The 72,089-nt window shown below is 42.8% G+C and overlaps 1 protein-coding gene across 1 annotated transcript; it reads left to right on the top strand.

Annotated features, from left to right (window-relative positions):
- Positions 1-3,263: 3,263 nt before the first annotated feature.
- Positions 3,264-55,334, top strand: STK35 (serine/threonine kinase 35). Its single transcript, XM_020965558.2, has 4 exons — positions 3,264-3,703; positions 4,332-4,947; positions 23,426-24,175; positions 49,343-55,334. The coding sequence occupies exons 1-3, from the start codon at positions 3,383-3,385 to the stop codon at positions 24,136-24,138; spliced, it is 1,650 nt and encodes a 549-aa protein (XP_020821217.1). The 5' UTR covers positions 3,264-3,382; the 3' UTR covers positions 24,139-24,175; positions 49,343-55,334.
- Positions 55,335-72,089: the final 16,755 nt, after the last annotated feature.

Consider the following 72,089-nt stretch of genomic DNA (forward strand, 5'->3'; position numbering starts at 1 on the left):
AATCTCATCAGCTCCCATGGACTTAATTGCCATCTTTATGCGGATGATTCACAAATATTTCTTTCCTGCCCCAATCTCTTTGCTGATTTCCAATCTTACATCAACTATCTTTCAGACATCTTGAACTGAATGTCCAGTAGAAATCTTAAATTTATGTCCAAAACCGAACTCATTATCTTTACCCATAAACTCTCCCCCAACTTCTACCTTCCCTGTTCCTGTAAAGGGCAACACCATTCCCCAGTCCCTCAGGCTCACAACCTGGATTTCTCACTCTCTCTTATCCCCTATATCCAAGCTGTCGACAAGGTCTGTTGATGTCACCTTTGTAACATTTCTCAAATACATCTCCTCTTCTCTGACACTGCCCTCACTCTGGTGCAGCCCTCATCACCTCACACCTGGACTATTGCAATAGCCTGCCGGTGGGTCTGCCTGCCTCAAGTCTTTCTCCACTCCAATTCATCCTCTCTTCTGCCACTCAAGTGATTTTCCTAAAGCACAGGTCTGAACACGTCACAATCTGCCTTCCCCAAACAAAATTCCACTGGCTTCCTAATGTCTACAGCAGGGGTGGAGAAGCTGTGGCCTCGAGGCCACATGTGGCCCCCTAGGTCCTCAAGTGTGGGCCTTTGACTGAATCCTTGTTCTGTGAAGTTTGGATTCAAACTTCAGGTTCCTTACCCCTGGTCTATGGGAACAAATACAAAATGCTGTTTGGCATTTAAAACCCTTCCTTCATAACCTAGCCTCCTCCTAACTTTCCAGTCTTCTTGCATCTTACTCCCTGAGAAGTACTCTTCAATCCAGTGACTCTGGCCTCCTGATTGTTCCATGAAAAAGACACTACATTTCTCTACTCTGGCCATTTTCTCTAGCTGTCCCCAACCTGGAACCCTTTCCATCCTCCATTCCAACTATTGATTTCCATATCTTCCTTTAAATGCCAACTAAAATCCCAGCTTCTACAGGAAGCTTTCCAACCCCTCAACTCCAGCACTTCCCCTCTTTTAATTATTTCCTATTTATCCTGTACATAGTTTGTTTTGTATATATTTGTTTGCATCTTGTCTCCTCTATTCGATTGCAAGCTTCTTGAGGGCAGGGAGTTTCATTCTCTCTTTTTATATCCCCAGCTATTAGCATAGTGCCCGGCACAGAGTGGGTGGTTAATAAATGTTCACTGATTAATTACTAATGGGATGAATGGAGAGAGCATCAGATGAAAAGATACCATGAAGGTAGAAATGTCAAAATTTAGCAACTGATTGGGTTTGTGGAGTGAGTAAAGGTGAGAAGCTGAGGATAGGGTCAAGGTTATAAATCTGGGAAACTAGAAGGATGGTGGTCCCTTCAAATATGGAAGTTTAGTTTCTTTTCTTCCTTCTTCCTTTCCTTCCTTCCTTCCTTCTCCTTTCCTTCCACATCCTGATAGATAGATATGTAGATAGACACACACAGCGAGATATATATGTGTGTGTGTATATGTGCGTGTGTGCATGTATATATGTGTGTGAGTATATATATATATATATGTATATATATCACTTCATATTGACTGAATGATTAGAGTTGGTATTTCCCTGATAGCCTAGGCTATAGATCAAACTTGAACCCTGGTACTCTTTATTTCAAGGCCCACCTTTACACACCCACATTACACTTCCTGACTCCATTTCACAATTATTAAAGCTGAAAGTTATACTCACTGAATCATAGGACTTTAAAGAGGGAACACAACAAACACAAACACAAAATGAGAGGCTGTATTGACTCTGTGAATAGAGTATCGGCCCTAGAATCAGGAAGATCTGGATTCAAATTTTGCCTCAGATTCTTACTGTCATTCTGGGCAACTCATAACCTCCTTTGGCTAAAAATAAATATACACGCACACATACATATAAATACGTATGTCTGTATATGCACGTATGTATATATGAATACATATATACACATACATACACAGAGGCTGTAAGCATACTTCAAGTCTCTCCTCATTCTAATCCGTCCTTCACTCAGACGTCAAAGTGCTTGTCCTAAAGTACAGGACTCACTATACCACTGCTTTACTGAATGAAATCTAGCAGCTTTCTCTCTAGGATCAAATACAAATTTCTGTTTGTCATTTAAAGCTCTGTCTCCCTTTCCATCTTTTTTACCCATTACTCACCTCCATGTTCTCTAAGATCTGAATAAACTGGTGTTCTTGCTGTTCTTCACACACAGTGCTGCATTTCCTTTTTCAATGCCTGGATAGCGACTGTCCCTGTTCCACGGAATGTTCCTCTGCCACATCTAGTATGAAGGCCTCTCCTGGTTTCTCTCATATTTCATTTGTATACATCTTGTTTAAAAATATATTTGTGAGTTTGTCTCCCCCATTGCAATGGAAGTACATAGGATAGATACTTTTTTTTTTTAGATTCAGCCCTCAGCACCATGCCAGATGCCTAACAGGCACTAATACTAGTTGATTGAATGATTAAATTTGGCATTTCCCTATGGCCTGAGGGCTGTAGATCAAACTTGAACCCAGGTTCTCTTTATTTCAAGGTCCACTTTTTTTTGGCATCCACACCATGCTTCCTGACTCCACTTTGTAATTACAAATATGGAAACTAAAGCTGAAAGTCACAATCACTTTGTTCTTGGGATTTTTTAAGATGGAACACAACAAACACAAAATGAGAGGCTGCATGGACTTTGTTGACAGAGTATTGTCCTGGAGTCAGGAAGATTTGGATTCAAATTCTTCCTTCAAATTCTTACTAGTTGTGTCACCTTGGACAAGTCACTTAACCTCCTTTGGCCTCAGTTCCTTACCTGCAAACTGAAGGGGTTGGACTAAATGGCCCCTAAGGTGCCTCATAACTCTAAATGTAAGATTCTATGACCTACGCATTCTTACAATATAGCCTTAGTTCAGAGGAGGAAACTGAGACCCAGGGAAGGTTAGGGACTTGTCCAAGGTCACTGATGAACCAAAAATATAACAACGGTCTTCTGTCAAACCTGCACCCTGCACCCTGACTCCCTCACCATCAAATATGGGAGGTGGTGGAGTGTCAGCTGCAGGTTAGGAGGGATTAGGGTAAGCTCTGCAGCTGAGGGGAGAGCACAGAAGCGATACTGATTGGATGGAGGTGGGGGCCGGGCCGGGGGGCTTTGCGCTGCAATTCCGAGGCTGCTGGGTGGGAGGGGAAACGACTAGAGGAGGGAGGGCGGGGCCGGCCAAGGGCTCGCTGGGATTTCGCGCGTCCTCGGCTAGGAGGCGGGTTTTGCTCTGCTCGGTCTAGACTCGAAAGTACATTGGTCCGGCCGCTGCAGCCGGAGCCCTGGGCAGGCACTGAGGCTGAGCCAGCCCGAAAGACCCCGGGGGATGGGGCACCCCGAGCCGACCCTGCCCCCGGCGCCCGAGGCGGGCCACGCCAGTTATATAAAGGGCTTATATAAAGGGCTCAGCCGGCGTGGCCACAAGGGCTGTAGCAAGAGGAGGTGCAGAAGAGGCAGCGGGGCTAACAGCTGCAGGTGCCCGCTCTTCACCACGGACGCCGTCCCCGCAGCCCCGGCCCCGCCGCGGCCGCTCTGGGCCGCTAGGGCAGCCCAGTCCCCGGGGCATCCCCAGGACGGAGCGGACCATCCCCCCCCGAGGGGGAAGAAAAGGAAGAGGGCAGCCCAGGGACGGAAGGGCTTGAGCCAGGTAAGGATGCAATCCGAGGGGCTGTTGGTGGAGGCACCGAGCAGAGTTTCGGAGCTGCCTCTAGGGCGACCTAGACCCTAGGGCCCCGGGGTAGTGAGACGCCACATCCCGCACCCACCCACCTCCAGCCCGAAGTTGGGATGGTCCTCTAGACTCCGCTGCGGCTTAATTCAATGGACTGTTTACACTAGGGAGAATCCATCGCGGCTAAAGGTGTGGGGGAAGAGCGGGAGGGACAGGGCCGGAGGAATGAGAGCAAGACGAAATAAAAACTCATGATGAGACGTTCTTCCTCTGTTTTATAAAATTCTCGCCATCGTTGCCCCCTATCCATTAAGATAGATTGATTAAGAAGACAAGTGCTTTTAGATTCTCTTTCTTCCACCCCCCCACAGCGGCTCAATGGTTTCGACCTTCCCGCTTTCCCCCCCCATTCAAGTGGCGGCCGCTGTTTCAGTCTTAAAGGGGCCGCGCCTGGAGGAGGAGGCGGAGGAGGTGGTGGTGGCGGTGGTAGTAGTGGTAAGGGTAAGGGTAAGCAGTGCGGCCTGCGATCCCCGCCCTCCCCCTCCCCACCTCTCCCCTCTCCCCCACCCGGCCTCCTCGCCTAACCGACTCTTTTTGCTTGCAGGTCCCAGCCCGAAGTCCCGCTCCGCCGCGTCCCGGGGCCGGACGGAGGGATGAAGAAAGGGGGTCCCCGGCAGCGCCGTTGCTGCTCCCCCCGCAGCCCGCAGCCATGGAAACGGGCGAGGAGGACGGTGTTCGCCGAGGGACACAAAGCAGTGAGCGGAAAAGGCGAAGCCCAGGGCTCCGGGCGCCCAGCGCAAAGCTGAGGCCGGCGGCAGCGGCCCAGGCCCAGGCCCAGGCCATGGAGGCGGCCGCGGAAGAGGAGGCGGCCGCGGGCAAGGCCTACCTGGCGGCGGCGCTGAGGCGGCGGGAGGCGGCGACGCGGCCGCGGTACAGCCTGCTGGCGGAGATCGGGCGCGGCAGCTACGGTGTGGTGTACGAGGCCGTGGCCGGCCGCAGCGGGGCCCGGGTGGCGGTGAAGAAGATCCGCTGCGACGCGCCCGAGAACGTGGAGCTGGCGCTGGCCGAGTTCTGGGCCCTGACCAGCCTCAAGCGGCGCCACCAGAACGTGGTGCAGTTCGAGGAGTGCGTCCTGCAGCGCAACGGGCTGGCCCAGCGCATGAGCCACGGCAACAAGAGCTCGCAGCTGTACCTGCGCCTGGTGGAGACCTCGCTCAAAGGTACGGCCGGCTGACAGAGCCCCCCGGGCATCCCCCGCCGCCGGACCGCGCCCCGAGCCCCGGCCTTCCTTCCCGGGCCCCAGCCTGCACTCAGCCTCGTGTCATTCATTCCTCAGCCTGCCGCCCCGGGAAGGGACCCTTGCATGCCCTTTTGTTTTGTGGCTCCCAGGCTTTTAAAACCACCACTCTAGTCTTCACACCTGTTTCACTGACTTTCCTGTAGCCTCAAGGCCTTTAGAAATCCTCCTTACCATCTTTACCCGGGGGATCCCTAACACTGCACCCTTTCCCATTTTCTGTCTCCTGGGATCCTGACCTTCAGTTTCTTTTACAGCTTGCTACCTTCCCTGGGTCGGCCTCACCTGCCCCTCTTCCCTCTATCCCTTTCCTTCCCCTGCCCACCCATCCTATTGTGCCCCTAGGTGCTTAATAAGAATAGGAATAACAACCTATATAATAGGTTACATTTATATTCACGTGGAGCAAGTAATGCAAGTTGCATTGGTACTTAAAAGGGATTTGCTAGTAAATTGAAGTTTTGGGGAGTGAATTTGCTTAGTCCTGTGACTCTGTAGATGGTTGTGCTGGAGAAGTCCTCACTGGGACCTAAGTTTTCCAACTTTCAGTGCATTTTTTATCAACAAGCAGTTTGTCAGAGGGCATGTACTATGCTAGTGGGTGGGGGGCAAAAACTAAAAAAAGCTCCTGCCCCTAAGGAGTTTACATTCTATCAGTGGAAACAGTTTGTGTACAATAATTTTTGGAAGTAATTTCAGGTATTGGGGGGGGCAGTCAGCAGCTAGGGTGGGATCAGGAAAAGGTCTTATATGGAGAGAGGACTTGAGCTAAACTTGGAAGCTAAGAATTCCAAGAAGGAGATGGCAGGAGGGAGTGAATTGAAGGTATGGGGAAAGTCTTGCAAAGGTGCAGAGATAGGAGACAGAATGTCATATACAGGAAGTAGGCTAGTTTGGTTGAATCCTAAGAGTGCATGAAGGAAGGAGGGAGAAATAACCCGGGTAGAGTAAATGGAACCAGATTGTGAGGGACTTCAAATTCCAAATGAAAAAGTTTGTGCTTGATGGTAGGGACAGTTTGAGCAGGAGAGTGACAGGGTCATTAGTTGACTTGTGCACTTTAGGAATATAAGTTTGGCAGCTATATGGGATGGGGGGAAAGAGAGATTAGGGCTTTTGCAGTGGTCTAGGCAGTGGTGATGAGGGAGGGCCTGAACTGGAGTAAGTTGAGAGAAGGGCATGGATATAAGATGTGGAGGCAGAATTGATAAGAGTTGACAACTGACTTATATGGGATAAGGAAGAGTTGGAAGTCAAGGATGTGAGTTACTGGAAGGATCACTATTCTTTCAGCTTACCCACATCCTTGACTCCCAACTCTTTCTCTTACCCCAGTAGGGTAAGACTGACTAGGATTTAAAGAGGCCTCTTATTTCCCAGTTTAGGCTGTTTTTCTAGTTTCACCTGTTCTCATAGAAAGATGGATAAACTCCCCAAAGCCCTATATTTTGTCTCTCCCCAGCTTGGTGTTTTGGTTAGAGCAATGAATTTTAATTAGACATAAAAAGTTTTATTGAACCCTCAATTTCCTCATTCTGTAATAAAAGGTAAAAATATTTACCTTACCTTTAGGTTTGAGCTATCAGGCCAGTTGTGAGGAAAACACTTTTCAGAGCCTCAGAAATGAACCTGAATATGGAGCTCTTCCCAAAGATCTCTATCATATATTTTAGCTATAGACCAGCTAGCTTCCTGCCCACATAAATAGGCCCTTCTGTCTTCTGAATAGACTGTTTCCCACTAAACTCTTCACATTTTTGTTTTCATCCTATAAGTCCACCTACATTTCCCTTCTGCTAAATCTACTTTTGATGTATTTCTGCACTTTAGGATCGTGCTGGGGCGGGGGATGCTTAAAGGACTGCCTTTGTTCAATACACATTCCCTTGTCTCCAAGTTCATTGCCAGTCATGAAATGATTTGGGTTTGTAACTTTCAGGCGATTTCCCTCTGGCCTTCAGTTTCCTGGGGCATGGGATTAGAGTTCTAAGATCTCTTCCATCTCTGAATCATGTAACTTGACTTCTCTGAATCTGTTTTCTCCTTCTCTCTCCAGCCTCTTGACCACACATACACTCTCAGGTCTCAGAAACAGGACCTTTGCTAAATAATGGAAACTTGTTGAAAGCGTAAAATGAGGCTTCATTTCAAGAGAGGGCCCACATTCACAACAGATTAGTGGTTGAGCTAGCATTTGAGCTCATGTTCCTGAGCTCCAACTTGGATTTAGGGTTTTTCCCATTTTATTCTACTGACTTGCCTGTGCTGAAAGAACATATCTGCTGATGCACATTGAGTTGTGTGTTGGGAGTATGGGAAAATTTCAACTTACTAAAGTTAGTTTCTGAGGTTCCGTGATTCCATTTAGCTAATCCACCTATACCTGAGCCAGGAATCCTTTCTCTAATGTCCCTAACAAGGGGTCATCCATTTCTTGACTGTCTTCAGTAAAAGGAAGTCTTTTTAGGTAGCTTATTCATCACTATGGTAAAATTACTTTTAGACATGATGATCCCATGTTCATTTAGTGGGGTATGAACCCAAAATGCTCAAATTTAGCCAAATGCTCAGAGCTACAGAAGAATGAATATGCCATGTAGGGGTGGGTATGAGGAGAAGGGATCTTCTAGCTGTGTCTTTATGACCAATACCCATATGGCTCTATATGCCACATACACAGAGCACACCCAGAGTTTCCAGCCAGAACTTGGTCTTTCTGTAACCTAGAGTTCTCCCAAGATAGAACTTTCTTTTGGGTTAAGTCTCTGCATATTCGGGTTCAAGTGCTTATCAGATGTGGGCTCTTTATTCTTTAAAGCTGTTGCCTGAAAAGATTGGGTTTGTAACAAGCTAATGAGTAGATTAAAAAGTAACTTAGGTGGTCTGGAGTAGTGGAAAGAGCATTAAAATAGTCATCAGAAGACTGATTCTAGTCCTGAACATGTGCTGAACTTAGTGTGGGACCTTGAGCAAATCACTTAACTCATTTTCCGCTGCCATAAAATGAGAGCTGTACAAGAGAACAGTAGGAGGGCTGGAAAGAATTACAGACAAGCAGGACAGCTTTGAAAATTACCAGTTAAATTTATAATATAATTTAAAACAAAAGTAAGTTGTGTATAATAGAGATCTGGAGTTTCATGTACAATCCTCTTTCCTCTTCTATGTATGTATGTAGAGATGCCCCTTTGATTTAGTGTTTAATTTCAGAAGGAAAACAAAGTAGTTGAGCACTGATTTTAGAGTCACAGGACCAGAGTTCAAATGTGCCACTGGGACTGTGTGACCTTGGGCAAGTCACTTAAGCTCCTGTGGGCTTCCTTATCTGTAGAATGACTCGATTAGACTAGATAAGTTCTGAGGCTCCTACCATCCAGTCCTGGATATATGTATGCTCCCGTGTCAATTTCTAGACCTTTACATCTGAAAAGGATGTTAGCTAGACATCTTCTAGTCAAGAAGGGGAGCAACTTTCCCAAAGCAGGATCAGCAGCAGAGCCCCAGGTTTTCTGATGTTGAATCCACTGCTTTTGACACTCACTGCAAACCAGCTAATAAGAGGTCTTTTGACTGATTGATGCTAACTCCTGAGACAAATCCCACTTGGATCTTCTAGCTTTGGGAACAGGGTTTGAGATTGTAGCTCCCATCCATATGTTTTTACAGCCTTAGACCAGGTCTGTAGGAAGGAAGGACAGGTGAAATCCTGATCTTAAAAGAACGTAGAATAGGGCTCCAATAGAAACTTCCCCAGACATGTTGAACACCAGGATAAAATATAGCTATAGAGTTGCAAAGATTCCTGCACGGAGTAGAGACTTGCTGATTTCTAGAATCTCTTTCTACTCTATAATTCTATGATATTAGCGTAGCAGTTTGCAACTGGAAAGGACCTGAGATCGTTGTGTCTATTGCTACTTTGCAGACAGGAAAAGGGAAGCCCCAGAGAGAAGGAAGTAGGTAACATTCAATCAACAAGTATTTATTAAATGTCTGCTGTGTGCCTAGACACTATTTTAGGAGCTAGAGATACAAGTACAGAATGAAATAAGAATGAAATGATACCTGCTTGAACTTCCATTCCAATGGATACAAGTACATATAAAAAAGTGTATACAGCATAAATATAAAATTAATAAATACATATATACCACCACCACCACCCAAGTAGGTAAATATGTGGGAGAGAAGGTTACTAGAAGCTGGAATGAAAAAAGTCTTCATACAGAAGATGATGCCCGAGGTGCAGATAGGGAGAGAGGGCGTTGTAGGCATGGGAACAGCCAGTGCAAAGGCCCAGTGAGAGGAAATGCAGTGTAGTGTCATGTGTGAGGAATAGAGAAAAGGCTGGTTTGGCTGGATTCCTGAGAATGAGAAGGGGAGTGATGTCCAATAAGGTTCGAAAAATAGACTGAGAGCTGGCTTTATAGGGCTTTTAAAGCTAAGTAGAGAACTTCATGTATTCTAGAGGAAGTAAGAAGCCACTGGAATTGGTTGAGAAGAAAAGTCACATAATCAGATCTGAGTTTAGGGAAAATTATTTGACATCAAGGTATAAAATAACTGGAGTATAGTGGCCTAGACTAAGAAGTAAATGTATTACGTGGAGAGATGAGGGTTAAACAGAAGAAATGTTGTGATAGTAGAACAGCAAGACTTGGGCATCTAATTGGTTTTATGGAGTGAGGAGACGTCAGGGATAAAGTGAGATTATGAATCTGAGGTTCTGGAAGGAAGGCCCTTCAGCAGAAACAGAAGATTGGAGAGGGATGGGAGTTCAGTTTTAGACAAGTTGAGTTTAAGAGATCTACAGGACATCCAGGTTGAAACATATCCAGTAGACATTTGGTGACACAAGGCTAAAGCTTGGGGAAAGACTGTAGCTGGATATGTAGATCTGGGAGACATCTGCATAGAGAGATGATAATTAAACCCTTGGGAGCTGATGAGGTTCTCTAGAGGGAGAAGAGAGGCTAAGACTTGACCAAGGTCACAGAACATTGAGCCAGGGCTACTACTCATCACCCCCAAGAAGGTAGCTCTGTGACCTTGAGCAAGTCACTTGAGTATCATTTTGCTCTGCTCCAAATTAGGGATAATAATACTTAAAACCACCTAGCTTATAGGGTTTTAGTAAGGCAAAGTGAAACAACATCATAAGGTTATTACCTTTAGTTCTGGGCATCTGGCTTTGATCAGAGAAGAAAGTTGAGAATCTCTGAGAAGGAATCAATATCAAAGAGCATTGAACTTAAAATCTGAAGTCCTTGATTTGGCCAGGGCCCCATGGCTAAATGGCATGGGATCCTGTTAGGATAATTCACCTGTTTTCTCATCTTAAAGTTGGGGATGATGATACTTGAACTATTTTAACTCTCATGTTAACTGTTGTAAGGCAAATCTTTTTACAAAATGTGAGCTAATGTCACCAGCATCATCTGTTGATGACTACCGTGATGTTGGGGTGGCCTAAAGGGTTTCTAGAATTCATTTTGTGGTAATCAAGACTGGGTTTTGTGGTTGTCCTCTGGGGCAAGCTTTTCTATCCCTGCCCTCTAGCTATTGGGAACCATAGCCTAGCACTTAGGGAATCATCCATAATATAATCTGCCTTGCTCCTGAACAACACTTGAGCTGACTTCTGTCTCCCTCTGCACTGTGCTTGGGGACTTCAGGGAGAGCATAGTACGACCCCCAGGAGATGGAAGAAGGCTTGACTTGAGAGGTTTGATTAATTGAGGTGCTACCTTAGGAGGGGAATTATTTGAGTATAATGTTTTTCATGAGATAGTCTGATTAGATATAACTATGCTTTTACTATGCTAATCAAAGGTTTCTAATCTTTCAACTAAGAATCTCTTTCAGTGTCTGACTCAAAAACCTTTAGAATGATAACTGACATTTATATGTGCTTTTGTGCTTACCAGGCATTATTACCTGCATCATCTCATATATGACTCCCACAGGAACATTGTGAAATCAGTAAAAGTTTGGTCAAATGTATTGCCTTGGGTTCTAATCTCAGCCTTGTCACTAACAGTATGTGAGTTCTGTACAAATCACTTCTCTCTGGGCCTCAGTTTGCCCAATTATAAAGTAAAGGTTGAACTAGATGATTTCTAAGGTCCCTTCCAGCTCTAAACTTCTGTGATTCTGCTATATATCATCCCCATTTTTCATTTGAGGGGAACAAGCCCAGAGGCAGCCCAAGGCTACATAGCTAGTTTATCAGTAGTAGTTAGAGCTGGCATCAGAACCATAGGTCTTTTACCAAGGACAGGGCTCCTCATTCCACCAGACTTTTTTAAAATTTCTATTCTATCTACTCTATCCTAACCTATTTGTCATGTGCCATAATGAATATTTTTTGTTTCTTTACCTTCTCAGTCAGCATCTCTATACCACAGTGGGTTTTTTTTTCCTAGTGAGAACTGCATGCTTTATAGAACTCTCCCTAGCTCTCATTGGTGAAATGTACTTTCTGTTAGGGAAAGTGGGACATAAATATAGTCCTGAAGAGATAGATACAAGAGAATATATCTAAGGGAAACCATGTACTTCTCTAACTCTCAAAAACTTTAAGGCAGATCACTAGCCCAGAGAACGAGGAGAGAGGCAACATAATGTAGCAGAAAGAGCCCTGACCCCTGATAGACAGAGAACCTCAGTTCAGCACCCAGATCTGTCACTTAGTGTGATCCTGTGGATGCCTGCCCTTAATAGTTTCTTCCTTCACAGAATGAGAGGATTGGATTAGATCTATGAGGAACTCCAGAGCTCACCTGTTGCAACCCCATCATTTTTACAGGGAGGAAACTGAGGCCTAGAAAAGTTGTTGACTTTTTAGCCCGAGCTCTCTAACTGTAGGTTTAATGTTTTTCCCATGTTTATATCATGGGGCTTGAAGCTGTCTAATGGACAGTTTGTTAATTCCCAGGGCATCCCATTCTATTGCTGCACAGTTCTAATTGTTAAAAAATTCTTCCTTTCTATTGAGTGAAAAAGTGCTTCTTAGATACCTTTCAGCTGTGATCTTCTGATAGTAGGTTTGGCAAGAAAAAAATCCTTCTTAACCACATTGTGATCTACCAGTGTTAAATTGGGGAGTTGACCTTGAAAAGTGATGTCTTGTGTGAAAGTGTTGAACATTCAGTTTCTGGGCAACCCTCCATTGATACACACAAGTGGTGTAGCTACCATTTGAAGATTATGGGACAGCCTGGCCTTTGGATTGCCAAGATGTAGTTCTGTGCTTGTTACTGGGGGAGATTTGCCAGGGTGGGCTGAGCCGCAGTCATTTTCTCTTCTCAGATTGGTTTTATCCACAGAACGCTGACTAGGATGACCAAATATTGCACTTAGGTGATGACCTTTCCCACCTAACATGTGCAAAGATATTTAGGATCCTGGAATTGTACCAACACTATTCATAGTTTAAAAGGGATCTCAGAATTACCTGAACCAACCCGTGGCTTGTCATAAATGACTAATGTCAGAGGAGAGGGCCTTTGATCCTCTAATTTAACACTCTCATTTTAAAAATGTGAAAACTGAGGCCCAGAGACACATAGTAGTAACTTGCTCAGGCACTAATATTTGAAACCAAGTCTTTTGACTCCAAATCCAGTACTCTAAATATGACATTAATGTAGAATGACATGCAAAGAGGGCCTTAGATTGTCAGATTTTGAAGGAGCTTAAAAATCATTTAATCCAACCTCCTCATTTATAAATGAATAAACTGAAGCTCAGAGCAGGAAATCATTTATCCAGCCTTATACAACTACTAAGGATCAAAGCTGGCACTCAAACCCAAGTCTGGTTCCAAGTCCAGTACACTATCTGTTATATCACATGGCCTCTAGGGTACCATTCAACAGATTTGCAATGTGACTGTAGCTTCAAACCACAGGTGGAAGTTTAGGCAGTAGTCTGGACAGACTCTGAAAGCTTTGCAGTCTATTGGACTTCAGGCAAGCTGGACCTGGCACCGAGTATTGCCCACCTCAAAGTGAGACTGCTGCTAAGAGGGATTTTTTCTTGCCAAACCTACTACCAGTAAGTAACAAGTTTAGAGTTAGGACTTAGGCCCTCATGCCAGTGAGTTCTCTTGCTTAATAACAATCTTTATGGTCAGAACTAAGGTAACATACAGCCTCTCACTCAAATTTTATGGAAACAAATTTTTCAATGTTCCTAATCTTCCATCTCGTGAAACAAACTAGTAAAAGCAAAAAGAACAGTAAGATCAGAAAAATAAGACTGAAAGAGGGAGAGAAACTAGAAAGATCATAGTTTAGGCATTGCTGCCTCATGTTAGAGTCATTCTGCTGGGAGAATCATTAATAGAAGTCTAGTGTCTAGCTGCCCTCTGTCCTGGAACCACATCTGAAATTCTTGATCAACTTCTAGTTGCCAGATTTTTGGAAACAGACATATACCACAGGAGACTAACCAGGGTGGGGACAAGGCTGAAAGCTGCGTGTCATGTATCTCAAAGACTAACGTGAAGGATGTACTTGATTACAGAGGCAGAAACTATGACGGATGGATAGAAGTTACAGGGAGGCAGGCTTCAATTTAATATAAAGAACTTCTAACAATCAGAACTTGGTAACAACAGGATGAATTTCCTTGGCGGTCCCATCACTGGATATGTTAAAGAAGAGTGTGTGATTGTTTGTTCAGAATAATAGGAAGGGACATCACAGGTAAGGAACTGAGGCCCAGAGAAGTTAAATGACTTGCCCAAGGTCACACAAGGTGATTAAGTGGCAGAGCAGGCACTTGAACTCAAGTTTCGTGACTCCCAAGTTCATTAGGGGAAAAAAAAATCATTGTTCCCTGTGTTCCCCATTGTTGGGCTAATAACCTGAATTGCTTTCCAGCTCTGAAGTCTAAATGTTTGTTTGACATTCTGTTTTGGGTTGGTCCACCTTCCCCAAGTGGTCCATATGTAATAGTATTCATAATGCTTCTTAAGCTTAAGGAGACTTCTAAAATTAAAGATGTTATTCTTCATGACTGTCACTTCTGGTGACCAGCCGTCTCTTACAGTAAATAAGTACTTGAGTCAAGCAAAACAGAGGAACATATTGGCTGTGTCTGAAAACACATAGTTTATTCTGCAGCTATAAAGTACTATTTTCTTTGCTGATAGGCAGGAAGCGTGTTTAACAATCAAGTCCTCAGAAATCAGTTTGTCTCTGTGTTAATTGGAAGTGCTAAAGTCTTTCAGTACTGTTTTCCTTTACACCATTGGTTATCATCATGTAAGTTATTCTAGTTCTGCTTACTTTGCTGTAAATCAGTTCATACCCAACTTCCTAAGTTCTTTGAATTCTTTGTCATTTCTTATGGTATAATAATATTCCGTTACATCTATATATTATAATTTGTTCAAAGTTTTTTTCTTTTAACTGCTTCTCATTTAAATCTAGTTGCTTTGATTTTGTTCCTGCAAAAACTTTTCAATTTTATAACTGAAAGTGGCCTTTTTAATCTTTCATGATTACCTTCATTCTTCTTCCCTTAGCCATAGTTGTGCAAGGTCACATCATCTGTATACATCTAATTTTTGATTCATGGACTCTTAACTGTCCTGTTAGCCAAAGTAAATAAAATATGCTGTCTTCTGGACTTAACATGCTCCAACTTAAAAAAAAAAAAAGCTGTATTGATAGTTTTATTTAAAATGCATTCCTGAATATGCCCCTTCCATCAAACCTTCCCTTGTAACATCTTGTTTCATCATCACCCTTGGATACCTTCCTCCCCTCTTTTCTCCCATTAAAAATGTCATTTGGTTTTTCCCAATTAATGCCTATGAACACATTCATTATTAAGTGCCTGTTATGCTAGGGACTAGGTATAAAAAGACAAACTCAAAACAGTCATTGCTCTCAAGGAGCTTACCTTCTACTAGGAGAGAAATGTCCATATGCTTAGTCTCTACAAAATAAATACAAAGCTTTTTAGGGAGGGCAGTAGCCGTTGGCAAAAGTGGTCTTTCTAAAAGGTGTTACTTGGATTTAATCTTTAAAAAAGATTGTCTGAAATAGGTGAAGAGAGATTGGTGGCCTGGAGAGCAGCCAATGCAGAGGCCTCGAGAATGGAGCTGAAGGGTTAGCAAGAAGGCCAATCTGACTGGATCGCTGTGAGAGAAGGGGTGGTATAGAATGAGCTGAACGTAGTTTGGGACTACCTTGTGAGAAAGACTTCCGAGTCAAACACAGGAGTTGGTGTTTTTGCTCCAGAGGCCAACGGAGCCACTGCAGTTTGAGCAGGGGACCAGCATGATCAGATCTGCACATGAGGAAAGGCCCTTCGGCAGCTGTGTGAAGGATGAATAAAACTGGGAGGGAAACCGAGGCCATTGCAGTTCCTTTCAGCTTAAGTCAGTGGCTCTGAGTGGGAAGAATAGGACTGATGTGAAAGATGCTCTTGAGGTAGAAAGGACAAGATTTGGCAATTGTTTGGTCCCTTGAGGTGAGGGGCAGTGAGGAGCTCAGGATAACAGGGATCCTGGAAGGGGTTGGGGAAGGAGGGGAGGTTGAAGAGAGCAAAGAAAATTTGGCACCTTAGCTAGTAGTTTACTAATAGGAGAGCTGGGACTCAAACCTTCCCCCTCCTCACCCAGGTCCTCTGACAAGACTCGTTGCTCTTTCTACTACACCACACTGAAAATGAGCCTGTTTTGTCAAGGAACAGCTAGGAGGTGTTGGGTCGAACATACCCTTCATGTAAGAGAAGTGGGAGGTCAAGTTGAATTGGTAGGATGGAATTAGATTTGTAAAGGATCTTGAAAGCCAAGCAGAAAAAAACTTGTATTTAACTACGATAGTCAATTTAAGGAGAGTCAGGTTGGGAGAGAGAGGAAGAGCCTGCATTGGACTGAGGAAAATTCAGATTCAAGGCTTCTCTTTAACAGAGGGACCCTGGCCCGGTCACTCAGCCTCAACCCGAGGCACCTCCAAGAGCTCAAGAGCACAGTGGTTACTGGTCTGTGCTGACACTGATGAAATCACAGGTCTGGATAAAATAAAAAGTAGCCAGTTTGGAGCTGTCCTGAGTTTCTGAGCTTGGGATTAGCAGTGGCAGATCAGATAACAGCTTAGATTTATGTAGATCTTATAATTTCATAAAGGATCTTTCTCATAAAAAGACATATGAGGCAGGCAAATACAAGAAGTATCATAGTAATTCTTTTAAAAATATCCCAATTAACATATAAAGGCAATCTTTAACACTACTGTAGTCATTTTACTCATGAGGAGACAGGCCAGGTTAAACAAGTTGTCCATAGACCTACCTGGTCTATCAGTGATAGAACTAAAACGTGAGCCCAGGTCATCAAACTCCTGTCTAGTCTCCTTCCTACCACCCTTTGTTGCTTCTCAACCAAATAGAAATAAGACCTGAGTTCTAGTTCTACCTCTGTGACATTGAGGCTCTAATCTGAAAGCTGAAGTTTTGGTTTTGGGTTGTTGGGTTTTTTTTGTTTTTAAATTTATGGTACAGTAACATTATGCTTTGAGTTTTGTAGTTTAATTTTACTGGCAACAGAAGCCAGCATAGTGTATGATAACAACTGAACAAATCAGGTATCGTTTCTCCCCTCTAGGGAGCTGTTTGCCACTGGTTGCTGTTGCTTTAAACTTAACCTGTTCTATCTTTGTACTGAACCCATCAATCTCTTATTCCTGAATGTGCCAAGCAGTAGCTTATGAAGATGTATGAATACTCTTTGATCCATGAATAATATCAGAGAGCCCTATTTCGTTCTGAATTTGTTCATTCATTCATTCTACATCTCTCTGTGATGTAGGGTAGAAGGCGATACTTAGGGACAGAATTTGGTCCATGGTCGCAGGGAAGCCTAGAATTTAGGGTAAAGGAATGAGTTGTAACCAAGGTGTATGAACGGATTCATCTTTAGTCTCAGAATTAGAAAGTAGCTTGAAGGTGGTGGGATATTGAGGCCAAATTTAACTTGAAATCGGGAATCCTGCCTATAACATCCCTGCCAAGTGTTCACACCACCTCTACTGAAATACCTCCAGGGACTGGAAACACATTACGTCTTGAAGCAGTCTACACTCCTCTTGAGTGGAAGCACATTGCTGTGGGCACAAGATTTATATATTTATTTAATGTAGGGCTTACTAAATAAATGAATCACAGAGAACTCTGGGATTTAGAGTGGAAAGGACCATCTCTGTTTTACAGATGAGGAAACTGATGCTCAGAGAGATGAACTACATGAAATGATAAGCATTAGCTATGGCAGTAACTTGGATGGTCCTTTGTCCAGGAGGTGTGTAATTGACACAGTTCATACACGAGGAAGGTGCTGAGCTAGATGACCTCCGAGGTCTCCCAGTCTCTGATTCTTTCACTTGGGAGTGTACATTTAAATTTGGAAGGAGAACATCTAGCCCAGCCCTCTCATTCTACAGATGATGAGCTGGTGCTGAGAATGCTGGAGTGATTTGCCCACAGTCTCAAAGGCAGTAAGTAGTAGAACTTGGATTCAAACCCAGGTCCTCTAACTCTTGCCCCTACCACACTTGCCCAGGTTTACACAGGAAATTGGTGGCAGAGCTCTGGACTACAACTCGGGCCACATGGGTCCAAGGCTTTTCCTGCTACATTATGTAGTAACTACAACATCCAAAATTCTCAACAGGTCTTATAAAGGCTTTGGTGGTTTTATAATTTTTTCTATTCTCTGCTTCCCACATTGATGTGTTATATGCAACAATCTATCACCTGGGGATCAAGGATAAAGTCAGTGGGCTCATTAGTATTTTTTAGTAATAATGACGATTTAAAACATTTGTATGGTCCTTTTTGCTTTTTCTCAGGACTTTGCTAATTTGGTTTTTGTCACAGCCTTATGAGATAGCCCAGGCACTTAAGATTATCCCCATTTGAGAAATAGGGGAAGGTGAGGCTCAAGAGATGTGATTCATCTAATCTCACACAAATGCTTTCCTCAACAAAACTCTGTGAGATGAGAGTAATGTAAGTCAAGACTATAGTTTACATCTCTTGGCTTCTGCTGTTCTGTCCATTATGTTATACATCTCCCATGTAAACATGATTATGAAATAAAAGAGCTGGGAGAGACCTAAAGACAATTCTGCTTCATTAGTCAGGTGAATGAAAGGCTAACCTATTGCTGGCAGATCGGTGACAGCCCATTCCAGAATGAATAGAGACCATATAGGCAAATCATAGACATTTGGTGATGAAACAGGACCTTAAGAGAGAGAGAACTATCTAGTCCAAATCCTTTATTCATTCAACAAACATTTCATATATACTGTGGGTAGCTTTGTTCCTTCTGGGGGAAAAATAAAAATAAGGAATTCCCATCTTCAAGGAGATTGCATTTTAGTGGGGGAGATAACACATGTTAACAAGTAACTATAATAGAAACTAAAATAGAAAGAAGTCCATAAGAAAGACATAAGGTAGAGCCACTGTCTGTAGTGAAGAAAGCACTAGACTGAGTAGGCAAATCAGCAGGTGAAAATCATCCTGGCTCTTCCCCTTAAAGCTGTTACTGTGTGTAATCCTAACATTTACCTTCTCCAAGTCTCAGTTTTCCTTTTCTATAAAATGAAGTGGTTTTACTAGATAACAGGAATAACTACCATTTATACAATATTTTTAAAGCTTGCAAAGTAATTCACATAAAATATCTCACCTGATCTCAGGAGATATTCATCTTTTTTGGGTCATGGACCCCTTTGACAACCTGCAAAAGGTTCCAGGGTAATGTTTTTCAGTGTGTGTATTTTTTTTTAATAGGATTACAAGGGAAGCCAATGATGTTTAAATAGTTACTAAAATATACTAAAAAACAAAACAAACCCCTGATATATGATTTCTAAGGTCTTTTACTAAGAACATCAAGAAGGGAGAGATCATTTCCAGCTGGGGAGATGGAAGAAGTGATATTTGAGGATTGGGTAGCACACCAATAGGTGAAGGCTTAGACATTGTAGATGTATGGAGCAGTGTGAGCAAAATTGTCAAGGCTGAAACCCACAGGATGGGCTTAGCTGGGAGTAGGTGCATGAAGTGGAGAGCAGCTTGAGATGAGGCTAGGAGAGAGAGGAGGTTAGAGCCTACATCCCTTTGGAGGGCTCTGAACACTAGGTGGTGGGGTCATGTTGCAGTGCAAGTGTTGGAGACCCAGAGATGGTTTTAGGGGCCCCAGTCTGGTGTTCCTTCTGTCCTACTTTGATTTTTATCATTCATAACAAAATCTGAAAGAAAAAGCCCCCTGCAGGCAACTTGAGACTGGGGCATCCCAGAAGAGCCGCCCTAACGAAATGACAAACTCCCTGCACTTCACTGGTCAGTACTTGTGTAAACATTTTTGTATCTGCAACAAGGCAAAGCTCTCTATTTTCCATTCTGTCATGCCTTGTCTTTAGCTTACTATGGGCGTCTTCAGACTGGGAGCGTCTCTTCCTGTTCCCTGTATTCATCTCCAAAAACAACCCCGCCCCATTTTCCTCTCCCCTTCAACCTCCTGCTTCTTCTCCCCCCTACCCCCTTTCCTACCTCCTACCTTAAACAGCAGCTCTGGCTTCCCTACTGAGGCTTTTGGCAGAGAGGACTCTTGGAGGATTCTCTACTGGTCTAACAACAACGACCCACTCTCCCTTCCTAATTCTCTTCCTACCCTTCAAGGATTGTGAGGTATATTTTGTTTTGTAGACTGGCTTTTCCACCCCTGTAGCCATGGTTACCAACTTTGTATATAAAATAACCAGCATTTCCCAAAACGTCACTGATGTTTGCAGAGATGGCCTATGAGAAAAGAATTGGATAGCTTTTTAATCTTTTCCTTTTTGGCTCCACCTACAGTTTGAAATATCAAGCTTTCTTTCCCAGGGAATTAATTTGAAAATTTGATTGGTTTCAGAAATCTCTGTTTTGCCTTGATTTTTTCCTTAGTATTTATAGTACTTCAGAGTTGATGACCCAGAAAGTGGATTATGATAAAGAGAACTAACAGATTTTTTAAAAATACATCCATCTTCCCTAAACTGGTTCTACCTGTATTACACCAAGATTCAAAGCAACATAAACAAATTATATAATTACAGGGGAAATGAGCTATTGCAGGGAAATGTGTGCTTTGAGGAAGGTCATGTGTACGGCCACAGTCAGAAATCTGAGGGTAAACTTGCTTCTTCTGGCCTCTTTAGCAGAATTTTAAAACCTAAACCCATTGTGGTCTTTCCAGTCACGTGCCCTGTTTCAAGTAGTATGTTATTGGTTTTGCCAGACTATGCATAATTTAGTCTTAGAATCAAACATCATTCGAAATGAAAAAAGTCTTAGAATAATTAACATAACTGGACAGGACATCAAGACCTAGAACACTCAAGATTCCTTAGAATAAAGAATGTAGTTAAATTAAATCTAGAAGGAAAAGGGGCCTTATATGATAAAACAGTATTAGAGATGGAACAGATTTTATTCATTCATTTATCTTAACTATTTTGAAGCAGGGTTTCTCTTATAACCTAGGTTGGAAGTGCAGTGGCCACGTATGGGCCAATTGACGTGGGAGCTTTGACTGGTTCCTTTTCTTACCTGGGTTGGTTTACCCTCCTTAGACAGCCTGATGGCTCCCCACTCCAGGGGTCTCACCATGCCATATTGGCATTGTGGATACCCGGTTCCTATGCTTTAGGCCACTGCAGCTCAGAACTCCTGAGCTCATGTAATCCACGAGTTTCATCCCCAGGGGCAGGAATGGATCACAAGTGAGTGCCATTGCATCTGGGCATGGGATGGACTTTAGAGGCCATTAAATTCAGCCTTTTTGTTACAAAGGAGTCATTTGAGGCCCAGAGACTATTGAATTGTTCAGTGTCACAGAGCGAATAGCAAAATCCTGTTTGTTTTTTTAATAACATCAAGTTGAACAGCTAATGGTGGGAAGGCACATTAGACTAGAAGGTTCAGAATGTACAGATTTTTTAAAAATTTGTTTACCTAGCCACTCTCCTCCTCCCGCTCTCTCAGAAATGTCCTTTAGAGTTTTTTTAAAAAACCCCTTTGGACACCTAGTAACTCAAAAGATAGTCAAAGGAATTTGCCTACAAACAAGCACTTATTAACCACCTACTATATACTAGACACAGTCCCAGACTCTAATGATACAAATAACCCACAAAAATGACAGACCATGCCTTTAAGGAGCTTATATTCTATTGAGTGAGTGGGGTATATATACAAAATAAATACAGGGTAATTGGTGAGGAAGAAGACAGCTGGGGATCAGGTAGGGAGAGGAAATCAGCAAAGAACTTATGTAGAAGGTACTCAAGCAGATTATTGGAGGGAGCTAGGGCTTCTAAGAGGCAGAGGTGAAGAGGAAGAGCATCCCAGTCTAGGGAGGGGGGCAGGTATACAGCACAGAGACTGGAAATAGGAGTGTGTCACGTGTGAAGGACAACAAGGAGGCCAGTTTGGCAGGGACTAACAAGTACCTAAATGTAATATTGCTAAGATTGAAAAAGTAGGTTGGGGCTAGGTAGTGAAGAGTTTTAAATACCAAACAGAGCAGTTCTTATTTGACCCTAGAGTAATAAAAAAAAATCACTGGCATGTATTTGGCTGACAGGGTTAGTCTTGTGCTTTGGGGAAATCACTTTGGCATCTTTGTGGAGAAGGGATTGGAGAGGGGAGAGACTCAGGGAGGGAGGCTAGGAGGTGCTCCCTTGTTACTGTTCTCTTTGAGATCACCATTTTGCCTCCCTTTCCCTCTCATTTTGTAGATGAGGAAACTTGAGAATCATCAAAGAGAAGTGATTTGCCCAAGGTCCCATGGCAGTTAAAGGAAGAGCCAAGGTTGGAATCCAGATCTTGGGGTTCCTGTTCAGTGCTCTTTCCACTATACTGCTTACTGAATTAGAGCATGAAAAGGAATTTCAGTAGGTTAGATGAACTTCATCCAAACTGCACAAAGAAAAGTATGGAATTAATGGAACAATGCTCATTGGAATCATAAAAATATATTTCTAGAGAGATTGTGATAGTCACAGTTTATATATAAAGAAACCAAGGCCCAGAGAAATGAGACGCCTCAGTTCGTAGTGAGTAACATGCCTCCAGCTTTGATTCCAGATTTCACCATACTTACTTCTCTGTCCTATAAAGAAAATGCAATACTTAAAACAATAGAGTTTGACTTTTATAGCAATAGGTTCAGATTCACATTAAGTCAATAAAGGTCTATTCACCAATGTTCTCTGGTAAAGTTGGGGGGGGGGGCCGGTGGAGGTGTTTTGATCAATAAACATTTATTAAGCTCATTCTTGGCCCCAAAGATACAAAGATTTAAAATGATATAGTACTGCCTCAAAAAACAATATAATTTTTTTTTGAGGTGGAGGGGTTGGGGTTAGGCTGAGGGGAGGAGGAGATTGAAGATATAAATAATAGGTATGATAGAAGGTGGACAATGATTAAGCAAAGAAGATGGAGTACTTTAAATTGCAGGAAGGGAGTGGAGGGTGGGAAATAGCTCAAAAAAGGCTTCAAGGAAGAGATGGCCCCTAAGTTGGGCCTTGAAGGGAAAGATAGGTGGAGGCTATTCCAAGCGTGGCTGACAAAATAAGCAAAGGAACAGTGATGTTGGAGGGTAAGACAAGAGCAGGGGATGGAAAATAGTCCGTTATGGAGATAAGGGACAGGTAGGCTGGAACAAGATTATGAAAAATCTGAAATGGAATTTAAGTTGATTAAGTAGGGGATGGAAAGCCATCTAAACGTTTCCGAGTTGGAGAAGATTAGACACCAAGATTATATGATGATACAGTGGAAAAAACACTGGACTTGGAAGTTGAGAGACATGGGTTGGGATTCCAGCTCCATCATTTGTTAGCTTTGTGACTCTATGCGATCCTTTTAATCTCTTTGAACCTCTGTTACCTTATCTGCAAAATGGGGATGATGATATTTGCACTCTCTCCCTTATAGGGTTGTAAGATTATAAACTTTAAAGCCATATATATAAGTGTGAGTTGTTATTACTTGAGTGGCAGTGTAGTTGATGGATGTGTGTGTATGTATGTGTGTGTATACGTGTAAATGTATACACACACATGTATTTATTATTTATAGTCAGGACACCTGAATTCAAATCCATCTCTGCTGCTTACTACCTGTGTGGCTCTGCAAGTCATCTAGCTCTTTGGGCATTAGTTTTCCTGTCTGTAAAATGAGGAAGTTGGACTGGTAGATCTCAGAGGTCCATTCCAAAGGTGGATGTCTGTTGCTCTTCTCACCACAAAATTTTCATTGCCTAAGCGTCTGAGTTAGCCCATCTCATGCAATTGAAGCTGTTTCCTGTCCTCTTCACACAGGTGAAAGGATTCTGGGTTATGCAGAGGAACCCTGCTATCTCTGGTTTGTCATGGAGTTCTGTGAAGGGGGAGATCTGAATCAGTATGTGCTGTCCCGTCGGCCAGACCCAGCCACCAACCGAAGCTTCATGCTGCAGCTTACCAGTGCCATCGCCTTCCTACACAAAAACCACATCGTGCACAGGGACCTCAAGCCTGACAACATCCTGATCACTGAGAGATCTGGGGTCCCTGTCCTTAAGGTTGCTGACTTTGGACTCAGCAAAGTCTGTGCTGGGCTGGCACCACGAGGGAAAGAGGGTGGTCAGGACAACAAAAATGTGAATGTGAATAAATACTGGTTGTCCTCAGCCTGTGGCTCTGACTTCTACATGGCCCCTGAGGTCTGGGAGGGGCACTACACGGCCAAGGCGGACATCTTTGCCCTAGGCATTATTATTTGGGCCATGATAGAGCGGATCACGTTCATTGACTCCGAGACCAAGAAGGAACTGCTGGGGACCTACATCAAACAGGGGACAGAGATTGTACCCGTAGGGGAAGCGCTGCTAGAGAACCCAAAGATGGAGTTGCACATCCCCCAGAAACGCAGGACTTCCATGTCTGAGGGGATAAAGCAGCTCTTGAAAGATATGTTAGCTGCTAACCCACAAGACCGACCTGATGCCTTTGAGCTTGAAACAAGAATGGACCAAGTCACATGTGCTGCTTAAAATTCAGGGCAAAGCATCCCGGGCGTTTTATAACTGGGTGAGTATTTGGTTGGATCTGGGTTGTTTTCTCCCCACAGAAGTGTCTGAAGAACCAGGGAGTATCCCAAGAAACTGTGGGGCTACATTAGGAACTTAGAGCCATAATGTAATGGAAGGAACCCTGGATTTTCAGTCAGAAGACCTAGATTTTGATCCTGTCTCTGATACTAATAGCTGTATGACTTTGGGCAAATCACTTAATCTGTCTGTACCCCCATTTTCTCATCTCCAAAGTAGGAGTGGTAATACTTGCTACCTCACAAGGCTTTTGGAAAGATCAGAAGAGATAATGTGTATAAGAAGTATTATATACACTAAAAGGAGGAATTAGTTAACATAGGTATTGCTTGTCATCTTTTATGGAATTGTAGACTCAGTTCAAGGGACTTAGACGTCATGTGCGCTGATCCCTTAACTTTACAGATGACTGAATTACTTCCCCAAGAGAGGAAGTTACTCGCCCAAGGTGTGACAGAGGTGTCAAGCAGCAAAGTGAGGATTTGAACCCCAGTCCCCCAACTCCCAATCAGTGCTTTACTACTTGAAGACCTACTACCACTTAAGCTGTTACTGATTTTTGTGAGTATAAATTGTACCTACTTAGGATAGGGGATAATAAGCTACTTGCTGAGTTTCTAGTGGGCCATTCTTGATTGGCTGAAGGCATGACATGGATTTTAAAACAGATTGAAGGGGGGTTATTCTTGCATGCTGGTAGTTGGGCAGATCCCAAAGCCATCTCTGGACTTTGGAGAAGAAACAAACCCCATTTCCTGTTGGAGTCAAGAAGGAGCAGGAGGTTTGAGGGCAACTCTTTGGTCTGAGAGATACAGCAGAACCTGCAAGAAGATAGAGTGTAGTCTAGACCACAGAAACTCTAATCAAGGGTAATAAATTGAACCAACCAGAACTGCTTCTAGTCAAGTTACTGACCAGGGCACAATGATTTCTTTCCCATACTTAACTCTTAAAATATATTCTGATGCAACAGAACAAAAATTCATGAAGTGTCTCTTGTCTGAAAGGTATTGTACTATTTTTAATCAGTGGAGAAGCCTTAGTGACAACCTGCAGCACATCTCTTGCCTCAGGGGGATGGCTAGGTAACATCTTCAGTCCTCAAATGAAGCAGGCTCAGTTCTGGGATGGTGTAGTCACTAGCAATGAATGGACTTGGAAGACTCTCGTTCTCTGACTCTCTTTGCCTTCTCTGCTTTCCCTGCCCCAGCACTCTGCAAAGAGCCATTTATTAGCTAGGATACCAGAGCACAACAGTCCCTTGTTATGTTCTCAGTACAGTTATTTTACATACTGAATCGTTGAGGAACTGCTTCTCCAATAGCTTATCCAACTATCTTTCTTGGTTGAGTTTAGGGGTACAATGCTGGAAACAAAAAGGCCAAGTGGACTCCCTTGTTGACCAGGACTGTTTCAGTTTCTCTCATCCTTTCCACTCTCTGGGGCCCATTTGGACTGTCCTTTAAAGGAGGATATCCTTAGGGCTGCCATTGGAGTATCTAACCTAAAATGTGGGCCTAGAAACCAGCTCCCATGATACAGGGAAAAGAGCACTGATTTAGAAGGAAAGGGCCTGGGTTCAGATCTTGGCTCTGCTGTTTAATAGCTCTGTGATCTTAGGCATATTTTTCCTTTTTGAACCTGAGTTTCTTCACCTGGAAAATGAAGACCTTTGACTAGCTGATTGCTGAAATTCTTTCCAGCTCTAAATCTTATGATCTTTTGTCCACATGGAGCTTCATAGTTACAGTGCTTTATTCATGTCATTGAGGTAAGTAATATATGTTATCCCTCTGTTACAGATTAAGGAAACTGAGATCCAACCTTCTCACTTTCTAGATGAGGACACTGAAGTCAGAGAGGTTAGGTGACTTGCCCATGGTGAAGCGAGAAGGTGGCAGTGAGGATTCTAGTTTGGGTCCTATGCCTTCCAAGTTTAGCACTCATTCTACTGCCTTACTGAGTTCTGGATAAAGGAAAGTGAAATAGATGCTCTTGTCCTTGGAGGCTGCTCTGCCCAGTCCATTGGTTTCCATTCCATGGTCTAGGATTCCCAAAGGGAATCAGAGGAGATTTTATGGAGGAAATGAAATGACCTTGTCTTGGCCTTAAAAGATGGGTAGGGTACAAGAGTTGAAGAGGGACAGTAAGGAGGATATTCCAAGCTTTGGAGGTGGTACAAAGTTGAGAAAGTAAGGGTATAGGGATGGCAGAGTAGATTCTGGCTAAGTCTTCTAATAAATGAGAGGCAGGGGAAGAATGAAAAGGTAAGATAGATGGGTGGGTGGGTTGGTAGGTCAGTCAGTATATGGCTGAGGAATCTAAATTCCTAACCCGTAGGCAATAGGGAGCCTTTAAAATGATTTAAACAGTAGTGATGTGACCAGATTTATGCATAAGGAAGATGAGTTTGGCTGTGTGTTTAGGAAGAGTTGAAGCGGGGAGGATGTAAAGCTAGGGAGACCTAATAGTGAAAGTGAGGGCCTGAAGTCTTGTGGTGGCAGGAGGGGATTGATTACAGGGCTATTGTGGAGGGAGGAAGAGCCTACTCTGAACATAAATGGAGCTGAACATAGGTTCTAGTCTTATGCTTCAACACCAGCATGATAAAAGAGGTCTGCAGTGCATCCAGCTAGGATGGATTTAAGATTACCGTTTGTCAGGGAAACATAAGTTTGATTATTAGTAAAAGAGAACTAGAAAACACTCTGTGTGTGTGTGTGTGTGTGTGTGTGTGTGTGTGTGTGTGTGTGTGTGTGTGTGAGAGAGAGAGAGAGAGAGATTTTACAGTATTGGTGTAGCTTGTTTAACTCAAGTAGAAACACCTTGCTTTGCTTCTGCTACCCCTCCCCATCATGCCTTGCTTCTGAGTTAGAGTATTACTGAATCACTTTACCTTTAAGAACAAAAGCTCTAGTCTCAAACTACTCTGTTCCAAAACATCTATTTTTGCACATTACTCAATACTAGGCAGCAGAGTCCTTGTTCTCTCTTATTTGTTTGCTTCAGCTACTGCAGTTGCCCTGCTGTGTCTTGAGTCCAAATGTGAAACCAACAGGCTGATGTTCTAGGTGTCACTGGCTCAACAGGGCGGGGGGGGGGGGGGGGGGGGGGGGAGGCAGGGCAGTCTGCATTCACAGCTGAGGCAGATGTCTGTAAACAAAACAGCGTAACTAGGGCCTCCTTGAGCCAAGGCGCCGATGTGTGACTTGTCTAACTGAGCCCAGAGAGTCCTGAGCATTCAAAGCCAAGTGCTGCTGTGAGTGTTAGGGAGACAGCAGCAGAGCAGACCCAGGGTGAAATGCTTGGATCATAGGGACTGTAGATAGTTAAGCCTAAGAGGAGTGGGACCTTGGCAGGCAGTCTCAAGACAAGAAGAAAAGGTCTGTGCATCTCCAGCCAGGGCAGAAGGGAAATGAGGTTAGACTTGAATGGTTGCCATTTAAAAGAGTGAGGCCACCACAAAAGGAAGCAGGGAACAGTGAGGAAAGGCCTAGACTGGCAGTGAGGGGCCTTGGGGGCCAGGCCTTGCTACTGACTTGTTCAGTGGCTAGCAACAGCTGTTCACAATTATGTAATGCTTTACTCTGGTTTTTATAGAGCACTTTACATATCCCTCATTTGATTTTCACAATTCTGAGGGACTGCAAATAATCATAACTAATAATAGTAATTCTAGTAAAACGCAAACTTCTCAAGTGCTTTAAGGATCACTAGATGCTCTGCTCGAATCAGTCATGTAAGATATGGAGAGAAAGAATTGTGCCCATTTCACTGATGAAGATCCAAGGTTTAGGAGGTTAGATGGGATGTCTTGTCCCAAAGTCATGGACTTCGAGATTTAACCTAGCCCCTCTCACCCTGAATTCAGTGTTCTTTCCCCTGCACCATATCCTACTTTCTTCTGCCTTTGCTCTTTTTAGGCCTTTTCCTCTCTTGGCCTCACTTTTCTTACATGTAAAATAAAGGATGTTGGACTTGATGGTTATGTCTTATTCAGATATAAAATTTTCTAATTCTGAGATCCTCACAATAGCCTTATCAGGTCAGGTATTATCCTCATTTTAAATGTGATGAAGTGGAGGCTGAGTGAGATTAAGAAATCTGTCTGAGGTCACAGCAAGATAGTGGTAACACTGAGACTAGAACTAGGATCTTCTTGTTTCAAATTCAGTGCTTGCTCCACTGTGCCATAACTGCCTAGAGAAATCACTTTCTTCTGGGCCTCAGTTTCCTTATCAGTAAAAGTGAATGGAATAGATGATCTGCAGAGTTACTTCCAACTCCAGCATTGGATTCTAAGATGGTTTCTGTCTCTCTTACATACTTCCTCAAGTCTTTTCTACTGCTCTTCTGCTGCAGTTTATGATCCTAACAGCAAGGTCATTAACTAGAAGCATAAGAAAAATGTAGACCTTTTATGAAATTGGTGCTGCTTAATCCCATTTAGCAGGTCTTGTGCTTTGTTCTTGTCTTTGCTGTAGTACTGATGGGTTTTACAAACATAGTACCAGTAGCAGGCCGTTTGTACAGGTCAGGGAAGCAGTATATGTATGAATCTAGAGAGAGGGAGGCTCTGCCTTGACCTCCATTTACTGAGCCAGCAGTCTACCTTGTTTACCTGGGCAAATTACCACCCCCACATGCCTGAAAGGACCTGCTAGCTCTGATTCTGGCTGTTCTAGCCCCTTGCCTTTAGTTTGGGTCATCTCTACTGCATCAGATTTCTCTTAATACTTTTCCTAGACTTCTCCTTTACACTTAATCACATTCTGCTTTATATCATACTTTATCTGTTTATATCTACTCTTAGATTCCAGAGTTCCCAAAGGAGAAGGCGTATGCCACACCCAGAGTCTGCACGTAGTAGGGATTTAATAAAATTGCAAATAGAAACAGGTTATGAAATGTATAATTTGTGAAGAGAGGTGCATTGATCCACCTTCAATATATCTATGAATTTCAAACCTATTAGTAACGTAACTGACACTGATTTGTATTTTAAGCCCCTTTTAAATTGTTTTGTATCTGCTGTCTGTATAATACAGATTTACAGGGCAGCTGAGTAGTATAGTGGATAGAGCACTGGGTTTGGAATCAGGAAGACTCATTTCCTGAGTTCAAAGCTGGCCTCAAACACTTACTAGCTGGGGGACACTGAGCAAGTCACTTAACCCTGTTTGCCTTAGTTTCCTATCTGTAAATGAACTGGAAACAGAAATGGCAAACCACTGCAGTATCTTTGCCAAGAAAACGCCAAATGTGGGGTCACCAAGGCTGGACACAACTAAACAACAAAAATGCAAATTTACGGTAATGGCTAAGGGGTGGCTATAGCTCTCACTGATCGATGGACTTGAAACCCCTTTATTTTTTAAAAAATCTTTTGTTTTTATATCAGCATTTCTAAATATATCCCTTTCCAGCGAGCCATGCCTTCTAACAAAGAATAAAAGAGGGGGGAAAAGCACTTTACCAAAACCAACTGATTCATCATTTGTGTGTGATAGTATATGCAAAACTCCATACCCATAGTCCTCCACCTCTGCAAAGATTAGAGGCAGCAGCATGGTACACTGGAGAGATTGCTAGATTTGGAGTTGGAGGGCCTTTGTCCAAGTCCTGGCTTCTACTTGCTATTTGTATAAACTTGAGCAAGTCATTGGATGTCACTAGATCTCAACTGTAAGGTTGTGTTAGGTGACCTTCAAAGGTCCCTTCTAGCACTAGTCCTGTGACACAGGCTGCCTTGTGAGGTAGTGAGATCCATTGCTGGAAATATTCAAAGGCTATGCCGGCCACTTCGGGGACAAAGTAAAGGAGCTGATTCTATAGATTATTCTACAGATTATCTACACTAGATTATACAGTTCTTGAATCTGTGATTATTTTTGCTGGTGATCTATTGAAAGTGCAAGTTGATGCGCACCTCCTTCCCTCCCTTATAGATTTGAAGGTTATAGGTGTGGGGACATTATATATACTGTTAGGTCCAGTTGTTACGTTAATTAGTTTTGCTGAGCTGCTTTTATATTCCTTCTTTTAAGAAATTCATATGTGGGATGCCTTGCTGGGTAGGTAAAGGAGAGATATATATTTGGAAATGAAGGTGATATCAACACTACTAATAAAGTTCTTTTTTTTTTTTGAAAGTGTTAATGAACCATGAAATAGCCAAAAGGAGGGAGGAGATGTGTGTGCCCCATGATAGAAGTCTGATCCAAGACAGCTCCAAGATTCTTTGCATTAATGAATTACTGTAATAACAGAGTACACCTTTTGTGAGCTTCAGGAAAAGTGAGAAGAGAGAGTAAAATATTACATTCACACCACTGTGGTTTACAAAGTACTTTCTTCATAGTATCTTTGTGAGGCAGAATAGAATAAGTATTGCCATTCCCTGTCTTATAGATGAAGAAATAGATCCCTCAGGTTATGTCATACTCAAGGTTCTGTATCTCTTAGTAAATATGGACCTTTTTCCTCCTGGAAAATGAGACAGCAATAAATTCTCTCATAAAGCATTAGGTACCATTTTACATGCCAGAATCTTGGAGCCCTTTTCGTTTCTAGGGTAAGAACGTTATTTTCAGAGGCCTGCCTGGCATCAGGGAGCTCCCGAGTGGCCTATGTTTGGCCTCTACCGTTGCCATCTGTGATCACTCGTGCTGTGCTAATGTGATGCTGCTGAGTTATGTAACAGGAGCAGTGCCCTGTGGGGAAAATCCACACTGTGCTGCTCTATGGAATAGTAAATGCAGGACAATCAAAAGCAGGAGGGGACAGTCCTGCCCGGCAGCTATTTACTTAAAACTCCAGCTGCCTCTTCATATTTTCTCCTGAGCACACTGTGTGTTATGGTGGAAAGAACTCAAACCCAGTCTGGACACCAGGGTTCAAGTTCTTTCCAGCCTCTCACTGATTGTGGGATCTGAGGCAAATCACTTTTCTTCTCTAGGCCTCTGTTTCTTCTTGTCTAAAATTAAGGGGTTAAATGGCCTCCAAGGTCCCTTCCTGTTCTTAAGACTGATCCTTAGGATTAGATGAACATAATAAGGCATCTTCCAGCTCTGATATTCAGTGTTCTATAATTTGTACCCTTTGCTCCATATAACCTAGGTATTTTTTCAGGTAAACCCAAGAGAGGGTGGAAGGAAATAGGTAAAAGTCTTTGAGGGTTCTCCTGCCTCCCCAGTCAGCTGTCCTTTCTTCCTTCCTGGCATTCTTTGCTCACCTCTTATTTTTTGTCCCATTTTGCCTAAAAATTTAAAGTACGATACTGTAATGGTAGGCTAACAGGAGTTTATATTTTGAGGTAGTTGGCCCCAAAGTACCAGAATCCCTTTTAAATTAAATCATGTAGGTGGCATACGTGAGACTAGCCCTCTAAACACATAACTGTTAACAGGGTTTGGAGATTGGTCTTGAAAATGCTTGGGGGGAGGGGGGCAGCTAGGTGGCACAGTGGATAGACCTCTGACCTTGGAGTCAGGAGGACCTGAGTTCAAATTTGACCTCATACATTTGACACTTAATAGCTGTGTGACCCTGGGCAAGTCACATGACCCCGATTACCTCACCAAAAAGCAAAAAAAAAATGCTTGTTGGATTAGATTCTTATAATGAATCACGAGCACCAACAGATCAGAGAATCCTAGAATGTCAGTACTGGAAAAGGGACCGTCTAGTCTAACTAACTGTTTGTTCTCCAGAGGCCCAAAGAAGGGATGGGTGGAGAGAGTTTTCTCCCAGAGTAACAGAGTACAAAAGACTAGTGTGGGTATTTCTAGATTCCCCATCAGATGTGCTCTCTGCACTATATCAGACTCTCCCCCACCTGTTGTATGCATGTTGAGCTCAGGATTCTTGGCCAGTGAAAAAGTTCCTCATGATGATACATTCAAGCCCTGGTGATAAAGAATTTGAAAGTCTGTATGTTAAGCATCTTTCTCTACTTACTCACAAGTTCTCTTTGAGCCCCTGGTGGTTTATTTGGTAACGTTACATAATCAAAGGAAGCGGGTCTTTCATCATTTCTAGCATTCAGTCAAGGCAAGTCTTAAAACTGCCAACGAAGTTTAAAATAAATCAATACCATAAACTACTGTGATGAATTTCCCAACTTTAAAGGAATTTCCATTTCAGTTAGAGGTGTCAGGGGAAAGCTATAACTCAACTAGCGTTATACAAAGGTCAGATGTTCTATTTTGCTTCTTTGGAAGAGAAAGTGTTATCCAGAGACTGACGAGCTGAGAAGGGGCCACCCAAAAGCTACAAGCCACAGAGAAAGATAAGGAAGTTCTTTAAGATCTCTTTTATGGTACTCTGCAATATGAGTTGATTGAAGTTCATTTAATAACTAGTATATGAAGTGTCTACTATGTGCCACTCAAGGAAATGCTTCCACAGATCTCTAATCTCATTCTTCCACTGGGTCTAGATTGCAGCCCATCCATGCCTTCTCAACTCTGTGACAGTATTGGCCATGTTCTGTCATAAATCCTCCAGTGTGATAGGGGCCTACTTTAGACCATAGGGTTATCTATAGTACTAGAGCTGAAAGAGACTATAGATGTCCAATTCCTCTTTTGATAACTGTGGAGCTACCACCCAGCCCACCTCCTTTTACAATCATACATCTTTTCAGTGACAACCTTTACCCTACTTCTGCTCATTTCTTTGTTGGGAACAGTCTATTTGTACCTACCATGCACCTTTCCATTGCCCTGCGGGTAAGCCAGAACTTAAGTTCTTCAAAAACTGTGATAAATCATGATTCTAAACCATTCAGCATCATCAGAAGAATGTTTTTAATTAAATATTTCATTAGAAACTTGACACTTTTCTATAACATTTTGCCAAGAGCTTTTCCTCATTACAGTCTGGTCCGTTAGGTAGTACAAGTATTAGCTCCATTTCATAGATCAGGAAACTGAGAGTCAAAGAAGTGTTAACTGACTTGGACAAGGTCACACACAGCGAATTACAAAGCTGGGACTTAACCCTAAGCTTTCTGACCCTTTACCAGTGCTTTAATCACACAAACCACACAGTCCCTGACCTTAAGAATTAAGAAGCTCACAATGTAGCCATGGGTATACAAAACATATGGTAAATATGCAGTTAACCATAAAGCAGAATAGAAGATGGTTATATCATAATGCACACAGAAGGTTATTAGATCTGAGAGAAAGATCATTTCTTGACAGGGGGGTGGGGAGGGCAGGGCAGGGCCATGGCAGCGCAGGGAAGAGAATCAGGAGTGCCTTCCTGGAGGATTTAGAATTTGATCTGAGCCCTGCCATGAATTGAATTCCAACCTAGAAAAGGTTACAGTCTGAATGTAGGAAATGGATAAAGCAAAATTATGGAGCCAGAAAACTGACTGTTTATGAAAGAAAGATGTCCAGTCACCCAGTTTTGCCAAAGCAAAGTATCTGTGCTGGGACATTCTGTGAGATAAGGCTAATTGTTGTGTAAATGGTACCTCTGAGTTCCAAAATCCTTCGGCATCATTGTATGTGTGTTTGAGGTCGGGACAACGGCTTTTCGAGAGTTGTCTCAGGCTTTTTGAGCATCCATTTTTCTCAGAAGTGGGAAGTCATGGATGGATTGGCTTTGCTCACTTTGTATCTCTTTCGTTCTTTTGGAAAATGGTAGATCAGACTGGCCTCCAGTTGTTCTGTATTCGCATCTAGATGTTCTTAACATGTCCAAGACATGTCCTAGGAGGCGAGTCCAAGGCTGCGAATGGGCGTGTAGGACTTTGAGATTTTGGCAGATTCTATCAACATCTTCCCAGAAAAATCCAACCTTGCCCAAGGCAGAAAAAAAAGCAGTGGTCACAAGTGAAGAATTCTTTGTTGTTAGTAACCAGTTGGGATGATTGGCTCTAACGAGCCAAGGTTAGAGTGGGACAGGCAGCAATCCTGAACGTAGAGGACTGTGAATAAGCCACACCCCAAACTAGCAGCTGGCTGGCTTGTCTTTTCCCTCTTCAGGGACTAGGCCTACTCTCTGAACTGAAACTAAGAAATAAAATTTACTTTGAAAATAAACAAAACAAACTGAAATTTAGGTATGGCTACTAACATGTTTCAAAAATACTCCACTCCCCTGAAAATCATAGGCATATTTTGTGAGCTGTGGTTTCCTCACCTGTAAAATGAGATTGAAAATTGGACTAGATGATGATGAAGGAAGGGTCCCTTCTGACTCTGCAGCCAGGATCCTATGAAGTGGCCTGCCATTCTCCTTGGCACTCATGCTGTTGGGTTTGAATCACTTGATCAGGCCTAGAAAAACTGGAGTTAGGAAGTCTTGTCTAAAGCTTCACAAGGGCTTTTTTATCCCAGTTTGGCTGGAACTCTTCTGAGTAGCTCCCTCCCTTTGTCAGTGGGGATATGAATGCCTAGAGAAGGGGAAGTAGTTTAGCTGAGTTTACCCAGTGTTAGTGGCAGAACCAGACTCCCCTGAGCTTACAGCTCTTTCCACTGCACCAAACCCTTGACCAGCACTGCTCACAGCTCTCCAACTTTGTCTGACCATATAATTCAGTCTTAGTCAAGGTCTATGGCCCCCTGCTTTGTAACATGAAACTCCTTCCCAGGCCAGGATAGTCTGTACCCTGAAAGCCCCTTTGCTTTCTGCTTCCTCCCCTGCTAGACTACTTAACATTTATTCTTCAAGGCTAGGTTGCAACCCACTTCCTTTCACCTCCCTTAGGAGACCTTTCCAAGCTAGAGCCCAGGGCTTCTGACTCCCAGTCCAGGTTGGGCAAGTCATGCTTAATAGTAGCCCTTTCTCCTCATTATTTTCTCCCTTGGTACATTAGCTGTCACCAAAGTCTGCAAAACAGGTGTGTTTGCCTATGATGAGGCAGCGTGTAGCCCTTAGAGGCACTGAAGCCTCCTGTCTTGCCCCTAGTGCATCTAAAGAGGATGAGGAAAGAGGGGGGAAAACAATTTGACTTTTCTCTACAGATGCCCCTGGCCCTGGGGAGACTATTTTCTGCGCAGTAATAATACTTTAAGATTCTCTGGTGAAAGGAGCTGGAATTAATACAAAGGTCTTCAGCCATGAACTCTTGATTCCCTGTTATGTTGCTGAGGTAGGAGTCAATTGTTCTTATTTTGAGAGAAGGGAAGCTTGTGGTGAAGAGGCCTGGGAGGAGAGCCAGAACCAGCACCGACTTCACCAAGTGTTTGGGGGGGAGAGGGGGCGTGTCGAGATGCAGTGTTCTTCTTTAGCCATTACTCCCATGCCTTCTTAAATAGCCTTCCATTATTGAAAGCAAAGTTTTCTGGATCTTAGAATCCTAAAATTATAGACTATTAGAGCTAGAAAAGATTTCAAAACTTTAAATATTAGGACTAGAAGGAATGTCAGAACCAAAAAGGAAGATTATATAGTACAGTGCCTTCAAAGATGATAATAAGTCAGTTCATTTATACAGAACTTTTCAGTTTATAAAGCAGTTTACATGCATTTGATCCTAACATTCTTGTGACGTAGGTACAAGTATGACTAATCTCACATTTCAGATGAGGAATCTGTTACGTAGAAAAGAGGAAGTAACATCCCAAGCTAATAAGTAATAGAGTCAAGGTTTGAGCCCAGGTTTTTTGACTCCCACTTCATTAAATTCATTATTCTTTCTGCCATAACAAGTCTTCTGGGATGAAAGTCTGTCCTCAACTCATAAATCCTTACATTAGTCTCTTTCATGTTAAGTTCAGTCCAGCATTATACATCTCCATACTCCCTTGTGACCAGCCATCCCTCCTCACCTCTTTAGATAGATTCAGGTCTGGGTTTTATATCCTGTGCTTGCTGGATAGGATTTGTACTTCATTGTTTGCTGTCCCGATTCTTTGTAAACAGTTTGCCCTTAAATGATAGATGATCATGTTGGTATTTGCCTGTGCACTCTGCTATAATTTTGTCTTTCAAAGAGCATGTCATTCTTCCTGTAAGGGTGGGAGTGAGCTGAAAATGAGCAATGTGGTGTCCTGTCACATGGACAGAGCTTGGGGAGCAGGCTCTGGTTCTGTCAGAGTGATACTTCTGTCATTCATCTTTTATACCCTTATGTAATAAGTTGGAGCCCATGATTGCCTCCTGTTAAAAAAAAATCTCCTTAAGAGCCACTTTTATTGAAAATTGTGGGATGCTATTTATAATTCATGCCAGCCAGAGAAATAGTATAGAAGATGGTAGGCCTGTATGTAAGAGGGATACTAGCAAATCCTCTATGTGTCTTTATGCTCTTAATGGCCATAGTTGCAGGATATCAGAGCTGATGAGGACCGAGAACATAAAACATTGGAATGTAGAATGTCAGAGTCATCGTTAGCGGTAGTCTGTCTAGTCAGTTCTTGTTCATTTTCCAAAATGGGGAAATGAGCCCCAAAGATAGGAATTGGCACACTCAGGGTTACTCCACTTATCAAAGGCCAAGGCAGTAATAGAACCCAGCTCTCCTATCCCCTAGTTTAGGGTTCTTTTTTTTTTAACTACTTTTTTCAATAAACAAAAATCTATTCTCTCTCTTACCTGACCCATTCCCCCTCTCACCCCACTCCTAGTTGAAAAGGAAAAAAAAAACCCAGAAACTTGTAACATCTGAATAGTCAAACAAAACAAACTCTTGCCGTGGCCTAATTAGTTATATCCAACATACAGTATATGCCTTGAATCCCTCACCTCTCTTTCAGGAGGTGAGCATGAGTCCTTTGGAATCAGGGTTAGTCATTATATTGATCAGAGAGCCTTTCAAAGTTGTTTGTCTTTACAGTGTTGTTGTATGAACTGTTCTCTTGGTTCTGTTCACTTCACTCAGTATATCAGTTCCTACAGTTCTTTTCCAGGTTTCTCAAAACCATCCCCTTCATCATTTCTTACAGCACAGTAATATTCTATTATTACATTCATATGCCTTATTCCTTTGCTGTCACAAAGCAAGCTACTATAAATAATTTTTGTACATATGGGCTCCTTTCCTCTTTCTTTCATCACTTTGGAGTGTAAACTTGATAGTAGTATCATTGGATCAAAGGGTTTAGTTATTTGGTGAGGGCATGGTTCCAAACTGCTTTCCAGATTGGCTAGACCAGTGCACAGCTCTATCACTAGTCCTTGAATGAACCTGTTTTCCCATAATCCCTTCAACATTTTGGCATTTTCCATTTTTGTCAACTTTGCCAGTCTGATGAATATTGCTTTAATTTGCATTTCTCTGGTCTTAAATTTTTTTCATTAGTTCCTTATATACCTTGGAAATGAGCCCTTTAGCAGAGAAACTTAGTGCAGAGATTTTTTTCTCCCCCGAGTTACCTGCTTTCCTTCTAATTTTAATTACATTGGTTTTGTGTATGCAAAATTCAGAATTGTTCATCACGCCTTCTGTGATCATCCTCTATCCTTGTATGGTCATGAATTCTTCCTCTGATCGTAGAGGAGAGTTTTCTACCCTTCACCTAGAATTTGTGATTGTGTGTCTGTGTGTATAGATAGATAGGTATAAAATTTGTGAAGCAGCATGGTGTTGTAGAAAGAGTACACTGCATTTGAATTTGGAACACCTGGATTTGAAGCTGGCCTCTGCCACTTAGGATTGGGAGCAGATCATTTTGCTTTTGGAGTCTCAGTTTCCTCATCTGTAAAAAGGACATAACATTTGTTGTTCTCAAAGGTATTGTAAGGGTCAGGCAATAACATGTAAGAAGTGCGATATAAATCTAAATTACTTGTTGAAGGAATTGCTTTACTGGCAACACATTTCCACTTGGTTTTCTAGGGATTTTGTTTGAGGATCTGAGCTCCAGTCTCAGAATTGTGACTTAGTACTTCCATAATTCTGGGCAAGTAACTTCTTCTCAGTCTTAGTTTTTTAGTCTGTAAAGTCAGGAGCTTGGATTAGATGACTGGCCTTCAGGGTCCCTTTCAGCTCTAAATATGTGATCTTCTTTCTAGGTTAAAGTCAGTCAGTTCTCCTGATACCATCAGATTCCCTTGACAGTTCACTAAATTCCGTTTTGCCCCTAGGGGCAGAACAAGAAACATCCCCTGGTGCAGGCCAGTCTCTGACATTAATAAATATTAACAGAACATCTACTGTGTATAAACTAAAAGCTGTGGGTTGAAAGTACCATGGAGACACATTTCAGCTAGGCAGTGGTTGAAGAGAGATGCCTGACTTGAAGTCGGGAAAACCTAAATTCAAATCCTACCTCTGACACTAAGTACCTTGTGTTAACCTGATCAAATCACTTGCCTCATCTGTAAATTAGGGATAATTAATAGCACCTACTTCAGGGTTGTCATAAAGAACAAATGAGATTAAGATATATAAACTTTGGCAAACCTTTGAAGCACTATATAAACGTTATGTGCTATTAGTTAACATTGTTTTATGTCAATATAAAGGGGGGGAAACTTAATTAATACTCCTCAACAATTGATTTTTTTCTGTGGATAGTGAGTTCATTATGATGGAGGAGTGGGTATTCAGGGCAGGGCTTGGGTGCTCATCTGTAGGGCATGATGTAGAGGGGAATTCATATTTCACATAAGTAAACTAGATGATTTCAAAAATTCCTGCCAACTCCTGGTAATAGAAAATTAACATAGTCTTCAGTGGACAAGACAAGACTTAAGAATAAAAGAATAAAGGGTAATATGCCTTCTATACAGCTAAGATCATAGGAGATCAGAGAAAGGAAATATTCTTGCAGACTCTAGAAGTCAATGAGGACTTCCTGGAGGAGGTGGTATTTAAGTTAGACCTTGAAGGAGGAAGAAGAAGGCATTTCTAACTGAAGAGTGTAAACAAAGCACAAAAGTAAGAATGCCTGGGATCAGAGAAACCAGTTTAGCTAAAGTAGGAACTTACGGGGTCAATAAGGAATTGGTTTTTATTAGTAGATTGGCATCAGATTGTGAAGGGTTTTGAATGTCATGCCAGGAAATTCAGACGTGGTCCATTGAAACTGTGGTGTAGTGGGAATGGGGACTGGACTTTGAGTTGGGCATGTTGGCCTTGGATTTGGGCGTGGCACTAACTGTGTGATTAAGGGCAAGTTATTTGGCCCTCTTTTGCAGATGAGGAAACTGAGGATCAGAGAGATTAGTAGTATACAGCCTAGCTCACAGTTAACATGGAAAGTACTTGAAAGTATTATCAAGCGCCATAAAGAGGAAAATATATATATATACACACACACACACACACACACACACACACACACACACCACACACACATATGTATGTATGTATGTATACAGAGAGAGAGAAAAGATGGAACAGCATGTGCAAAGATGTATTTTAGGAAGATTAATTTATTAATTCATTAGAGTTCATTGTCAGGATCCACAATACTAAAGAAATCTGGAACAAGACAGATCTTCTGACCCCCCCCCACCCCCGCTTTGTCCTTGGGCCTCCACAGAGCAGGTCCTGATTAGTGTTCCAAGTCTCCTAGTGATTAGATCCACTATAGGTTCTCCAATGAATGGAGAGAGGTCCATAGAGCAGAGTATGGCAACTAGGGTAAGACCCCTGGACCAGACCGGACCAAAGAGATGAAAGGCAGACATCAAGTGGGGGGAGGGGAGCTGCAATGGGCCATATCTGACTCCAGAATTCTTGGGATAAGAAATGAAACTGAATAGGGTGAAGAGATGGTGATTGAAAATTGAAGGTTCAGTATTAACATGAGAAAAATGTGGAGCGAGAGGGAAGTGTCACAGGAATGATGCCTTAATATAATGAGAGGAACATGGACCTTAAAATTTGCCATATAAAATTAAAATCACTGCCCTTGTGAAGCTCACAGACTGGTGAAGCTAAGATGTGATGAGACAAGTACAGGTTAACTATCATACAGTAAAAGTTCCATGATGGAATACTTATGTAAACTTTATTGGCTAGATCATTAGGGAAGGCTTCACAAAGGTGGTGCCATTTAGTTTCATTTCCTCCAGTTACTTTAGTTTGGTCATTATCAATATTACAGGGTTTTGGAAAGTTCTGGTTTCATGTCTGGTACTTCTGTTGATGAGGCTTGATATTTTCCTTCTGGCATTTCTACCTCTGTATCTTTTCATGCATAATGTGTTCATTAAATCAGTGCTCTTGTTTTGCCCATTTCTTTCTTGGCATTTCTCTGCCTGTCCTTGATGATGATGCTCAAGAGGTGTGCTCCCCTACAGCCTCTCACTCCTCTAGCCTCCAGGAGTTAGCATCTGAGTCAGACTTCCAAGGGTGAATAGGAATTTAACAGAGGAACACCTCCCTTCTCTGCACTCAGTTTCCTTCTCTGTAAATAGAAGGTGATCGTGTACCTGCATCATCTCCGCTCACAGAGCTAATGTGAAGATCAAAGAAGATCTGTGGCTGTGAAACATTATGTAAATAACTGTTTATTGTTGTTGAGGGGCACTGGGGTATGCTGAGCTTAGTTAGAAAGCCTCAGTTCAAGTCCTGTCTCCATTGAATGCCAACTTAACAACTGTGGGCAAGCCATTTTCCTTGTTTAGGATCTTGTGAGGAAAGTGCTTTCTAAACTGTAAATTGCTTTATAAATGTGAACTGTTCTTCTTAACCTTCAGGGGATAGTGGGGAGACATTTTCTAATTCTCATTTGTTTGGCCAGATCAGCCTAAGTCTAATCATTCTCCCATGGAACCCGACTAACTTATTCTACAACCCCTTTGCACAGAGAGATCCCAAAGCCCTTTAGCAATTACAGCCAAGAAGTTGAAAGGGACTTACCTGATTGTTTCCAGCCCACATAGCACCTCCCCTACTCCCTTACTGTGTCCTGGTCTCTCTTCATTCTCTATAGGCACAAGTTTGTCAGTTTGGTTTTTTCCCCAAACACTATGAGCTGCCGAGTCTCCCTAATAGCCTGGTCACCTTTAGCCCCTTGGCTAGGAATGGTATTGGGATGTCTATCTACTGGCATTAGGCCCCAAAGTCCTTCATCTCCGAGGCACCTACAGCCTCTCCCCCAGAGCCAATTCTTTGCTAATTACAGCAGCTTGCAGCTGAACCCATCTCTCTCTCAAGGGAGCCAATTGAAACAGTCTGCAGATCTTGTTTCATGGGCACACTTCCTAAGTTGAGAAAGGGAATTAGTTAAGACCAATTATTGCCATGGCCTATTCTCCAGTAGTTAATAATAATGATACCATCTCTGGGTCACGTGTCTGTTATGCTTTCAGGTTTACACAGTGCTTTCCTTAGAACATCTCCCATTGTGCAGATGAGGAACCTGAGGGGCAAGGACCGAGTGCATGCTCATTGCCTTCCTCGTAGGTTTAGGTACTGTGTAGACCGAACCCTGAATTTTATAGGTGAGAAAACAGAAGCCCAGGGAAGTGAAGTGACTCGTCCCATCACCTAACCTCACTGAACTAAGATTCAAACCAAACCTAGGGCTTCTGACTGTAGATGAGAGCTCAGATTCCCTTCATTTCTCATTTCTACTTAAGACTTGTTAACCAATCTAATCAATTCATGAAAACAGCCAATTCTTTTCTCTTTCTTGTCTCAGGGAGTCCCAGAGCACCAGACCTGGTAAATCAGAAGCAAAGTCTGTATGTTTGGAGCTTCTGTGTACAAACACAATGATTCATACATGTGAGAGTCCTGTTACTACTGGCCGTATCATGAAATTAGAGTCTAAAGAGGTTAGGAGTGTGATAGCTGTCCTGATCCCAGATTGGGGTCACTGACTTTAGGCCTCCCAGGTGTGAGCCAGGATCCTTGTGGTTGCTTTTTTTTCCCTATTAACTATGTTGTTATTCCTGAGCCTGAATTATTGCATTGTAGCAGAGGAAGTAATCTGTTCCCTTCAAGTAAATCCCTAGGCTGACCCACCCCAGCTATGTAATGGAGGTAGGATGGTGTTCATGTTCCTTTGGGGGTCAGAGTGCTACAGCCCTCAGAAAGGAATCAGCTTGATAAGCTGATGATGTTCATCACTTTACGTGGTTGTGATTTGTCCTGTTTTTGCCAAGTGTTCTCTGGCTGACCATTTTAACAAATAAGCCTTTCTTTTTAAAGTGTAGTGTGTACTGCCCGCACTGACTGAGCCAGACAGATGTCACCATGGCAGCTCTCATTCCAGTCATCGGCCAGAGTAGTGTGACCATTTTTAGGTGGTGGAGGCATGAAAGAGGTTATAAGATTCATTAGCTGGCCAAAGATCCCCCGTGGAAGTTAAGATGCTATCTCAGTTGTCTGCCTTGTTGTTGCTATCTATAGTAGGGGCTGTCTTAGGGGAAAGTTTATAAATGAAGCCACTTTGAACTGAACCTTTGAAGTTCAAGGCAGCATGATGTGATAGGCTCCCCTCAGATGGTACCTCATCCCACCTATCCTGTCCAGCACTGGATTTACCTTCTCTCAGTCTTCCCCTTCCTCTGCCCACCTGCAGCATCTCCACACACGTATCCTTTACTATAAAGCTCAGGCATCCTCTTGTGCATGAAGCCTTTCCTGAGCCTTCCAACTGCTAGTGCCCTCCTCAAACAAATTTCTGTTTAACAACTTTGTGTATATTTGTATTCACATTCTATTTATGTTGTATATATTTTTATATCTACTTGTCTCCTTCATTAGAATGTAAGTTTGTGAGTAGGGATCTTTTCCTTCTTTGTAATTGTATCCCTAGCACTTACCATAATGCCTTACCAGGTGCTTAGTAAGTGCTTATTGATTATAGATACAAGATAGATCCAAGGGAGGGAGAACACTTGGGAGTTGGGGAACCTGGAAAAACCTCACATAGATGTATTTTGAAGGATGAGGAGAATAATATGAAGTGGTCTGGAAGGGTTGAGGTTGAGGCCAGGTTGTGAAGGGCTTTAAAAGCTAAATTAAAGATATTTTACCCTAAAAGCAGTGAGGAGACATTGGAGTCACTTGAGTAGTGGAAATGTGTAGTCAGATTTGTGTTTAAGGAAAATGACTTTGGCAACCACATGGAGTCGAGAGAGACTTGAGGCGAGGAGACCCGTGAGAAAGGTGTTGCAATAATCCATGTGACAGGGGCTGGAAATAGGGTGGTAGCTGAGTAGAGAGGAGAGGTCAGATGAGAGAGCTTCCATGGGAGCTGAGAACATTACCAAGAGAAAGTGTAAAGGCAGAAGAAGAGGGCCAAGAACAGAACCTTGGAGAACACCCATAGTCAGGGGGAGGGTGTAGATTAATGAACCAGCAAAGGGACTAAGACAGATGGGCCAGGAGAGAATGGTCAAGAGTGTCCAATGCAGCAGACAGGGCCAGAAGGATGAGAATTGAGAAAAGGCAGTTAAGGAAATTAAGTTACTATTTGGGATTAAGAGTTGTTGGTATCTTTGGAGAGAACAGTTTCAGTTGAATGAGGACATCAGAAGCCAGATAGTCAAGGGTTGAGGGAGGGAGGGAGAGGCAGCAAGTATGGACGTTCAACATCTTTTTCAAGGAATTCTGCTGAGAAAGGGAAGGAGAATAAGAGGGTGATAGCTTGAGGGGATGGCAAAGACTAGGCTTTGGTGGGTTCCATTGACCAGGTACTTCATTCACTTGAGCCACTTCTCAAATATTTATTGAATAGTGTAAGCCCAGAACTGTGCTAGGAATAGCATCCACGCTGAGATTTTCCTGCATCGCCACTAGCAGTGTAGGATCATAATTTTGGAGCTGAAAAGGACCTTAGAAGTTATCCAGTTTTAACCTTTTGTAGATGGGAAAATAAGCCTAGAGAGATGAAATGACTTTACCCTCAAGATCACACAAGTAGTAAGTAGCAGAGCTGGGATTTGAATCCAGGTCTTAGTCCAAAATCTAATGTTTTTTCTGCTGTACCACAGTGCCTCAAGGCCCATTAGATTAAATATTCCCCTTTAGGGGGTCATCTAGACTAGTGCTTCCCAAAGGAGATGCCAAGAGTTTCACCAGATGTGCCAGGAACCCTATGCGTGAATCTGTCTCTCAATTCTCCTGGTGCTTGCCAGCTTAAACATTCAATGTGCCGCAGTTCCTTATGAGAAAGAACTGTACTGTTTTGTGAGCAAAAGTAGTTTGAGAACCACCTAACCTGCCAGATGCTAAATGCCTTTTCACGCTTGGCCAGGCACCTTCCCCAAGCAGTCGTACAATGTAGCATAATGAAGAGAGCATTGGATTTGGCATCATGATGCCTGGATTCCAGTCCTGCTGCTTAGTAGCTTCGTAATGTGGGACAAGCCATTTTTCAACCTCTCTGAGGCTCAGTTTCCTTATCTGTAAAATAGAAATCATTTTATTCTCTACCTCAGAAGGATAGTGTGAGAAAAGCATTCTATAACCTAGGCAACATCGTAGAAATGTGCGTTACTGTTAGTAAAGTCCCCAGAGTACTTTGTGGTCTTAGTTCTCCTCATATTCCTGATAGGTTAGAGTGGGTCGATATCAACCTCGAGAAGATCCAGAGAAGTCCCACAACACATTGGGTAGACCCCTTGTAAGGGAAATTGACCAGTGTTCACAGGGAAGAGTCTCTCAGGATGAGATGGCATGGATGAGCTAGGGGGGAAGGGGATACTCATTGAGCTCAGACCACACCCATCAAAATTGAAGTATTTGTGCCTTTTCCTAAACATACCCAATCCCATGTAATCATCAGGCCTTGGGACACTAACCTGGTCCCTGATGTAGTCATCTGACCCTTTGACAAGTCCCTTCCACTCTCTAGGCCTAAATTTCCCTATCTCTGAAACTCATTTGAGCTGGGGGTTGGTCTTAGACCCTGCCATCCTCGTTATTCTGAGCATTTAGGGAAGGAGCTGTGGTGCAGCAGGAAGAGTGCTGAGTTAGGGGATCTGACGACCTGAAGCCTCAGCCCCAGCTCTTGGCTAGTTTTATGGTTTGGATCAAATCACTGAACTTATTGGGGTCTCAGTTTCCTAACCTGTAAAATGAGGACAGTACTTCTCTGATAACCTTATGTTGTTTGGTCATTCCAGTCATGTCCAAATCTTCGTGACTCCTTTTTTGGTTTTCTTGGCAAAGACACTGGAGTGGTTTGCCATTTTCTTCTCCAGCTCATTCCAGATAAGGAAACTGAGACAGACAGGGTTACATGACTTGCTGGGGTCACAGAGCTAGTAAATGTCTGAGGCCAGATTTGAACTCAGGAAGATGAGTCTTCCTGACTTTCGGCCTGGCACTCTATCCACTGTGCCACCAGGCTGCCCTGACTTAGCTGCCCCTGATGGCCTCAGTGGCCTCATAGGGTTGTACTAAGGATTCAATGAGGGAACCCACGTAATGTAGTAAGAAACATCAATTCCAACTAGGGTTATGATTCTAAGTGAACCTTGTGTTCACGAGGTCAGACCCTTGTGCATCACAACCTGAAGCTAACTGCTGAACTACATGGGGAAAAAGGCCAGAAATTTTGCCTACCGTTCATAGTTTGAGCTAACTTAAATCAGGTGGGTGACATTGATTGTCTTAACTTCTTTCATGTGACAAAGAGGCACCACAAAACAGAGTCAGTGCAGAGATTTTTTCCTGCATTGCCATTAGCAGTGTAGGATCATAGTTTTGGAGCTGAAAAGGATCTCAGAATCTACTTGCCTATTCCTGTGGCATCTGTGCTCTTTCAAAAGCAAACAAGGCTGCTTGGTGCCACTTAGGCACCCTGCAGACCATGCCCTTCATATGCCCCTCTAATATGCCCATCATCCTGTTGGGAGGACCTTAAGACCATCTTTGAAAGGAGAGAGTCCAGTGAGGAACACTGAACAGTGGGAAAGGGCTAGAGACATTCCAAGCCCCACTAAACAGAGCTCAGGTATTAGATTTTTAGGGTCTAGGGGTCTACAGAGGTTGGCAGTCCCTCTTTTCAAATGGAAGAGACCCCAGGGGCAATGGGAGTAGTAATTTCTTTGACTTCCCCTAGGAATTCTGTTAATTGTACAAGAATATAGGGTTCTTAGGGGTAGAGGTTATTGAATTTCACTTTTCTGCTCTTGCTAAGTATCTCAGGAAGTAGGGAATGAATAGCATAAGGAGTAGCTTAAATTTACCTTGCACTTTACTGATAATATATTTGATCCTCACAGTGCCCCCCAGTGAAGCAAATAATACAAGTATTAAGAACCCCATTTTACACCTGAGAAAACTCATATGGGGGAAGGGGGTTGGGAGGGGTGGAAGTGAACAGTGGGAATGGCTTGTTGAGCAGGATTGGAAAGTAGCAGGACAGTAAAAACAAGCAGAGCAGAGCAGGCCTTCCTGGCTCCTAATTCCAACTGTCCTTGTAAACTTAAGCTAGTAATTTCCCAAACTCCCCTTTCAGCTCTCAAATGTCAGAACTAGACCTTGGCCCAGGCTTCATGGTTTTTACCACTCATTACCTCACATTATTTTAAATGAATAAGAGTTTTCAAAAGTAGAATAAACCTTGACTTAGGTAGCTCCAGCTTTGTTTTTCTGTAGGCCAGAGGGTACCATCACCAAATCCAAATTAGTGTAATTTGAGTTATACCTCAATTAAAGAACTAGCCCTCTAGTCAGAAAAACCTGAGTTTTCTAGTCCAGCTTCTACCACATACCAGCTGTGTAACCCAGAGCAAATCACTTAACCTCTCAGTGCCCCTGCAAGCTCTGATAATCTTCATGATTGAGGATGTTCTCCTTGTGACCAGTCGTTTATTTTTTCTTGTGCCCAGTTTAAAAAAAAAATCAAAGTTAATATGTTGAGCCTAGAATTTGAATAGTAAAATGATGGTCTAAGCCATGAGATCATTTAATCCCCAAAAAGAAAGAACTGCCTGCAGGAGATTTAGGAGAAGATAAGACTTCTGTTTTTAAGTCATGAAGAAGGAAGAGCATAGATGACTAAAGAATAGAAGTTATAAAGGAGAGAAAAGAATTTCAGGCCAGTTTGAGGAAAATCTTCCAATTAGGACTGTCCAGGAATGAGAGGCCCTTGTTTATGGGACCAGTTCCTCCTTAGTAGAGGTTTTCAAGCAGAGGCCAGCCTGATGACAGCTCATCAGGGTTATTGCAGAGGTGGGATCCTGCTTTAGCTGGCGCTTAGGTTATGTGATCTGAGAGATCTTTGAAAAAGCTGTGGGATCCTAAAAGATTGTTTGCAAAGCCAAATTGTGGAAGAAAAGATCCAGTCAATTGTCATTTAGTGAATGTTGTTAGAGATGGGTCAGGGAGAGACCCAGCCTGGCCTCTAGCCTTTTGGATCTTAGAAGCCTAAAGGCATTGACCTTATTTCCCACACAACTTTGTCCAAGCCTTTATTCTTAATAGCTAATGTGATCTGTGGCAGTTCCAGTATAAAGGAATGTGCCCCTGAGGAAGAGGAACATTGGGCTAGGTATGGATTCTAAGGAAAGAGATGGGCTGTCCCAGGGTGGCGAACTCATTACCAGAAAGAAGTGTTTAAGCTGGGAATGAGTGGCCACTTGTGAGGATGCTGTTGAGGAGATTTCATCCTTGTGATGGAGGCTGGGGCTCTATGAACACCTTTGAAAGTCATGTGCTAACCTCTTCCTAGCTTGGACTTAGAGTTTTTCCACTTCATCTAATTTACCATAGTCTCTCTCTCCCCCCTTCCCCAACCACCTCCCTCCCCGCCCCAACACACACACACACACACACACACACACTCTCTCTCTCTCTCTCTCTCTCTCTCTCTCTCTCTCTCTCTCTCTCTCTCTCTCTCTCTCCATACATACATACATATATACCTCTCCCCCCCACCCCCACCCTACCTCCAGACTTGGATGGGCACTGCACCACCCCAGAGACCATTCTGCAAATCCCAACCCCAGTAGCAGTCTGCTGTGAACTTTCTGCCTCTGCTTGAGCATGTCCCTTGCTCGGGCACATGTTCCCCCAGCTGATCCCAGGCACTGATGAGAGCTCTCCCGGGCATGTCACATGGAGTTAACAGCAGAATAGGTTTACATGATGCTGCAGATGTTTGCCAGAGTTCTGCTATCTAACATGCAGAGACCACCTTGCCAAATTCATTTCCTAGGCTTACTGAGTTATTTATGTTTATTGCCAGAAGATGATAGAAATAGTTGATCTTGCTGAATGAAAGAGCTGAAATAAAGGCAGCCAGTAGCCGGTAGCCAGCAGTGCAAACACTTACCCCATGTTCTTCCTGGGCCTCCATAATAGATGTTCCCTTAGATTATTCTCTTTGTCCCACTCTCTCCCTTTGCCTTTTGAGAAAAGGATACTGTCACCACAAGTAGCCCAACCTGTTTCCATTTCATCACTTAATCAGAAATTGATGTGCTCATAACTAAAAAGCTACCCCCTTGGGAATCAGCAGGGCATGATAACAGAGTCTTGGGAAGGGAGGAAGCAGCCCTGGACCCTAGTGTTAGCTCTGTCACTCAGTCTAGTGGAGTGGACAATATGCTAGAAACCCAGGCTTGAATCTCCACTCTGCTACCTGACTGATCACCTGTGTAATCAGAGACAAGTCCCTTCCCTTCTCTGGCCCTTATTTTTGAATTAGATGGTGTCTGAAGGCTCCTGTAGCTCTGACTCTAATAATCCCCAAGTCACTTGATCTGTTTAAAAAGAAGATACTTTCCAATTGTCTGACATGGCGTTATACATTCAGTAAATTCCTTTGGATTGCTGCTTCTGCACACATATGCCTTTGCCTTCTCCCACACATATGAAGAGCTGTAGCAGTACCTTTATGGTAATATATAAAATGCTTTATAAAACTGAAAGCATTATAGGATTGAAATTTTTGTTATGATTATCTTGTCACATTATCCAATTTGATTTTTGCAACAGCCATGTTGAAATTGTACCAGAAATCATCTCTACATGTGGTTCAGAGAGGCTGAGGCCACCCCAGTTCTCTAGGCCTCAGTCTTCTCATCTACCAAATTAAGGAGGTGGCTAGATAACCTCCAAGGTCCTTTCCAAATCCAGTGGATTCTGAGAAGTCATCATGAGTGGCTTAGAAATAGGATTCAAGCCCAGATCTTGTGGTTCTTCAAGCCCAGTGCTCCTTCCATTGTTGCATACTGCCTCTATAAGTTCCTCACGTTGTCATCAGCCACAGTGGAAAATGCATCCAAACCTACTTAACTTGGTTTCTCCTTTATTGGTGTCTTTCAGGTTGACTTCGCAGGGACCCACAATCTCTTCAGTGTGTGCATAGAGGGAAGCAGAGGATCAAGAAGTGGCTGGCTGGCTGATGGGCGCTCTCTGGACAGCTGGATCTCTAGCTATGTGAAGCTTTTGTTTGGGGGGTGGTTGTGGTTTTTTCTGTGTTTGATTTTTTTTTTCTCCTCCTTTCAATTTTTCTTTACCTTTTTTTGGGAAGCCAACTGAGACTTCAGAAGAGCAGAAGCTATTCCGATGGACAGGCACCAGTTTGTTTAAAGCCTATTCAATATGGACACAGCATATGTGTACTTTTTTTTTTTCCAGATGGGGTGGGGGAAGGATTTTTGTTCATCTTTCCTTTTTTTTCTCTTTTTCTTCCTTTGTGTCTCAGTCCTGCTTTTTCAAACAACAACTCATTAGGAAAGATCCCTTTGTCCAGCCTTTCACCATCAAACCCGTTCAAAGCCAGAAGGACTTTTCCTAAAGGCTGCTTCTGCTGGTGTGGAACAAGGATCCCTCCCTCTCATATCCTTTCCCTTCGTCAGCCAGGAACTGTTCTGGCCTGAGGATGATCCTTCTTGTTGGATAACTAGGAGGAAAAAGGCCCCACGTGTCTTCAGTCCTAAGTGATATCTAAGTAGCCAGCACTAACTTATCCCATGGCAGAGGGTAAAAGATGCAAGAGGCAGAGAATGTGCTGGGTCAGACCTGGAAAAATATGAGAGGGCTCAGTACAGGGTTTGGGGGAGGGTGCCCCCAGTCTCATAGTATTCTTTGGTTTCCAGGAATCCAGACCTCAGGCCACAGCCAGGAATTGGATTCCCCCACCGTTGGATGTTTTATACATACAGTCTGTCTCTTTGTCTATCTTACTCTTACTCTCAGTCTCTCACTTTATAGTGAGCTTCCTGTCTCCAGACTGAGTGGAGCTAAAAGGGGGTTGTAAAAGGATTTTCTTGTGCCCATCTTTATGCTGTATTTCTTCTGCCAGGGGAAGCCAGGAGAGAACCAGTTGTGCCAAATCTTTGCTAGGAAGGCAGCCACATGGTGGTGTTCTTGGGCTAGTCTACCTGGTGCCCCATTTAGAACCAGCAGGAGAGGAGGAGTCCTTTCTTAGAACTGACCCAGTTATAAAGAGTCTGCCAGCAGCATTATCATAGTGGGAACAGACAAGCTGAGGCTAACCCAGCTGGCCTTGCCAACACCTCACTGCCTTGGCTGGGTACGTGCAGCCCTTGGGGCTTGGCTGACAGAAACCTTGCCATGCCTTGTTCCCAGTAGATAGTGGTGAAAGGAAGTCCCTACTAGGGATCCTATCCCAAAGTAGGGGTGTTTTCCATAGGAATGTACTTGCTCTCTACAGAAGGAAAGGCCCTGCTTAACTAGAGAAGCCCATTTGCCAGCTTAGAAAACTTTAGTGTAATCAGCTCATTACCTTCAAAATTGTCAGGTTCTTCACTTTTCTTTGTGTGTCTGTACACTTTCACCCTCACTCTCACTCTTTTTCTCTCCCCACCCAGTGTACTTGCTGTAGGGTAATTTCCCTCTTGCATTTTATCATTTTCTCTCAGTATGATCAAGTGCTGAGGTCAAGTTTTTTGAACATACATCTTTGTGGTTCCTCTCCATCTCAGTAGCAAAAGCATTATACCCAGTTATAGCCAGAGTGGGAAAGGTGACAGATGTTAAAAGAAAAGGTTTTTTTTTTCTTTTTTCCTTCTGCCTAAAGCAGGGAAGATTGACCAGGGATGACAGGGACAAGGAAAAGACATTTTTACTATTTCTGCATCTCCTTTAGTTTGGCAGGTTCCCTCTAGCCAACACACCTAATTTGGGACCCTGTTTTCTGTACCTGTACAATTAAAAAATATCTATTTTCCTAGTTTCCTGCTGAGATTCTTCTAGCCTTCAAATACTGAGATATGTTCCACCCCTGTTGTGGACAGTTAGCTTCAGTCAGCATGATTCAGCGACACCCTGCCCCAAAATTGCAGAGGTCACCTGGGCCAAGACCCCTGCTTGGCATTCCATAAGGCAACTCATTTGTTCTAGGTGTGACTCTTTGTTTCTCTCTCCAACTTCTTAGGTAGACAGCTCCTTAGGTCAGTATCGATACACACTGCTCTTGAAAATCTGATCTGAGAGAATTCTAATTAAGGTGAAGGCTGTTTCTCTTCCCCCAGCCCTCTTTTCCCATGAGGCAGACTTGTCTCTTCATTCATTAGTGAATGGTAGAAAACAGTCCCATATTCAGTGCCACAAATTCCCCCTTGTCTGCACCTCCCTTTCCCCACAACCCCTGCACAGGAATCCCTAATGAGGATTCAGAGGCTAATTTGTTTTATTTAAAGATTGGTTAGAATTTAGGATGATTTTTTTCCTCTCATCATAATCTCCTCTCCCAGTTCTCTTTCAAGGTTCTTGTAGACCTTCCATCTCTCCTGACCTAAACTACTTCTCCTCACCCTTTACTGACTCTCAGAATCTCCCCCTTCCCCCACCCCTTCCTTCCAGGAGGTCACAAAAGCTCCACATCTCAGACATTCTAGTCTACATGTGAGAAAAGTGGGTGTGTCTGGTGTTTGGTGGGCAGCCTGTGACCAAGAGTTTTAAGTCTTCACTCCCTGGCCTCCTAGCATAGGAAACTAGCCTTGCCCTCTTGGCTTTGACCCAAGCATCGGCCCTGGCTTCAGTGAGAGCCATCTAGTCAGTTCTAAGTGCCTGCCCTTCTCCTTGTCTCCCACTATATCCCAGGGCTCTATCCAGAAGCCACATCAAGAAGGTGCCAGGCTGAATGTTATTCTGTGCTCTCCTCTGTCTGTAACCAGAAAGGCAAGTTGTTTAGGGGGCTAATCTAGAGGTTGTTCCAGCAGGTCATAGCATGGCACAATTAAGTAGTTCTTGAAGCAGTTAATGATGTTCATTCCCTTTACCATGCCTCTTCTCTGTTACTTTTCTTCTTTCCCCCATGCCAGTGTCCTATGCCTGATAGTGGCATTGCTCAATTCAGATAACTATGGCCAATCTCATCCTAGTCCAAGAAGTAAAGCCTTTCCAGGATTTCAGGAGCAATAAGTATTCTTGGCTTGGCTGTTTCCTTACTATGTAGCCCTTCCCCTCTCCCCACTAAAAATCCTTTTGGCAAACTGGTAACATTTCATTGCTTTCCCAGAGTCCATAGAATGGACTTCACCCTGTGCAGAATAGAGAATCAGAAAGGGCAGTCCATCCAAAGGCCCAAGCCTGCATCTTCCCTGTGGAAAGCAGATAGGCCTTCCAGGCTAAATCTGTTTCTCTTAAGACCAGAGAATCCCAGGGACAGACCATAGTGCCTTATACTGGAAACTTCAGCCTCACAAAGTATATCACACTTTTGTCTTCCTCTCTCCTTCTCTCTCCCCTGTCTGTTCATCAGCTCTCTTCCTCATCTCCTTCCTATCGGTTTCTGTGGACACTTTTTATTTCTCTGGGCCTTTCCAGGAGCAGACTTTTCTAGTGTTGTTTTCTTAGTTCTCTGAACTGTCAGGAAAAGGCTCTTATCCTGGGCATAAGTAACTGTATGAAATTGTCATGTTTGTGGGAAGACCAGGCTTTTGCCCTGTGACCCACTTCATCTTTTCCCACACCTTCCTGAGGACATTGATTGCTCTCCTAGAGGAACAGGGACATGGGCCTCCATTTGGATTTTGATTTGTAGTAAGAGCTTTTTTTGCAAGTCAGGCCTTACCTGTTCTGTTTCTGCCTCCTCCCCATCATTTCTCTTTGCTGATAGTGCTGCTGGCTGAGGTTCCTCACCTGGGCACATCCCCACTAATGATGTGAGTTGGGAGAATATCGATGCATAGGAATGTGGGATGAGCCCAGTAGTGCAGGCTGCTGTTTAGGAGTCATCAAACCAGGTGGTCAAGCCCCATTTTGTTGGTCCCACTGTCCCTGCCCCATAGATGGAACAAGTGTCTTCCTCTCCACCATACTGGCCTCATGGCCAGAGCTGACTTTGCAAAGGCTCTCCTCAAAGGAGTATGATTGCCAAGAGGTCTAGGAGTGAGTGTATGAAATTGTTTACTTTTGAACTGTCCTGTTTACAGTAGGGAGAGGCCAAACTCGAGGGGCTATGGATTGGGACTTTCAAAGCACAAGGAGTTCAAATCCTTATTGAACACCTAGTATCCTTTGTGATGCAGCCAGCAGTTAGCCCTGGGGTAGGGGTGTTGTATTCCTATCCCTCTCTTTTTCCCATCCAGTTTTCAAAATCCAGAGGTGCTAGGACTAACAGGCCAATAGTCTCCTTCCCAGGTCTTCCTGCCCACTTTGTGTCTCTCCCCTCCCTCCTCCTTTCAGAATCTTCAGATCCTTAACATGTCTCCTTGAACCAGAGTGCTTGGAGCAATAAAGTGTTTTGTTTTGTTTTGTTTTTTAAAATAACTGGAGGAAAGTAATGTCCCTATGGATTCTCTTCCTCAATTCTGTTTTGTTTTACTTTTGAAGTCTCAGTAGGCAGGATATAGTCAGGGTTTAAGCCTGCCTGGTACCAGAAACGGGCACAAACACCACATCTTGCCCCTCCTCCAGGTGAGCAAATCCCCAGGCTGAGGGAGCAGGGAATACTGCTGATTTGTTTTGTGGGCCTCTTACTGCACACTGTCAACTCAGCTCACCAGCCTAGCCTGGGGAATGTGCCTTGCCTACCACTGGCCAAATCTATACACACCCCCAGATCCACGTGTCAAGGCTGGCTGGGGTCTCTTTTGCCATTGCTTACCCAGCTTCCCCTTTCCAGGCCTCTGATCCAAGATCAGACCCCTGATTATACCCTTCCTTTCCCATACTTCTTTATGTTAATGAAGTTCAACCATCTTGCAGATGGGAACCCTGAAAGCCCCAGACTTTGGGCATCTGATTGATGATCAGGATGGGGATAGTGTTAGTAAGGTAAGGTAGACAGATTACTGGCACTTGGAAGCCGCAGCACTGGATTAATGATAATGCCTCTGATCTTGCCATGCCCAGGGATTTGGTTAAAGAATTGACTTCCACCCTATTAACAGCCCCATAGCCTGGTCCCAAGCATGAAGGCATAGCAAGCCTTCCACATACTCACAGGAATAACATTAGCTAAGTTTTCTTGTGCACAGACATCAAAAGCAATACACTTCTTGCTGGCAAGCCCCCACACGTTAAAGTGGTAGAACCTGGCGCCATTGGTTCAGTGTGATAACAATAAGGCTTTTAGCTGATTCCCTTAGAATTCTGACTCCAGAAGAGCCCACCTCTGCTCTCGGTTTTACCTGGTGAATCGATTTTTCTCCCCATTCCTCTGCCCTTCTTCCCCCTCCCCCCCAGCAATTCCATTCAAACACTTAGAGCCCCAGCCAGAAGAGGAGGAGCCCCACCAACCCTCTGTAAAGTTGCCCTAGCGGCAGCTCGGGGCCTGGCATTTCCACAGCACTTTGAACCCCCAGCACCCCTTTCCCAGGCCACAAGAGAGAGGGAGCAAGGTGGCAGGCTTTGTGTAGAAAACTGAAAAAGCAGGTGGCCATGTAGTTAGAGGAGAGCAAGAGGAAAAAGTCATCTTCACCCCTCAAGACTCCTTTCCTAAAGAGCTACTGGTTAGAACCCAATGGCTCCTTCAACACAGTGGACAGGACAGAGGCAGGCAGGTGTGAGGGAAAGGCTTAAACCCAGGCTCAAAGTTAGTTTAAAATACTAGTTAATAAAATCTATTTTTCTGGGTTTTTTTTTGTTTTTGTTTTTGGTTTGTGTTTTGTTTTTTTTTTTTTTTTTTGCACAGAAGCTGGTAATCTAGGACCTACGTGTGAACAACTTTATATAAATATTTTTTGTACTCAGTTTACTTGGGTTGGATTGAAACCTTGTATTTAAGTTCCTCGAACACTGTGGATCCCCTGATGTGTATGAATGGCAGACACTTTGTAAATTAAGAGACGTTTGTGTGAATAAAGCTATTTGATGGGGTTGAAGAAGCCATCTGTGATCTGAACGGGGTACTGCAGCTTGTGAATTTTTGGTGGGAGGGGTAGGCTGGAGGTCATCCCCTCCACTCTGAGCCCTGCACATACCTAGTGGGTACAGCCTTGGAGAAAGAACACCAGCCCCCTGTGAGATCATCAGGCAATCTTATCTTACAGAAGAAGACACTAAAGCCCCAAGACGGGAAATTACTCATTCAGAATCATTTAGCAAGTCAACTTCAAGTATCTCAGCCCTTCTGTATATAGGGCGCTGAATCTTGAGACTTGGGGAGCCAGAGGAACAGGAGGTTGTCAGCCCCTGTCCCAAGACTTCCACCAGAACTCAATATTGGGAGTCTTAAGTTTCAAGGGCTTTTCTGGATGGATGGAAGGTGGATTTGACTAATGGGGAGGGATCTTTTCCTCAGCACAAAGAGGTCAACCATAGTTGTAATCTCTTGAGGACAAAGGAGTACAGTCTTTTGAGCTGTAAGGGCTCTCTCTAAGGTACTATAATCCTACCCCCAAAGTCAAGTGAAATGGTCATACAAGTAGGGCTGGATTTTGAACCTAGAGCCTCTGACTTTATAATGCTGCCTCCTAATCATCTATGTTAAGTGAATGGTTCATTCTGCAGGGACATTGGAAAACGACAGGTTCAGATCCGTAAGAAACTAAAAATTACTCAGATTTACGTATGGCTTCCCGGGTTTTCCAAAAATGATTTCCTCCCAGCAGCTCTGAAGTAGGACCTCAAAACAACGTAGAATGTCAAAGTGGGATAAGACCTCAGTGATAAATCCACTTGAGACCCCTTATTCCCTTTTTGCCTACTGGTGGGTCTCTTGTTCTGAACCTCAGGATGTGGGAAAACTTGGCAAGGTGACATTTGGGCCTTGAAGAATAGGAGATATTTTAATCATCAGAAAAGGTGGGGATGGAGGAGTTCCAGATGGAGATGATAAAGTAGTACAAGGTGTTTGAGGGATTACGGTGAGAGCTTAGAAAGGACCTTAGAAGCCATCTAGTGTAACCCACCCCCACCCCCCACACACACATCTGAGGATGAGCAAAGAGAAGTAATTTGTCCAGGGTTACACTAGTATAAACTGGCAGAGCTGAAATCTAAACTTGGGTGCAAATTTCAAAATGGTGTAAATGGCAACCCCAGCATTCAAATCCATCTCCTCTCACCTTCACATCAGTCTAGATGCAGGGGAGGAGTAGGAGGTGAGACTGGAGAGATAGGTTGAGCTCAGACTTCAGAAGCATCAAATGCCAGGCTTGGGAGCTTAGACTGTATTCAGTCATAGTGCTGAGCCCGCCAGAGGGAATGTTAAGGGGCTAAATCACATATTTGTTATCACCCTTCCGAAGTTGGGGCTGGGGAGAGAAGCTGTCCAGGAGATGCCATGGCTCTAAGTAGAACTGATCGCCCCCAACCCCAGACCTCAGTGAGCCTGTGGTGTGCTTGATGGGTCCCATGACTGTGCTTTAAGGAGATAACAGAGGCAGGCTGGGCCTGAAACAGTTCAACTGAAGCAAAAAAAAAGATTCAAGTCTTTGGAATGTGAGTTTGAGAAAAAGATAAGATTCATCTTGGAGTTCTCCATAATCTGTAGGGAGAGCAGGCCAACTTTGTAGGCATTCCAGTCCTACGATGTGGGAAGCGGGCAGGTGAAGGGTGGGGATCCAGACCCTCAAAATTCTGCTTCAAGAGTTGATGTGACCAAGAAGACTGGCCACCTGGTCAAGTGCTTCATTTTAGGAAACCTAACTAAGGATTATGACAAACTGGACCATCTCCAGAGGAGGGTAAATAGAAGGATGAGAGGACTGGAAGCTATATTTAGCCTGAAGAAGACTTGGGATCTGATGGCTGTTATGGAGAAGAGTAATTATGGGGCTTGTCCTGCTTAGCCTGATAAGAAAAAGGAAACAGTATGTTGACTTTTTCTTTTCTTTTTTCCAAGGGCAGATTTAGGCTCCAAGTAAGTTTTAAAAAAAACCAAAACTCGGTAACAATTAGAATGCAATGTCTAAAAGTGGGCTTCCTCACAAGGTAATAAGTTCTTCATCACAGGAAATCTTTAAGCAAAGGCTGGATGACCAGTTGTTGGGGATGTGGGTTAAGTTAGATGCCTCTGAGGTCCCCGATTGTGATGTCCATCAGGCATTTAGCTGAGTCTCTCAAAGCTCTGGCCCTTTGAGATAACCACCCTGCTCTAGGTGTGGTGATGTGAATCTCTTCTCCCACTCCCCTACCCCACACACACAGTGGCTCATAACTTCCAAAGGAAAGGCTGATGAGTACATGGATCACACCAGCAAGGGGAAGGATGAAGAGTATGGGCAGGGGTCCCACTGCCCTCCCTCAGGCAGATCTAAGGTGGGCAAAAGAACCTTTTTTTCCTTTAAAGGAAGGGCTGACCCAGAAGAAAAATCAAAGACCCTGCACAAGCAAAAAGCAAGTTTTATTTATTTTTAATTGAGAGGAAAATATGTAAATTAAAAAACTGTCTTTCAGGTATTAGATGCACAAGAGTATTTGTTGCTCTTAAATGGGTAGGTGGAGGAGTGGTAAATATACATTTATTCATTCAGCAATTCGTTAGCAAGCACTTATTAAGCCCCTACTACGTGCCAAGCACTGTGCTAAGTCCTTCCCTAATAAGGACATTAAAATGGAGAATAACAAGATGCTTTCCAGCCAAGCCAGGCAAAATCCTTGAAACGATAGAGAAGGGTTTTCTGGAAGGGGTGATAAAAACTTGACTCATTGGAAATGGTACTATTCGACTTCATGTAATGGTTTAAAATAAATCTTTCTGTGTTGTTGTATAGTTTTGCTTTTGTATGTATGTAACAACAACACACTTAAGCTTATATTTAATTTTAAAGTTTGTATAAGTAAATGTTCTGAATGTGTCCTGAATCACGTTTAAATATTGTTGGTTCATATTGACTATGGTGCCAGAGCAATACACACACACACACACACACACACACACACACACACAGTATTAAAAAAAAAATCAACAACAACAAAGAAATGCAAAAACCAGCTCCTCTTTTCAAGTAGCTCCCAGTCTAATGGGGGAGACAATATGCAAACAACGGTGTACAAACAACTTACAGGCAAAATAAATTGAGGATAGTCTAAGAATTTCTGGTTGTGTTTCTGTGCTAGAATACAAAAGCACTTTAGACATGGCCCTTTACTCTTGGAGCTTAAATAACTATAATACAAACGAGCATAAGCACCAGGGAGGTGTAAACAAAGTAGAGGTTTTCTGAAGGGTTGGTAGAATTAATAGCTAGAGGAAGGTTGTGGGGGAAACGATGGAAAAAAGTGAATAGAGCCCTAAGGACAGTGCTGGAAGAATGAGTTTTAGGGTGAAAAATGGGAGGAAGATTAATTAGGAGGCTGTTAAAATAATCCAGGTGATGGGTATGAGGGCCTGGACTAGGTGGGTAGCAGTGAAAGTGCAAAGGGAGGAACTTGGATGCAAAAAAACTAGAAAGTGTGGAGATCTGTCATTTTGGCGTCAGGCTTCCAGTCCTGCTTACCTGGGAGGAAGGTGGTGTCATTAACAGAGACCAAAGGAGATGGTTTGAATGAAAGAAACTTGGAGTTCTTATTATGTGTCAACCACTATGCTAAGCAGTTGGTTTGTTTTCGTTTTTTACAAAAAGAAAATCAGACAGTCCTGCCCTCAATAAGTTTTACGTTCTAATGGAGAAGACCACATATATAGGAGATTTAGGGCCAGGTGGGTATTTTGGTTTGAAATGTTACAGGGACGGTGAATGCAGCCTTAGGGAAGTAGATTGACACACCCTTTCAAGCTGCAGTAGCAGTATTGATTTGATTATAGTACCAGAACTGGAAAGGGGGAGGAGGGAGAGGGAAAGCACTCATCATCAGCACCTTGGGGGCCATTAGCAAAACACAGCATAGGACCTTAGAGATCATTTAATAGCCCATTTTACAGATGTAGAAATTGAAGCCTCCCAAAAGGAAGTGGCTTCTTTACTGTCACAGGAAATTGGTGACAAAGCTAGGATTGGAACCCAGGTCTCCTGCCCCCTAGGCCAGTCCTTTGTTTAGTCATACCCCAGAACAGACTGACTGACCTGTTCTTGACCCTAGACCACAGTAGAAGAACCAATGACCTAGAATCAGGAGATGAGTTCTCCACCAAGCTCTGCCACTCACTAGTTGTATAATTGATGGTCAGTTTCTTCTCCCTCAGGCTCAGTTTCTGTACCTGTAAAGTGGGTATAACAGTATATGACAGTATTCATTTTATTTCTCTCACAGAGTTATTATGAAGAAAATAAGAACTACCATGCCATAGAAACGTGAGCTCCTATTCATTATTTGAATTCGTAGACTCTTCCAGACCTTGCTTCAATCTCACTAGTCCCAATACTGGCCTTATGTCTGCTCAGAGGCCACCTGAAAGGGTTAGACAACGTGTCCTATGGTCTTAGAATGTAGAGCTGGAATGGGCCAGAGAGAGATCATCTAGTCCAACTACCTCATTGTGCAGAGTAGGAAACCGAGAGCTGAAAAAATGAAAAGACTAGCCTGAGGTCACACAGGCAAGTAAAGAGGCAAGACACAAATAAATGTAAGTCCTGGGACTTCAAATCCAGCTCCTGTTCCAGTATACTGTGGGGTGCCATTCTCTCATCCCAGGGAATTGAACTTTATCCATGGCTTCCCACCGGCATACTGCCTATCAAGCTGAATACTGCCTAGATAGGTGTGGGGGCTAGAATGACAGTCACTCCTGGCCTATGACTGTGACTTATTCACCTCCCCTCCCTTAGGGATCCAAGGGGTGGGGAAAGAATCCCCTGGAGAAGTATTGGCCAAAGTCCTGTTGTAAATACAGTGGGCGATGTCGTGGCTTGAGTTTATTGCTTTCCTTTTAAGATGGCAGAATGGAATTACCCCTGAGCTCCCCTCAGGCTCCAGGAATCATTCCCAGGGCTGCCAGCAGGATTTCCCCAAGCTCTCCAAGGAGCATCCTTAGCTCCAAGAAAGAAAAGACCATCCCATCAGCACAGTATGTGATCAAACATGGTAGTACATATTGAAGCTAGTGGGTGTGGAGGAAAGAGCCCTAGAGTGGGAGGCAGGGAGGGAATAGCATTTATTAAGCACCTACTATGTGTCAGGCACTGTGCTAAGTGCTTTAAAAATATTACCTCATTCTATCTAGTCATCGTTCCCCACTAACGTGTACGTTAGGGCAGATCACCTCCCTTCTCAGTTTCCTCATGAGGGTCCCTGAGGTTCATTAGCTGCTAAGAGCTGAACAGCAATAACTTTTATATAGTGCCTGCTGTGTGCCAGATAGTGTGCTAAGCGCTTTACAATTACTATCTCATTTGATCCTTACAACAACCCTAGAAGGGAGGTGCTATTATTTATCCATGTTTCTACCCAATGAGGAAATTGAGCCAAACAAAGGATAAGGGACTTGCCCAAGGTCACAGAGCTAATAAGTGTGTGAAGCTGAATTTGAACTCCGGTTTTCCTGATTCCAGGCCTGGCACTCTATCTACTATGCCACCACCTGCCTCATCTAGTTGGAAAGGTAAGACATATTCACAAATAATGCAAACTAGAAAATAAATGTGTGGAAGAGACACATTAATATGAGAATTCTAAGGGTTTCTGATACCCAGAGCATAAAACACAGAATAAGGTTCCTTCCAGGCTGTCATTATGTATTCTTTATCTAAATTGCCTTCCTGGTCAAACATTCAACCATTCAACAGATATTTAATTAAACTCTTAAGTATGTTCAGAGCACTGCATCAGAGGCTAGGGAATGATAGGACAAAAACATAAGTCCCTATTCCTCAAGAAACATCCTACTAGGGAGATATACACAGAGAATACAGTACAAGGAAAATTGAAGAGGAAAAGCACATTCAGAAGAACGTTGGGTAGGAGTGGACAGGGGTCAGGGGTAGTGTCACAGAGCAAGTGGCATCTGAGCAGAGGGGCAGAAATAATCATTGAGTGCCTTCCAGAGGTGGGAGACATTTTGTGCAAATTCATGGGGACAAGAGACAAGAGGATTATAGTACCGTTGGCAGAAGTAGGGAAGTTTGGACAAGAGGCAGATTTAAGGAGACAGATCAAGTTTCTTCTTTTTGGGGGGGAAGGGGGGAGGAGGGATATGTGGAATTTAAGATGCCAATGGGACATCCAGAAAGCATTTTTTCCCTATATGGGATGGATAGAGGATTGGGGCTGAGTATACAGATTCAGGAATCATGGGGGGGGGTATAAAAAGATAAAATCAGAGAGGAAGAGTTCAGTTTAGTTCATAGCCCTAGGAAACACCCAAGCCTATGGGGCAGAAGATATACTCTAACAAGGGCACTGAAAAAGGAACGTTCAGAAAGGTGGGAGAAGAACCAAATTACAGCAATGTCATGGAAACCAAAGAAACATGCTGAAAGAGGGAGTGGTCAACAGTGTTAAAAGCTGCAAATTGGTCAAAGACAATGATGCTGGAGAAAAGCGTGTTGGATATAACAATTAAGAGATCATTTGTCTGGTAACCCCAAATGAAACTTTCGTTACAGTGGTAAGGTTAAGTGAGTGGGTGCTGAGAAAGTGTAGGCACCCAAAGTAGACATCTTTTTTAGAAGGTTGGGAAATAGGGAAATAATCTTGAGGAGATTGAAGGCCCAAGTGGAGGCTCTTCAAGGATGAGAAGAACTGGGGATGTTTGTAGGCTGCAGGGGAAGAGCCAACAGAAACTGAAAGATTGAAGATGAGAGATGGGGAAGGGAATAAGCCTTGATTAAGTGCCTACTATGTGCCAGGAGCCTTACAAATATTATCTCATTTGATCCTCACAACAATCCTGAGAGGTAAGTATTATTAGAATCCCCATTTCACAATTGAGGAAACTGAGCAAGACAGATGAAGGGACTTGCCCAGGGTCACACAGCTAGTAACTGTCTGAGATCAAATTTGAACTCAGGTCTTACTGACTCCAGGCTCAGTGCCTATATCACCACTGTACCACCTACCTTCCTAGGGATGGAAGTACTGAAGATCACAGCGAGGATGAAGATTGATTTAGTGGGAGTGAGTCAGGAGAAAAGAAAAAAGGAGAGGAGATTTTAATCAGAAAGAGAAATTTCAGAGTTTTACATCTGAAGGAAGTGGCACAGTTATGGGAAATCTAAGGGCATGATGTAGGTCATGGGAATTGATGAACTGGAGGTGAATGAAGTGGAAGGCTAGAGTGTTCAAGGGGATAGCAAAACGTATATTGAATTCACCATGTATGAGACTGAGTCAAGTAATGAATTCCTCAAGTAAATAGAGCAACCTGGAAGCCATTATATGTCAACAAAGATCTGGACACAGTGAACCTCAAGGAAGAAGCTGGACAGTGATGGTACCATACTCTGGGTCCTCAAGTAGCTGTGGAGACAAGGCCAAGCCCACCTCTCCTGACCCACAGTCCCTAGAAGCACGACAAAAAAAAAAGCAACCAAGAGCATTGAAGAGCATGATTAGGGTGCAGAATCCTTTGAGAGAGCCAACAGCTACTGTATGCTTTAAGCTTTCTTCAGAGCACTCCGTATCCTGTGTCTGGTGCAGAAGTGCATAATAAATGTTTGTTGATTGATTCACTATTCTTAAAGTCCCATCCAACTTTGACACTTTAGTCCTGTTATATAGTACTAAAGTCCTATGTGGCTGTGGCGTTTTTTGTTCTAAGATCCCTCCTGCTCTAACATTCTGTGTTCTAAGTTTCTTTCCAGCTCTGATATCCTATGAGTCTGAACATACTGTCAACAATACCAGGACTTTGTGTTTGAGAGACTGTGTGATGAGCCCTAGTCTAGAAGTCAGGAGACAAGTGTCTCCTAGTCCCAGCCTGGCCACAGTCCTGTTACAAAATCTCTCTGGGCTTCAGTTTCCTAATCTGTAAAAATGGACTCAGTGATCTCTGAGCTCTCTCTCCCAAATCTAAGGTGCGGTGCTGCTTTTTCAGGAGCCTCAGATTACCCGGGTCCTCCTTCCAGTTCAGGCTGTGGCACACGTGCTCCACTCTTGAAACGGCCTCAGGCCTTTATCTCTTTCTCCACCTGTTTCATGAAGATGGAATGAAAAGAATTTAATAACAGCTGCCTAGATCTCCTGCCACAGCACTGCAGGGCCCAGACAGAGACAGTGTAAACCTGATAAGGAAAAATACAGGTTGTGCCCTGATTGTGAAGAGCCTTGAATGCCAAAGAAATTGACTCCTAGTCTCAATTCAGTTCTTATTGTTGAAATTATAATAAAAATAACTCAAAAAAAAAACCACTCAGCCCCTTTTTGCCCAAATCTTCAAATAATCCAGTCTGTTGTTTAGGTCAACTGCTTGTCCCACCTCCTTCCCCCATACGATTCCATACTGCCCAGAAATAAGCAGCTGCTCTATCTTCTGAAATAGGGGAGGAGGGAGAGAAGCCAAAAAATTTCAACCCAGAAAAGTACCTCCCTTTTCTCACTGGTCATCCATTGCACATTAATCTGGGAATAAACGCCTGTAACTATTGCTCTCCAGACTTTTCTGCGATTTGTTTGCTTGTGTGCGTCAGCTTTGGTAACATGATGTGGGCAAAACCCATTCAGGGTTTCCATCTCCCTGGCCCCCACCCCTCTGACCCGGGCCTCAATCCAGCTTGTTAGTTTGCCTTTTTTTTTCCTCTCTCTCTCTCTCTCTCTCTCTCTCTTCTCTCTCTCTCTCTCTCTCTCTCTCTCTTACTTATCTTATTTTCCCAATTACATGTAAAAATGTTTTAACATTCATTTTGTTAAAATTTTGAGTTCCAAATTCTCTCTCTCCCTCCCCTCCCCTTTCTTTAAGAAGGCAAGAGATCTGATATGGAGTATATATGTGAAGTCATGCAAAACATGTTTCCATATTAGCCACGTTGCAAAAGAAAATACAGACCGAACAACAAAAGTAATGTGACCAAAAAAACAGCAACAAGAAAAATAAAGAAAAATTTTAAAGTATGCTTCCACCTGCATTCACACTCTGTTAGTTCTTTGTCTGGAGGTGGAGAACGTTTTTCCTCGTAAGTCCTTCAGAATTGTCTTGGATCATTATATTGATCAGAAGAACTAAGTCATTCACAGTTGATCATCCTAGAATATTACTATTACAGTATATAACGTTCTTCTGGTTCTGCTCACTTTACTTTATATCAGTTCATCTCAGGTTTTTGATGAAACTACTCTGCTTGTCATTTCTTATAGCACAATAGTATTCCATTACATTCGTATACAACTTGTTCAGCCATTCCCTAATTGATGAGCATCCCCTCAACTTCAAAATCTTTGCTACCACAAAAAGAGTTGCTATAAACATTTTTGTACATAGACATCCTTTTTCTTTTTCTTTGATCTCTTTGAGATACAGACCTAGTAGTGGTATGCATAGTTTTATAGCCTTTTGGGCATAGTTCCAAGTCACTCTCCAGAATGGTTGGACTAGTTCACAGCTCCACCAATAATGCATCAGTGTCTCTATTTTTCCACATCCCCTCCAACATTTGTCATTTTCCCTTTCTGTCATATTAGCCAATCTGATGGGTGTGAGATAGTACTTCATACTTGTTTTAATTTGCATTTCTCTAATCAATAGTGATTTAGAGCATTTTTTCATGTGATTATAGATGGCTTTGATTTCTTCTGAAGACTACTTGGTCATATCCTTTGACCATTTATCAACTGGGGAATGACTCATTATTACAAATCTGACTCTATTATCTTTCTATTTGAGAGATGAGGCCTTTGTCAGAGAAACTTGCTGTCACTTTCCATGTGATTTTGGATGTCCTTTCCCCTTGCTGAGCCTCAGTTTCTTATGCTATAAAAAATTAGTAGAATGAGCTGGATTAGACAATCGCTGAAGTCCCTTGCAATTTTTATAGTCTTTGTTCATTCATTCATAGGCTTTAGATCTGGAAGGGACCTTAGAGATTATCTAACCCAACTGCCCCATTTTGCAAAGGAAACAGATTCAGAAAGGCTAATCCACTTGCCCAAGGCCACACGGGACAAAGCGGAGCCAGGATTCAAAATAAAGTCTTCTGACTATTATCTTTTCCACATAGCCATGGCTGTTATTCATTCAATAATCATTTGTTAAACACCTTTCTGGGAAGATACAAAATGTACGTAAGACCCAGTCTCTGCCATCACTGAGCTCATGGTCTCTTATGGAGTTAAGACATACCTAGAGATAACGGACATTTTGCATGAGGAAGTACCAGGTGAGGTCTGTGTTCATTGTTTAAAGGTTCCTTCCAACTTTGAGCGACTCTGTGCTCTCTGTCAGGTTCCTCCTCCACTCCCATTTCCACCCATTGAGAGAGATCTTGAGGCCTGTTCTTTTGAGACTTGGTCTCCAGCTACCACTACCCAGGAGAAAATGAAGAGTTAGGATTAAAAATGAAAACAATAATAACACCATCAGCACATTCATTGGGCATCTGGTGTGTGCTCAACCCTCTCCTAAGTACTTGAACTTGAAACGTGTCTTGTATTCTCCTGTTTGTGAAGTCTTTCCTAACTATCCCTAACCTCCTTCCCCTGAACTTCTATAAATTTAAGCCATAAAATCCCAGACTAGGAGAATTATAAGAAATCACCTAGTCCAGTGCTGTCAAATAGAAATGGATTCCTGCCTGCTGTATATTGACTTGGAAAACCACAAATTAACATTATCTGTGTTTTATTGTATTTTGTTTATTTGGTTAAACATTTCCCAATGACATTTTAGTCTGGTTTAGGCCACACTAGGGAACTGACCCGCCTACTTCTGATCTAATACCACCTTTCATTTTGTAGATGGAGAACCTGAAGCCCAGAGGGTTAAAGAGATTTCCCCAAGGTTACAGCAAGTTAGTGACTAGAACTCCTGACCCTCATCTTAGGGGACATTTCACTGCCCTAAATCCTTGACCAGAGCTGCTACCAGCAGTTCTCTAGCTGTTTGATCCTATCTTCCTCAATGTGTAACCTCCATTGCTTCACCATGTCTTCCCAAGCCAGGCTGATGTTTTCATTATCACCTGAATCTCTGTTCCCTGTCACCTACAATGCACGTATCTACTCTTACTTTGAAGCCTAGCTCAAGGTCTCCCAAGAGAGCTTTTCTGATCAATCTAGTCCCCTTATGAGCTCTTACAGTCCTAGACCATTGATTGAGCCCTGATTATAGACAATTAACTTTTCAATCTGCCGCTAGGTGACTCAATAGTTAGAGCAAGGACTTGGAGTCAGAAAGACTCATTTTCCTGAGTTTGAATCCAACCTCAGACACTTCCTAGCTGTGTGGCCCTGGGCAAGTCACTTAACTCCATTTGCTTCAGTTTCCTCACCTGTGAAATGAGCTGGAGGAGGAAATGGCAAACCACTGTAGTATCTTTGCCAAGAAAACCCCAAATGGGGTCATGAAGAATCAGACACAACTGAAAACAACTAAACAAAATCGGTTGTAGGTTTCACATCCTCCCAAATGCATTACAAATCAGAGATTTAAATCTGGAAAGGATCTTAGAATCCATCTTTCCACTCTACTTCATTTTACAAATGAGAAAATTGATTCCCGGATACGTTAAGTAATGGGTCCAGCTACGTGGATAGTTAAGTATCAGAGCCAGGATTTGAACCCAGCTCCTCTGACTCCAAATCCAGAGTTCTTTCCATGTTGCCACTCTCTGGTTAATCTCTCTTCACCTTGCCACCGAGCTGTGTCCATTGCTTGGCCACTGATCGCTTTCTCTTTTGTCCTCTTACCATTCCATTTCTTTTTGTTGAATTCAACAAACCAATATTAAGTACAAGATGCAGAAGAGCTGCCTGCCTCACTGCACAAGGGGAAGCCTCTTGTCTGCCTGAAGACCTTCATGGGGGCAGAGAATCCACCCCATCTCCCAGCAGTCCTGATCATTAGGAAGTTTCTCCCGACTGAGCCTGAATTGGCTCTTGGTGACTTCTTTCCTGTGCTCCTGGTTCTTTCCTTATTGCAAACAGAACAATTTCCCCCCCCCCCCAAGACAGACTTTCAAACACTCGAACACAGCTCTCAAGTCCATCCTGACCCCTCCGTGGTCTTTTCTCCAGGCTAAACAGGCCCAGTTCCTTCAACTGATCCTCATGTCATACATAAACTTGAAGTTGAGGCAAAGATGGCATAATGGTGGGCTTGGAGTCAAGAAGATCTGAGTTCAAATCCAGCCTCAAACAGTTACTAGCTATGTGACCTTGGGTAAGTCACTTCACCTCTATCTGCCTAAGTTTCCTCAACTATAAAAGAGGATCGTAATAATACCTACCTCCCAGGATTGTTATGAGGATCAAAATGTAATAGTGTTTGTAAAGTACCTGGCACAGTGCCTAGCATGTAGTAAGACCTATATAAATGCTAGTTATTATTTTTTGTTGTTGTTCAGTCATTTTGGTTGTGTCTGTTTTCACAGCCTCATTTGGGGTTTTCCTGGCAAAGATGCTGGAGTGGTTTGCCATTTCCTTCTTCAGCTCCTTTGGCGGATGAGGAAACTGAGGCAAACAGGGTTAAGTGACTTACCCAGGGTCATACAACCAGTAAGTGTAGGAGGCCAGATTTGAACTCAGGAAAATGAGTCTTACTCCAGGCTCAGCAGTCTATATTCACTGTACCACCCAGCTGCAACTAGTTATTATATTATTATTATTTTTATTTATTAATTATTATTATTATTATTATTATCTAGTCCCTTCATCATCCTGGTTGTGCTTTTCTGGCTATTCTCCAGATGATCAGTGCCATTATATTGTGGTGCCCAGAGCTGAACACAGTGCTCCAGATGAGGACTGACAAGGGCAAATTACCTTGGGACTATCCCTGTCCTGTTGCTGAAAGTTGGCATTAACTTCTTCAGCTGCCACAACATTCTGCCGACTCCTAATGAACTCATAGCCCCCTAAAAGATGGTTTTCCGAACAGCAGATTTCAAACAAGATGGGTTACCTGACATTTTCTCTTGTCTCTCTCACCAAACCCCCAAGAGAGGAGTTATGCAACAGAGGTAGAAGAGCCATTACAGCTGTTTTTATAAGATGCAACATTAAGAAGCCCACTGAGGCAAGAGCCTTATGAATTAAAAGGGGCAGACACTAATCCCTAGTGCTCACTCAGCACTCCCTCTTTCCCACCAGTCTCCATGCCCAGCAGGGTATGCAGACTGACCCACTGGCTTGTATTCTGGGACCTACTCAGGCATTTCCCTCTTAATGCAATCTCTATTGACACATGTTGTCCCTCTCCTTACCCCCAGCATCCTGTTGCAACAAGCAGTAGATCAACTGTGCCCAGCCATGAGGACCATGCCCTGCCTAGAGCAGGCCTTAAATTTAGAGACCCCAGAAGGTCAGAAATTATGCCTGGAACACCCATGGTCTACCCTCCCCCAAGCATGCCAAAAGTAACAGATGATGACTCAACTAGGATAGGGGCAGGAGTGCTCTAGGCTGGAAGGAAAGGAGACTGAAATCCAGGTAGGGCTAATCAGGTCTCCCCAGAAGTTATTGTGGGGAGGGACTGAGGCCAGTGAAAAGTGAATGCCCCAATGTGGGAAGAGGCTGAAACAGTTTTGAAATCTAACCCCAGGGATTATTAAAGGAGAAGGAGTCAGAAAATGAATGACAGGGTAATATAAGGAAAAAAAGACTAAAACCACTAATGATCTCAGGAAGAAGAAAATTCATTTAAAAAGAAAACTAGAACACAAGCAGTTAAATCAACAAGGGAAGATGCTAAAATTAGACAGGAAGATGACTATCTAGGCTTCCTCTCTTATATTTGTGGAGCTGAGATTTTGTAAAACAGATTTCCTTGACAGAAGAATAGAACAGTGATTAGCAGAAAAACTGAATTTCTAAGGTTAACTCAGTGATAATGATGTCCTAATTTACAGGAAAGCTGAACTTCTAAACTTTACTCAGAGATAAGTGAAATGTGACTTAAGTAGTTACACAAAATGTCAGTAGTGATACAAAATGAAATCAATTACAAAATGGAATCAATTTGATTTTCTCAATTTTCAATTTCCCTCTTTGATCAATGGAAGATAAGTTAGTTTTTTCCCCTTCTTTTTTAAAAAAATTTTTTATTTTATTAATATATTTTGAGTTATCAACAATCACTTCCATAAGCTTTTGAGTTTAAAATTTTTCTCCTCCTACCTTCTCACCTCCTTCCCCAATATGGCATGCAATCTGATATGGGCTATACATATACAGTCCTATTAAACATATTTTCACATTAGTCGTGTTGTAAGGAAGAATTAGAACCAATAGGAGGAACCACAAGAAAGAGGAAATAAAACAAAACAGAAGGGAAAAAAAAAGAGCAAATAGTATGTTTCAATCTGCATTCAAACTCCATAGGTCTTTCTTTGGATGTGGATAGCATTTTCTATCACAAGGCCTTTGGAGATGTCTTAGATCCTTGCAATGCTGAGAAGGACTAAGTCTATCAAAGTTAGTCATCACACAACATGGCTGTTACCATGTAGAACATTCTCCTGGTTATGTTCACTTCACTCAGCATCAGTCCATACAAGTCTTTCCAGGTTTTTCTGAAGTCCACCTGCTCATCATTTCTTCTAGCATAACAGTATTCCATCACATTCATATACCACAACTTGTTCAGCCATTCCTCAATTGTTGGGCATCCCCTCAATTTCCAATTCTTTGCCACCACAAAAAGAGCTGCTATAACTATTTTTGTACCTGTGGGTCCTTTTCCCATTTGTATGTTCTCTTTGGGATACAGCCCTAGAAGTGCTATTGCTGGGTCAAAGGGTATGCACATTTTTATAGCCCTTTGGGCATAGTTCCAAATTGCTCTCCAAAATGGTTGGATCATTGCACAACTCCACCAACAATGCATTAGTGTTCTAATTTTCCCACATCTTCTCCAACATTTATCATTTTCCTGTTTTGTCATGTTGGCCAATCTGATAGGTGTGATGTGATGCCTCAGAATTGTTTTGATTTGCATTTCTCTAATCAACAGTGGTTTAGAGTGTTTTTTCATATGACTATAGATGTCTTTAATTTCTTCATCTGAAAACTGCCTGTTCATATCCTATGACCATTTTTCAATTGGGGAATGACTTGTATTCTTATAAATTTGACTTAATTCTCTATGTATTTTAGAAATGAGGTCCTTATCAGAGACATTGGTTGTAAAAATTCTTTCCCAGTTTTCTGCTTCCTTCCTAATCTTGGTTGCATTGGCTTTGTGTAAAAACTTTTCAATTTAATGTAATCAAAATTACCCATTTTGCATTTTATAATGTTTTCTATCTCCTGTTTGGTCATAAATTCTTCTGTTCTCCATAAAATCTGACAGGTAAACTATTCCTTCTTCTCCCGGTTTGCTTATAGTATCAGCCTTTATATCTAAATCATGAACCCATTTTGACTTTATTTTGGTATATGGTGTGAGATTTTGGTCTGTGCCTAGTTTCTGCCATGCTCTTTTCCGGTTTTCCTAGAAGATTTTGTCAAACAGTGAGTTCTTATCCCAGAAGCTGGGGTCTTTGGGTTTGTCAAATAGTAGATTACTATTGTCATTGACTACTGTGTCTTGCATACCTAACCTATTCCACTGATCCACCACTGTGTTTCTTAGCCAGTAGCAAGTAGTTTTGATGATTACTGCTTTATAATACAATTTAAGATCTGGAATGGCTAAGCCACCTTCCCCGGCATTTCTTTTCATAGTTCCCGTGATATTTTGGACCTTTTGTTCTTCCAAATGAATCTTGTTATTATTTTTTCTATCTCTATAAAATAATTTTTTGTTAGTTTGATTGGTATGGCACTGAATAAGTAAATTAGCTTAGGTAGAATTGTCATTTTTATTATATTAGCTCGGCCTACCCATGAGCAACTGATGTTTTTCCAGTTATTTAGATCTGACTTTATTTGTGTGAAAAGTGTTTTGTAATTGTGTTCATATAGTTCCTGGGTTTGCTTTGGGAGGTAGACTCCTAAATATTTTATAATGTCTACATTATAAATGGAATTTCTCTTTCTATCTCTTGCTGTTGTGCTTTGTTGGTGGTATATAGAAATGCCAATGATTTATGAGAGTTTATTTTATAGCCTGCAACTTTGCTAAAGTTGTTTATTATTTCAAGGAGTTTTTTTACTTCATTCTCTAGGATTCTCTATCATCATATCATTTGCAAAGAGTGATAGCTTTGTTTCTTCTTTGCCTAGTCTAATACCTTCAATTTGTTTTTCTTCTCTTATTGCTAAAGCTAACATTTCCAGTACCATATTGAACAACAGTGGTGATAATGGACATTCTCTTGATCTTATTGGAAATGCTTCTAGCTTTATTGCATATGATGTTTGCTGAAGGTTTTAGGTAGATGCTACTTATCATTTTAAGGAAGACTCCATTTATTCCTATGCTCTCTAGTGTTTTTAATAGGAATGGAGTGTTGTATTTTGTCAAAAGCTTTTTCTGCATCTATTGAGATGATCATGTGGTTTCTGTTAGTTTTGTTGTTGATATGATCAATTATGCTGATAGTTTTCCTAATATTGAACCAGCCCTGCATTCCTGGTATAAATCCTACCTGGTCATAGTGTATTATTCTTGTGATAAGTTGCTGTAATCTATTTGCTAATACTTTTAAAATTTTTGCATCGATATTCATTAGGGAAATTGGTC

This window comes from Phascolarctos cinereus, unplaced genomic scaffold (genome assembly GCF_003287225.1).
Source record: "Phascolarctos cinereus isolate Bilbo 61053 unplaced genomic scaffold, phaCin_HiC Scaffold_2;HRSCAF=192, whole genome shotgun sequence".
Lineage (NCBI taxonomy): Eukaryota > Metazoa > Chordata > Mammalia > Diprotodontia > Phascolarctidae > Phascolarctos > Phascolarctos cinereus.

What these genes read in the sequence shown, in the direction of transcription:
- STK35 (XM_020965558.2), top strand. Translation starts at nt 3,383, where the DNA reads ATGGGGCACCCCGAGCCGACCCTGCCCCCGGCGCCCGAGGCGGGCCAC. An exon ending in GACGGAAGGGCTTGAGCCAG is followed by an intron (nt 3,704 to 4,331) that starts GTAAGGATGCAA and finishes TTTTGCTTGCAG; the next exon opens with GTCCCAGCCCGAAGTCCCGC. An exon ending in GGTGGAGACCTCGCTCAAAG is followed by an intron (nt 4,948 to 23,425) that starts GTACGGCCGGCT and finishes CTCTTCACACAG; the next exon opens with GTGAAAGGATTCTGGGTTAT.